General features: G+C 39.7%; 4 protein-coding genes and 2 long non-coding RNA genes across 10 annotated transcripts; 1 reads left to right on the top strand and 5 right to left on the bottom strand.

Moving 5' to 3' along the window:
- The first annotated feature begins 3,697 nt into the window (after positions 1–3,697).
- LOC124193893 lies at positions 3,698–6,966 on the top strand. The gene is made up of 3 exons (XM_046587879.1): positions 3,698–5,655; positions 5,723–6,221; positions 6,265–6,966. Exons 1-3 carry the CDS (start codon positions 3,698–3,700, stop codon positions 6,964–6,966), a joined length of 3,159 nt encoding a protein of 1,052 aa, XP_046443835.1.
- A 1,005-nt stretch (positions 6,967–7,971) lies between these two features.
- On the bottom strand, positions 7,972–8,909 carry LOC124193556 (retinoic acid receptor RXR-like). Its single transcript, XM_046587445.1, has 3 exons — positions 8,726–8,909; positions 8,443–8,655; positions 7,972–8,373 (listed from the first exon to the last, which is right to left on the bottom strand). The coding sequence occupies exons 1-3, from the start codon at positions 8,892–8,894 to the stop codon at positions 7,973–7,975; spliced, it is 783 nt and encodes a 260-aa protein (XP_046443401.1). The 5' UTR covers positions 8,895–8,909; the 3' UTR covers position 7,972.
- Positions 8,910–40,387: 31,478 nt separating this feature from the next.
- LOC124195125 (peroxidase-like) lies at positions 40,388–46,881 on the bottom strand. Of its 2 annotated transcripts, none has more exons than XM_046589635.1 (15): positions 45,849–46,881; positions 45,676–45,766; positions 44,093–44,454; positions 43,897–44,023; positions 43,456–43,832; positions 43,299–43,384; positions 43,014–43,233; positions 42,795–42,935; positions 42,542–42,643; positions 42,400–42,468; positions 42,144–42,326; positions 41,928–42,080; positions 41,546–41,839; positions 41,305–41,464; positions 40,388–41,201 (listed from the first exon to the last, which is right to left on the bottom strand). In XM_046589635.1, the coding sequence occupies exons 2-15, from the start codon at positions 45,705–45,707 to the stop codon at positions 40,871–40,873; spliced, it is 2,637 nt and encodes an 878-aa protein (XP_046445591.1). In that variant the 5' UTR covers positions 45,708–45,766; positions 45,849–46,881; the 3' UTR covers positions 40,388–40,870. The 2 variants fall into 2 exon arrangements, with proteins under 2 accessions (XP_046445591.1, XP_046445592.1); XM_046589636.1 differs by having other exon boundaries at positions 44,093–44,451; positions 45,849–46,839.
- Positions 46,882–51,529: 4,648 nt separating this feature from the next.
- Positions 51,530–55,742, bottom strand: LOC124193546 (TBC1 domain family member 25-like). 3 transcript variants are annotated; one of them, XM_046587422.1, is made up of 12 exons: positions 55,542–55,742; positions 54,858–55,041; positions 54,582–54,787; positions 54,353–54,509; positions 54,097–54,290; positions 53,887–54,025; positions 53,689–53,819; positions 53,539–53,588; positions 53,354–53,471; positions 53,216–53,285; positions 53,022–53,154; positions 51,530–52,944 (listed from the first exon to the last, which is right to left on the bottom strand). In XM_046587422.1, exons 2-12 carry the CDS (start codon positions 54,930–54,932, stop codon positions 52,070–52,072), a joined length of 2,148 nt encoding a protein of 715 aa, XP_046443378.1. In that variant the 5' UTR covers positions 54,933–55,041; positions 55,542–55,742; the 3' UTR covers positions 51,530–52,069. The 3 variants fall into 3 exon arrangements, with proteins under 3 accessions (XP_046443378.1, XP_046443380.1, XP_046443379.1); XM_046587424.1 differs by having other exon boundaries at positions 55,430–55,683; XM_046587423.1 differs by having other exon boundaries at positions 55,516–55,683.
- A 6,640-nt stretch (positions 55,743–62,382) lies between these two features.
- On the bottom strand, positions 62,383–64,925 carry LOC124193818. 2 transcript variants are annotated; one of them, XR_006874494.1, is made up of 5 exons: positions 64,873–64,925; positions 64,177–64,782; positions 64,011–64,123; positions 63,412–63,591; positions 62,383–63,340 (listed from the first exon to the last, which is right to left on the bottom strand). It is a non-coding gene; the product is annotated as an uncharacterized LOC124193818 (long non-coding RNA). The 2 variants fall into 2 exon arrangements; XR_006874493.1 differs by having other exon boundaries at positions 63,061–63,591.
- A 2,377-nt stretch (positions 64,926–67,302) lies between these two features.
- Positions 67,303–68,042, bottom strand: LOC124193820. The gene is made up of 2 exons (XR_006874495.1): positions 67,868–68,042; positions 67,303–67,802 (listed from the first exon to the last, which is right to left on the bottom strand). It is a non-coding gene; the product is annotated as an uncharacterized LOC124193820 (long non-coding RNA).
- Between the last annotated feature and the right edge of the window lie 3,004 nt (positions 68,043–71,046).

The raw sequence follows: 71,046 nt of genomic DNA, 5'->3' as shown, positions 1-71,046 counted from the left end.
ATAAAAAACAGAAATTAACACTGCACAATGACATCTGGGCATAAATATATAATGTTATAAAAAACAAAATAAAATGATATTTTTAAAATAGAGATTTAAAATGCTGGACAAATTAAGTTATGAAAGGAGAAAAATTCATGTAAATTCTGTACATCTGATCTCGGGGAGACCCAACTCAGTGTCGCCGTGATCCAACTCAATTTATTATTGAAATCAAAATCAAACTAAAAAAATTATCGATCGATCAAATCATTTGAAGAACATTTTAAGTGTAATCAAACTAAAAAAGTTGGTCATACTTAATTCTATAATCAAAATACCCCGTTCTACACCATCTACTTATAAAAGTAGATGTCCCCCCAAATATGAGTCATCGACATCTAATAAATTCTCAGCAGTTTTTTTACCGCTAGATGACCAAAAAATAAAACGTTTGTTTAATCGCAACGATGATTTTGATCAAACTCAAGCTCATTTTGTGAGTTGAGTCAATTGCACAATGATTAGCGAGCCCTTCTACAATTGCTAAGAATAGAGGGTCCAAACCCCGTATCTATTAATTTATTATTTATTTAAAACCGCTAACTTTGCCGATGCAAGTGGCTGCGTAGAGTGCCAGTGGGAGTGGGGGATACGGAGGGGCACTCTTGCGGTGTCGAATCACACTGAATCCTCACACGGGGCAACGTTGCCAAGTGAGAAAATCTATTTTGTCTGCGTTTTTTTATATGTTTTTGGCAACACTGTATGATGAGAGAGCCCATCAGAATGCTGGAAAACTGGCACGAACTCCTACTGCAGGGTCGGAGTCTACCGTTGAGACCAGACTGCTCGTCTCTAGGGGTGTAGTCGATTTAACCACGATGGCGTGTCAATTCGTTTTTGAGGGAAACAAATTAAATTTTGTGTGAGCGGCTTCATGGCCAACATTCGAATCAAGTAGAGGATGATGTTCAAGTAGCAAATCGATCGTAAACTGGACAGGCACGATTGGGTGGCAGTTAAATGGCGCCTGTGCTGATCTTGTCCCGTCACCCAGTCGGTCAGTTTGGTGGTGAAAAACGACACGACGGTCGGCAGGACTAATCGCTTCCAAAAAATGGATCCCTAATCCGCATCACCTTCTCCGTACAAGTGGAGCCAACGGGCCGGACGAATCCATCGATGGATTGGCCTACCTTCTATAAGGCGACCAAATTCGCATCCCGCATTGCTGACTGCAATGCCGCTCAGACTCAAGCTCTCATAACCAGCAACGTTATTCTTCCTTTGGAGGACGTTCTGCGCCAAGAAGACTTCAAACGCCAAAAGGAAACAGCTTGGGTTATCAGCAACATTACTTTGGGTAATTTATTTCAGTTTGCCTGTTGCACATCTTGGACAAAGTAGAAGTGACGCAGCGCAATAATGTGGCCTCACAAGCGTTGCTGAGAGTCTCATTGTCGTTCTTGTGTATAATACCTATATGATAAATATTCATGTAAGAAAAAAGGTTACATAAAAAAAAAACTACCGCACATATACCACTAACTATGTCCTCCATGCTCATGTTGGCTGCAGCCATAAGATTCTTCACTTCAGTTGGCATTTTGAGAGTATTTTTAAACTCCATCTGTCTAAAGTGTCAATCCAAGAGAAATATTGAGACATGGAACAAAACAACGAAGAGAAAAAAATTTCCTTGACAAGTGCAAAATTTAAAATTCAGAGAGAGAAACGTTACCTGTGGCCTGTGGGACTTGTGAGTTCCTTCTGCAGGAGGACACCGCCTCGCTAACGCTTGCATGACTCTGTGTTACCTCACCGTAACGAACGATGTCGTCCAAGAAGTTGTTGACGCCGGAGTCGTCCCTCGGCTCGTCTTTTTGTTGGACAACAATGACGAATTTGTCAACTCTTCAGCTCTGAGGACAATCGGCAACATCGTAACAGGCATTCAATGGCACCCATGGTTGCTGGCGCCTATCCTTTACGGGGTGGAGCGGACATCAGAAGTACATAAATCCAATAGGTCAAGGCAAGAGCGCCCACGTCTTCCAAGCAGGTCGCGGCTTTTTCAAATGGATCCAGTCGATGTCTGAGCCGGGCAGAGCGTATCGGACGTTCAACTGAGACTGCCGGAAGTCTTGATCTTCTTCTTCCAGCAGCACTATTCCGCGTTTCCAGAACAATCGCGTTTGATATTTTCGGATTGCAATTTTCGCCGCTTTGGCATCAGCTTGACTGTCGAAACGAATGAAAACGGTGCCAGTGAATTCCAAATTATTCTGGATGATGGTTTCCATTTTTGTCCATAGAATTTCTTCTTTTCGGTTGTAATATGTGGCAGCGTTCTTTTCTTTGTTGTTCTTGCCATCGTTCCGATGTTGTATCCACTCTGGTCCGTACATGACAATGTCGACTATCTTTTCATCACTCGACTACCGGTCCCAAAATTTCCACTTTGGACGTTGAATTGTCTCCAGCTTGGACAGATGCCGCTGGATATTTCTTATGCCATTCAATTGATCGACGACGGGCAAAAGCTTGCTGAGATCAAACGCCAAGACAATTCCATTTCGTCCAGCAATTCCCTTCAGATGGAATTGGCTTTTCAGATATTCAAAGAGAGAGTCGCTCGTGGTATTTTCTCCCAGTCCAGAAATCATCAGCCACTCGTGATTGCAGACGTTGGAGGAGCTGTTGACGGCGTGACTGGCCAGTGATCTGATCGAGCGTTCTGGTCCGTGTTGTTTCATCAGCCAAACCAAAGTGACGAGGATGGGATGGCGAAGCAAAAGGCACCGTGAGTTCCGTTCACTCCGACGTTGTTAAGTCCTGTGGATCGAAGGGTTTTATGCGGAGACTCTCCGAATTTGTCGCCGTGCATGTGCATAACAATCAAGAAGATTCCAAGGGCCATCCGGAGGACCTCGACTTGGGTCAGCAGGAACTGAAACCAGAGGAAAATGGCCTTAGCCTTTCCAACCACTTCTTCGTCGATTTTCAGACTCAACCAACCGGCCAAGCTGGTGGCAGTTCGGTTCCCGTTAATAGTCGATCCTGGATGTTGGCCAACAAAACGTGCCGAGAGAAATTTCCATTTGAAGAACCGGCGGAGGATAAGCAGGCCGGCGAAAGAATTGATTAAATGATAAACCAGTAAAGAGCGTTGAAAGCGATTCCTCCTTCCCAAACGATCCATTCTTAAACCCATTCGAGGTCGACGGAAACGTCGTTGGCGTCTGGCTGGGTTCAGTTTGATGTATCAAATTCCAGCTCGGCGGTGACAGAATTATTCGTCTGATCCTTCATTTGCGGGTATTCTGTGCTTGCAGTTTGTCCGACTCATTTTATCGTTTCATACTAATTATTTTCGCATGATATTCTAAATTGCATTTTATCAAAAATAGTACAAATAAGCAATTAATATTTTTATGGATTATTTAACTACGCTATAATAATTAGACGGAAGAGTCTATTGCCATGATGTTATCTCGATCATGCCCTTCCGATCCGATCATAACATCATCCAGATGGCGTTGTCGTGTGTTTGCATTGTTTTTGAGTCAGTCTCAGTGTTTTTGTGTGTTTTGCAGAGTTTTTGTCGAGTATTGTGGTGTGTTTTGCATATGTTTTTGTTCCACCGTGTGTTGTGCACCTGATTGGTACCTCATACTTGGGTTTTTCTGTCATCTTAATACTTTTCTGATGTGACATGTCACCAGCCGTGCTAAGGTACACTAGAGAAGAGATTCTTTCCTGTCGCCCGAGGTTTAAAGGCGAGCTGGCTGCAGAGCCCGATCCCAATCTTGTTGCTTGTGATATAGTGCGATCTTGCTTGATAAACAGTTCGAGTAAGAAGGATTTTAGCCCAACCATTACCACCGAACTTAAGCATTTCCTCTTGAACGCACAATCGCTCAAGTCGAAAAGTGAAGTTGTTACGGAGCTACTATGCAGCAGGAGACCGGATCTGCTGTGTGTAACCGAATCCTGGCTCACTCTACTGAATGGCGATCACCTTATTGCGTCCATCTGCCCACCAGGTTACTCGGGCCTTCATGAATCAAGGAGCATCAAGAGGGGAGGCGGTGTGGCGGTGATTTTCAGGTCGTATCTCGCTATTCAACGAGTGTTCGACATACCGGCGTGTGATTCTTTCGAGTTTCTGAACCTGTCCATCATGTATCGACCACGTCGCGGTCGTCTGTTGGTGGTTTATCGCCCCCCTGCGTCTTCGGCGACGGTTTTCATGACTGAGTTCCAGGTGGTACTCGAGATTTTATCCACCCTGCCGGAGAAGGTCATCATAGTGGGTGACTTCAATATCCATGTTGATGTACCCTCTGACAAGCTAGCTGTAACTTTTCTTGAACTAATTGAGACGTTTGGGTTCTCTCAGCTTATTAAAACCTCTACCCACAGCAGGAAGAAGAAAACGACTGACCAAGGCCATACTTTGGATCTCGTCCTTGCTAGGCAACTTGACGATGAGTTTGTGCGAAGCGTCCAAGTGTGCGGTTTTGTTAGCGACCATCGACTAGTTTCTTGTACTATGCAGGCCCTATATCCCGGTTGGCCGGTATGCGAGGTACAGCCTCGGCCGTTAAAGTCGATTGATCCCGACGCTTTCCTGGCTGAAATTCGTGAACTGTCTCTGCTTGTCTCTCCCTCTGACTCGTTGGATGGTCTTGTGCAGCAGTACAATGACTGCCTACGTTCAGTGCTAGATAAGCATGCACCTCTGCGCCTGAAGAAAGTTGTGCTTAGGCCTACTGTTCCTTGGTGGAGCAACGAAATCAATCGAGAAAAGAGAAAAGTGAGGAAAGCAGAACGTGTTTGGAGGAGGAGGAAACTGGCAGTTTTATTCGAGATCTACATCGCTCGGCTGGCAGACTTTTCCACTCTCTTGCAGCGCATCAAGACCGAATTTTTCTGCGGCAAGGTTGCTGAGCTGAAGGGAAATCGTCAGTCTCTTCATCAACTCATTGAAGGGTCATTAGACTGCAAGAGGCGTGAGCCTGTTCTGCCCAGCCAACTCGACAGTAAGAGCCTTAGTGCGGAGTTCAGCAACTTCTTCTCTTCAAAGGTGAACAAGATTCGCTCTGCCCTTGATTTGGCTATCGGCTCTCTTCTTCTTCCTGGCTCTCCATCTACGCCTACTTCACTACGCTCAAATCGACACCCCTCCCCTGGGGTTGTTTCAACTCCAGCTGGACGGCGTAGGCGTGTTTTGGCATGGCGTGCAACGGCTGGTGCGTCGTCGACAGTCTTGACACCCTCAGCTCGGCGTCTCTTCTCTAGTCGATCAGATTTCAATGTTCTGCGCGACTTCAAACATCTGTCTCCAGACGATGTGACCCGGCTGGCTAAATTTTCTCCGTCAAGCTCTTGTCAGCTCGACCCAATACCGACATTTCTCTTGAAGAAATACCTCCAGCCACTGGTTCCGTCAATCACCAAGATCAGCAACAATTCTCTTACTTCGGGGTCTTTTCTTGCGGCGCTTAAACATGCCTTGGTCAAACCACTCTTGAAGAAAGCAGATATGGACAAAGAAGTTTTCGCTAACTACCGCCCAGTCAGTAACACACCCTTTCTCTCAAAGTTAATTGAGAGAGCGGTGGCGTGGCAACTTCTCGATCAAGTGAATGACATTTTCCCGGAACGTCAGTCAGCCTATAGGCCTATCTTTTCAACCAAAACATCCCTGTTGTGTTTATTTGATGACCTACTTCAGGCGGATGTCAGTGACGGGACGGCTTTGCTTTTTTCTCGACGTGGCATGGGGCATCCTTGGTGCCGCTCTTGGATGGTTTGGCTCATATCTTAGTGATCGATCCAAATCTGTCATCGTCGATGGTGTAACATCCGATCCAATGGTACTGGAGTACGGTGTTCCTCAAGGGTCGGTTCTTGGCCCTCTTCTTTTTCTTGTCTACGTCGCTGCTTTGCCGGATGAGACGCATATTAACGGCGTCGTCGTCGATCAGTTCTCTGACGACACTCAAGCGAGAGCAAGATTCTCTTTCCGGATATCATCCAACCAAGCTGGTTGCTCTTCTACACCTTCATCCTTTTTGGTTCGTCGTAGGCGTGGCTCAACTCGAGGTCGGCGAAATACCGGTCATAGTCGACGCCGCAGGCGCAGTTCAAATTATTTCCCATCTCAAGCAGATGCTACTGCGGCTTTATCATCGTGGGCCGTTGTCGCCGATGAGTGGTTTTCTACGAACAGAGTGAAGTGCAACATTGGGAAAACGATCATGATGTTCGCTGCAGACCAATCAGTCGTGCGTGAAGCCAATGAGTCTCCAGGTTGGTGCGTCTTCTCTCCTTCCCTCGCCTGAGTGCCGTCATCTGGGTGTTGTCATCGACGCCCAACTTACTCTAGCGTCTCACATCCGAGCTGTTTGCAAGAGCGCTCAATATTACCTCTGGAAAATATCGAAAATGCGCCGTTATCTGGATATATACTCAGCGAAGTGCCGTGTGCATTCGCTGGTCTTGTCCCGGCTGGACTATGCGAACTCCCTCTTTTCTGGCTTACCTGAGAAGTTGCTGGATTGTCTGCAAGCTGTTCAGAATGCCGCTGCGCGACTGATTTGTGGTGGCAACAGGCGTGACAGTGCTCGTCCTCTCTTGAAGCGACTTCATTGGCTTCCAATCCGCGATAGAGTCACCTTCAAGCTTTCCACCATTGTTTTCCTATCACTATGTGGAACTGCCCCGGCATATTTGGTGCAACGCCTGAAAAAGCACATACCAGGCCGAGATGGTCTACGTAATTGCTCGGTAGCCACCCCGACGTTGGACATCCCTCGCTCCCGTAAAGCCAGCTGCGGTGATCGGGCTTTTTCCGTTGCCGCAGCCAGAACTTGGAATTCCCTACCTGAGAGTGTCAGGGCGTCCCCGACCCTCGGAGAATTTAAGACGAAGCTTAAGACCCATTTGTGCTCCCTTGTATTCGCTGTAAACTCATAATTTTTATTGTGACTTGGCTCAATCTTGTGTAACAAAGCCTCATCGCCGCGTCTGGCGCGACACTTGATCGTTGAAAAGTGCACGTAATAAATACAAATCTAAATCTAAATCTAACAGATATCGTCGATCATTGAGTTCGACTTTCCATGGCTATATACTTGGCTAAGTTATAATTCTATTTTAAAAAAGAAATACGCAAAATTATTTTTGAGGGAAACAATTAGGGCTAACAAGATGACATTTTCTTAGCGTCAATGTCCTTCTTACAGATGGCCAGGATATCAAATAGTATAGGGGGCTAGGAGTAGAAAATTTTGTCTGTTTTACTTCCGGGACCATGCCAAATTCCACATCGGAAACACCTCCAGGTGTGCCGTTTCGACACACTAACACAGAAAAGTTAGATTTTCAAACATTTGTAACTAACCACTAAGAATGGTATGTAGGTATGCCACTGCCGCAGAACGATATCCATATTTCGGCTAATTTTTCGGGATGAGTTTCACCAAGTCACTTACTTTGACAACAGTTTCCTGTTTCGACGATCGACTGTATGTGGATTTCAAACTGTGGCAATAGAAACACAGACATTGTTTGGGGATTCCACGCAAAAAAAGAGAGAGAAAAACGAAAAAATTTGTAGTAACAACATAACATTTTTGATGACGAAAGCGTAACCTTGTCGTAGTTGTTTCGGACTACTTCGGTTAGCATGTACACGATGTTACAAATTGGGGAATAGATGGTTCCCTTTTCGTCTTTCAATGCATTGGTCATGTCACGGTAGCTGGCTAGACCACTGCCCACTGATCCAATTGGTGGCATCACGAATTGAACATGGTCATTCAAATGAGGCATTGCTCTACATTCGATATTTTCACATTTTTATTCAAATTTCAACTACCTAACCATTAATAAAAAATTTTGAAAAATGTAAAATTCCAATTTTCCTTACTGATTAGATAAAAGTAAATCACGAAGTAATTGTAGAGCGTCTGCCCCAATTTCATTTTTTCGAGATTGCCGCTCTATGGTGAGGATAAAGTTGATGAGATATTACGTAAACGGCAGCAAAAGTTAAAAAGTTGATGGGATTCAGGTGCACAACTAAAGCATACCCTTTTCCCTTGATTTTTCTTTGTAGTGTAGTTATTGAGTGTTGATAGGAAAGAGTGTTGATATGGATATTATTACCAGCTCTGAGCAAAACGACTTGGTCATCAAAGGGCAATTCCGTGAAATGTGGGATGTGTTTAGCCCACTCAACCAGTTGGAAAAGTTGCTTATCTGTAGCAGCGCATATATTGCCTAGAGCGGCAGTGGCTGAATTCACCTGGGTCTCGTCCTTGCACTCGACACGTTTTTCGGCATCCAAAACTCGATCGATTGGCATGTCACCTTGTCCACCTATAAATTCTCCAATTATGTTGTTTTATTTGTCTTTTTTATTAATCATCATATTGATTTTTCACTTACCACTGGTGGCATACATATCCATTTCTCCCTTTTCCTGGTTGCGTTGCCTCTCTTCTTGAATGGTTTCTCGCTTCATGGCCATTTGAAGGCATTTCTGATAGCGGCAATACTGACGCCGACTTCTCTGACGCTTGTCAATCAAGCTCTGGCGATCTTCACGGCATGCATAAGTCAAATCTTTCCTAACTATTGTCTTGAAAAACCCCTTACAGCCTGTGAATAATAAAACGAAAGGTGTCGAGTGATGAATCATGTAGAAAAAGCACTGGTTATGTTGTTGCACCTTCGCAGCTGTACACGCCGTAGTGTTTCCAACTGGCTCTGTCGCCACAGATGTTGCACAGGTGTTTGGAGATGCTGAGCGGATGATTTGGCGGATAGTGTCCGGACTTGGAGCCATTGGAATTGTTCAAGTAACACGAGTTACCTATGGTGAAGGACGGTTGTGGCATACTGAAACCCAATCCAGACCTATTATCATGAGATGATCTTTAGTGGTGATTCAATATCAGGAGTGAATGTCAGTAGAACCGTTCATCGTCGTATTTGGAATTGGCGAAAGTTTGCAATTGGACCTAAAAAAATGGTTGGTTATAACATCCGCATGGATGTGGCAGACAGGTTATCACCTGATTATCTTCCATAGTTGCGATGAGCTCATCTGATGCTTTCAGCAAAGTCAATCCCGTTCGAGCGTGTTCTTCTTTGCCCAACTCCTTAATGGCCCAAGTAGCTCCAACTCTTGCAGTGTTTTCTCCATTGACACTTCACACACGGCCCGGTCAACTAACGATCTGAATTCATCTTCGTAATGGTGAAGATCCAAGGCCAGCAAATCTGCCAGTGTAGTATAGATGTCAGTAACCAGGCTAACTGTAAAGTTGTCTCTAAAAGAAAAAGGAAAGTCCATAAAATATCTGATAGTATTACTATGATTTATAGCCAAACTCACCTGGGTATATTTTGTGAATTTTTTTTTCGTCTTCTTTCTGAAAAATTATTGGCCACACCCGACATCGACTCTAGCTTTGTCAATAAATTCTTGAGATATCATGGCTTTTACATTGATGCCTAATTTCTCCAACTCAGAATAATATCTTGAAGAATTCACTATCTAAAGAGAGAAAAAAGATCAAATTTAACTATGCTTAGTGGGAAGTTGTAGTAAAGATGTTTACCTCGTCATTGAACCTGTGTTCAGATAAACCATGTGAAGCAAGTCTTGTGAATTTTAGCACAGTTTTATCTTCGAGCTCGTTAATAGCTAAAACTTTTGCAAAATTAGACATAGCTTTGTTAATGGAAGCTCCATGAATGAGATCGACAAAAATCCACCTCGGATTTGTTGTGACGCCACTAACTTGATCAGACTTTGTACAACTTGTTGAAGCACGTTTTCTAGATCAGCAGAGTCTGCAGGAACAGTTAAGTCATAAGAATTTTAAATTTCCACGGATTCTACAAAAGTAACTTACCAACTGCTCGACGAGTATGAGTCCAATGAGCAAGCAAATTAAGGCCAAATCTGGCGGCGCTGGGGTGCCGACCTACACGAACGGATGCAGTCAAAGCAGCGCAACCCATACGGTTTACTCACTCTTGGAAGGTAGTTTGATTGGTGCGGAAGAAGACACGAATAGCCTGAAACGGGGAAGAATGAAACTAGTTATTATTTTTACATATTATGGATATTTATTTCGAACAAATACCTTCGGTGCTAGCGGTAGAGCAATACTTCAAACAGTCCAATAGCATACGCAATTGACGTATGCATATCATGGCTACTTGGGCAGCCAATTCCATCAACAATGGAAAAGAAAAATTTTAAGAAAATCCATCGGATTTAAAAATAAATAAAGTTATCTACCTTGAGAGTGATCTCCGGTAAATCCAATACAGAGGACATCAACAATTCCACGGCAAACGGATGATGAGCGGATGTTGATTCGCAAAATCCAACAATGGATGAAAGAAACCGTTGAAACAGTTCCGATTGATTGAGCTGAGACGTACAAAGTTTGCAAGTATCCAGTAGCTGTCCGGACCATTGCAGAAGGTGGATCTTGCTGGCTTCGCAAGTAGAAATGCGAATAAACTCCAAACACAGATCCGTCAATAATTTCCAAATGAGCGAAAGATTTCCACTCGTTAAAGATTTGCAGCCGTGCAGGTTTTTGCTGCCAGAAGCGGCATTCACCAATAAACAACTGTCGGCTACGAAATGACTATTGCTCTTGGCATGGCAGTGCAGCACTTTCAGGATTTCCTATGAATACACAATATATAGTAGAGTAATGTGGATAATTTAATAACATTAAATAAGATAATATTATCATACATAAGGCAGGGTGATTATGGTAAAGAGATTGAATTCGATCGGCCGGTTGTAACTTACCGACCAATAGCTCTAACAAGCTAGGTTCTATAGTGCCCACATTCCCACAAGACTTCTTCCATAAGAACGACAAGTGTTTTAACTCTGAGTGTTTATGATTTTTCACACATCATAAAGCTTACAGCATCCATGAAATTCGACTTTCCTAAAACGTAATATAGTATTGGTTTTCAACACATTTATCGTACTACATTATAGCTAGACAAAATGTAATTTCTGTAATACCTGAGTAATTTGGACAAATGACAGCCGAGAAGTTATTAAAAGGTCCAATACGTTGAAAGTCTTTATAAGACTTAAAATTATCTACTTCTATGTAGTATATTCTGTGAAAATTAGAAAATTAGAAAAATATAGACGTAAACTAACAAAGTGCAAGCTGTACCTGCGTAATTGATTTGATGTTTCGTCGATAACATGACTTTAAACTCTACTTTTTAATTAAATTTACCTCTATTTTGTGGTAAAACTTGTCAAAGTGGTCATTGAATGCAGGCGCACGGAATCAAAACGAATAAGGGCCCTCAACAAAGACCTTTCTCACCCCTCTTATGATTTAAAAAAAAACGGAATAAACGGATTTAAATCCTAATTATTTCCACATTAAATTATCATTGTTTATCAAAGTTTTTCGATCACCAGCGATTAGATGCGAGGAGACGCCTAATGTAGGATTCTCGCTAGGATCAGTCCCACGTTACAGATGCAAGTTGGAAATCTTCCCACCTAACTCATGTAAGTTATATATTAAAATTTAATTAATTTAAAGACTTTACTAATTAATGTATTTTTATTTTTAGTTGATCGTTACGTAGAGATTGCAGAAGCTACACAAAAACAGGAAGCCAAGGTAGAGGCATACACAAAAATGGCCGTCAAGCTATTTAAATCTGGAGTACTTGAACCATACCGCCCACTGTTATCAGAGGAAAAAGAATGTTGATCAATTTGATCAAGACGACTGAAGAAACAACAATGATCGAGACATCGCTGAATAGTCTTCAAGAGATCATCAATGAGGCCGGCGACAAACTTCGGTACTCAATCTTCAAGTACATATTGACAACTGTGAAATCACTGTTTTCAAAACAAGAACGCAGTACGCGTTTGGAAGCCGGTAGGTGCATGGACAGCCTTGTCCGTCACTTGCAGGCCGAAGATCTGCAAGCTCTACTTCGGGAAGCAAGTGTCTACTCCATATCAATTGGCTTCATGCATGAAGCCCAACACTTTTGGCACCTAATGCTTGCAGTGAGGTAATTTCTCTCGCAGTGTTTTTCTATTACTATCTTGTTTTCCAGATGATTTTTTTAAGGCAAAGAATGTCGGAGCGTAGCGTCTAAAATTGTCGATGAATAGACGTGTGATGGTTTTGCATTGTTTTCGTGGAAACTCTTGCCCCAGCTGTTCTTTTGCTTGAATTTTATATTCATAAAGAAAAATTTAATTATTATAACTTCTAGTTGTTTTAGGTTTTATCATTTAAACCTACATTATCTGTGATTCGATTTTCCACGGTAAAAAACTTTAGAGGGTCATGGTACTTCTGCAAAAACTGGTGGGCTTTTTTTGTTTTATCATCCACCACGGATTTTCCCTTCTTTTCCCTTGATTTTTCTTTGTAATGCAGCATGAAGAAATCGCTTTCCAAAAAGGTTTTCATAGAATTTTTTAAGCTACACCAGTGTGAAGGTTATCTGGCTTTGGATGACGATCAAAGGGTGCTAATTCATCAAAAAAAAGATGTAATTTATATGAGAAAAACAAATTCTATTTGTAAGTGTAATTCTATTGTTTAAATATATGTAATTGAACATTCAAACAATTGTCGATTTCCTCCTGAATAAAAAAACCATTTTTCTTTGGCGATATTGAGAAATTCGTTGTATTTTGAAGCATCTTGAAGGTCATCCAACACAGTGATGCCTTTTTCTGTGTGGTAGCACTTGACTTTTCCATTTTCTGAAACAACTTTCGTCTACGGACAATGTTGTCTTACTGAACTTTAACGCTGTTAGAATTTACCCATTCTTAACGATATAACAAAGGATAACACATTTTCCGATTGATATATTTATCCCCCGGGTGTTTAACACATCAGTGGAAGGAGTTTCATATTATGGAGAAGTTCTAGCATACCAAATATTGTGGTAGTCTATATTTTGAGTGTGTACACCTCGAAATGGATTCCATTTATCCCAGTACTTGTAACGGTAGTTTACTTTTTACGTTACAATATCGCGATTTTTTTTATGTCTATCGTGCGTAGATTTCAAATTGAAGACTTTGTTTAATCCGATGACTGTACACTCGAATTTCGCGCCCTCATTAATTTTTTTTATTGCATCGAAGACTATTTCTATTTTTCTGCAGAATTGTTTGGGCATTTATAACACTTTCCCTAGACTTTGATAGTGCTCTAACTAGGTATTCTGACGATCTGAATTTAATTCAAATCTCACAACTAAAATAGTGTTGAAGTTAGAGAATTAACAAAGAGTTAATAGTGTTTAAAGTTGTATGAAGTATTCGAGGAGATACAAAAACACGTCCATTGTAAATCAGAACTGTCAAGTCAGAGTGAAGGTGTTACTAAACAGCAACCGAAGAAGACTATAGATAGGTTGCCTCACCTTCACAACCAGCGCCATCTGGTGGCTGTTACAATACAACATATATGATTACAGATTACACTTAAAGGGTTCATCATTAAGAAGTCATGTACATTCAATATCTGGATTGAATATGATTTCCAACAAATAGTTCATTGTAAAACAGCGACCATATCACAGACTTGTCTGCCTGTCTGTGAGAGGCAGACAGGTATTTTAACATAGGTGGACCTTTCGATATTTGTTTTGGAGACATTTTTGCTGCATCTATTGGTTGCTGAGGCTCAGCACTCACGATAATTCCTCCAATACATTTCACGTACTTGAAATTGGACACCTCCTTGTACTTCTTCATTCGGACAAATTCAATGCTGGACAAGGGCATCGGCATGCTGACGATGCATAAATCCCCGGCATGAAACGCACTCGATAATTTGGGGTTTACGACCACTGATAGCAATTTCGCAAATGCAGCAATCCATTATGAGATGTAAATTGACGTAGTCGTAAAGACAATCACCATTCAAAAACGAATAACATTCAATTGTGATAGTTGTGTTGACAAAGACTAACTTGCTTGTTGTTAGTTTGTCTAAATTGTAATTGGACGCAATTTACTGTTATCTAAAAGAGATTGAGAAACAATTACAAAAATTTTTTTCTATCATGTTAATCTCATTCTTCTTCCCTTAGCGTTTCCAATTCTTCTTATAATCATGATTCTTCAATTAACCATGAAGATTAATCACGAAGATCAATCAACTACTAGAAAGGCTGGAAGATTACTGAAAATATATTATTTTGAGCATAACCATGAAAACATAACACACAAAAATTGAATCTTGGTTCCACTAAGAATTGAACTTTAGTCTACAGTTTAGATTACGAATACTATAAACACTAGGCCACCATTTAAATTTCAAGACTATTACCTTTTGTTAACCTTAAAAAATCCGTCTTTCGTGGTTTTTTTACAAATGAATTATGATACAGACATATTAACATTTAACCATCATTTTTTTTAACAGGGGACTGAATGTCGCCAAAATTGGGCCTGAAAGGCACATAAAAAAAGGTAGGCCTGAAAGACGCGGGCCTGAATAATGACTGGGCCTGAATGTCACATTCTTTTTCTTTTCCATTATTGTTTTTAACTTTGTTTCATTATGAGACTTAGTTTTTTCATAAGGTGAATCTTCCCCAACTATTACGGTCCCTGGAGTTGGTCTCTTTTCTATTGCTCTTTAAGGTGGACTGGTAATTCCTTAAACCAATTATGTTTAAATTTAAAAATGCTATCCTTAATTAAAATTTCTACTGTTAGGTTCTCTTTTCAGCCTTCTTGCTTCCTGCTTACATCCATTTTTATAGTAAAAGCCATTGTGATGTGACTGGATGGAGATAAGAGACGTTAAATTATAGTATCGGAGAATTTTCTTCCCAATTTGTTTCTGTGCATTTCTGTATTATAACGCTATAATAAAATTAAAATTTTTCTCTACAGCATACCTTTATTTCATTCGTTCTCTTTTTTACAGTAAGGTTTCATGAAGAATACCCAAATATGGAAAAATATAATATAGATTTTGATTGTAAAGTTCCTTTAATTTATGGAATCACAATTTCTATTTAATGCCAGTTGTGATAACTGTTAGTATAATACCTCGATGTGTGATTGTACGTGCTGTTTTACATTGATAGTTAGTTTCGTCTTTCCCGAAAGAATCGGAAAAATTGATAAACAAAGAAATGTGGATTTAGGAAACTAAACTTTTTGGAACGAAATTTCGTGCAAGTTTTATCAATTGGATTCATTGTGATAACTGTTAATCTAGTGATTTCCAAATAGCTTACTATAGTTCTTCCATACGAACATGGACATGGCTAATCTGAATAACTTTTAGAAAACTGCATTTAAATTAATAAATAAAGTTTAAATAAAATATTTATTTTTACCAGTTTCACACGCTTTGAATGTATTTGCAAACAATAGTTCGTGTACTTTGTACAAACGAAACCTTATCCATTTTCCCAAGTTTTGTTCATTTGATGAAATTTCGTTAATCAGAATCAAATATCTATAATCCAGTGACAGTTTTTTCGAGAGCTCCAATCTTTAAATTGTTAATATATGAACTTTTTCACAATATATATTTGTTTGTGTAAGTAATATTCTTTACCTTCAATACAAGTGCGATAATTGAAATGAATTTCTCGGTTGTTGTGTTATGAATTGTATCACTGATTTGTTTGCGGATCATGCACGTTGCAGTTGTCTTGAAAGACTGTTGGAACTCTTGGTTTTTGTCTGAATAAAAATTAACTGCAGTAGTTGGTGTAGGTTCCTCAATTTTCAAAAAGTGTTTGCTAAAAATTAAAATTGTTTAATATTGCATAAGTTTCGCTTATTTCTTACAAAAAGTTTGGTGGCACATTCTTTGTGTAACTTTTTTGTTGAATTTTGGGTGATGTGATTTCTATTATAGCACCGTTGTAACATCCATCAACTTTTAAAATATAGCATTTTTAATCAAAAATCGAAAGATTCAGGAAATCACCATAAATGTCAGAAAAAGTTACGACATATTCGTAGTTGTCTATAGGTAACATGAATATATGAAATAAATACACACAGTTAATTTTCATAGCACAAAAAGGAATACAATCTTCGCAAATTTTCCTTAAGCTCGTCGATCAAACAACGCCCCTGAGTCAAAATCCTCTAGAAGATTGCAAATCAAGTGAAATGAATGATATGGGAAAGTAAATTTTGTATCAGTTTCGACTGACTAACTGTGAGAATTGAAAAATTTCATTTCATTGACTATTCCTTACCTTTCATGTTCTTTGTGTTGGAAAGCTATGGAACATCGCGGGGAAAAACATTGCCATTGATTATTTTTTAATTCTAAATTCTGAAATTTATGCATTGAAAAAAAATATTTACATTGTCAATTAAAAATTAAAATTTATTATTTACTTACTTATTATTTACGTTTTTAAGTAATCGTCATAAAATCTGGATATCAAATTACTTAAATTATTTGTTTTTTAAAGGCTTTGGCTTTTTTAAAGTTTGTTTGCTATATTCTTCATTCATTGTTAGTGCCTCAATTCTGATGAAGCTATATCTTAATATCATATAAATATGTTGCCAAAGTCTTTCAAATGTATAGGGACTTCTTCATTGAGAAGAAATGTCACACCCCCTAAAATTGTCTGGTATAGCCTATATTCTCCATTCATTGTTAGTGCATAAATGCTGCTGATGCTATATCCTATAATACCATATGCATCTGTTGACAGTGTCTGTCAAATGTCTAATGGACTTCTTCATTGAGAAGAAAAGTCACATCCCCTAAAATTGTCTGCTTTATTCTTTATTCATTGTAAGTGCCTTAATTCAGCTGAAGCTATTTCCCCAATATCATATACATCTGATGTCAAAGTCTTTTATTCGTGCAGGTGGAAAGCATTACGATTTTTAAGATGTTGAAAAAAGGTTTGTACCAACACCTTATTTGAAATATTGAGAAATGGTTCAATTGGTGATTATTTCAAGGTAATTTTTCATCTTTATTCAGAACTTCACTATGCTGACTTTTCCTCCTTTGGTTTTCAGATCAAAGTTTGTACATGGGCCTGAGAGCTAGTTACTGATGTATTTCAACTGTCTTTAAGTAACCTATTTTGTAAAAAAATTTCTAAAGATTACATTATTTTATTATTTATTATTTTGTTGACATTTTTTAAATCAGAGAACTTAAGTGTGTTTGCCGAAAAAAAGGATGGTCGAATCATATAAATTTTTATGTGTAATTTGGCCACTGGCGGAAACATACAAATGTTTTTGTTATACATTCGGAGAGCGGCCGAAACATAAAAATATTTTTTGTTGCATTCGGTCAAATATTTTCTGGCCGAATCGTACTGTATTCCATATTTCTACATACTTAGCAGTGTTGTCTTTTTCGTGTTGTCTCTTTCAGGTATGTACTTCGTCCAGTTCTTCGTCGTGCAGTTCGTTACAGGACCGAGAAACAAAATTCCAAACCATAATTCTTTGCGAGCCTAGATCCAACAGTTTGTCAAGTTCTGGGCATAACATTCCCTGAGGTACTGTCTTGTACTAATCTTTTAATTATTAGACTTTGTTGAAATTTTGGATAACGGTAATTTATTTGTGATTTTCTTTGATGTATCAATTTCATCATTACCACTAAACTTTGTTCTGCCAGTTGACGTTGTTTCTTCTCGAAAGTGTGCTGCTATGGCCAGCCGTGAATATAGTTAGCACCAAGTCTCCAGCTCCAGCTTTGCAGATATCTTTATTTCACGACAACATTTTTCTGTGCTTGGCTGACCAACGAATACTTTGAAAAAGGTAAGAATCCTTTAAAATATAGATCAAAACTAGACGGACACAATAATTTCCAAATTTTAATGGGGGTGTAATAACAGTAAAGGTTGTGTTGTCAATTACCACTTGACAAACGTGAACCAGATGCCTCAAAGATTAGTAAAACAAACAACCCAGGTTGTTTTTTTACCTCACTTTTTATGCAGACACTCATAGCATTCTTCCTTTATATATTTTTTTTTTTTCGTTTTTATGTATATTTGTTCTACTCAAGTCGTGAAGCGTCTACTCTTGGCGGATAGCCTAAGGTTAGCCTAATTGGTTAGCCTATAATCAATAATGGCTGCTAAATACTTGAATGAATGTTGTGAAGAAAACAAGGATAAACTGTGGACAGTTCCAATAAGTGTAATTATTCCGAGCAAATCTTGTGTTCTTTAATACTTTTTTTTATTTACGTGATTTGATTATTTTTTAGACATTTATTAATGTGCCCAAAGAAATCTTTGAAATAGATTTCAAAATTTTCTTTTGTGCTGGAAAACATTTGTTTGCAGTTCACCATTTAAGACCATTTTTGTGTATTTGTACAAGAATTAAATGTCTCTGGTGAAAGTGATGCAAGTGAAAATGATTTTGACAACTGGATATTTTTCGATTATATAGTGGTAAGTAATTATGGTAGTAGTAAGGTCTTTTTGGATAGAGGGTATTTATAGGCATAATGAGGTCCATATTTTTGTTAATATGAAAAAACGTCAATTAATACGATCATCGAGTGTATAAGTAATCGTCATTTTTTAGAGAAAACAACATCTTTTTTTCTTTTTATGTAACAGATAAAGGTATTTGTCATTTGTTGACAAATATAAAAAAACAATCAAAACAGCTGGACAAAACAATTTATTGCGGTTCTTACAAATTTTTTGAGGAAAAAAAAACAGATCCTGTATAACATTTATTTTACATTTGATTGCACCTTCACTCAGTGCTTCCGCAGGTGCCCTTACTGATTGCGAGAGCAAATTCAAACTTGGACGAGCGGCATCTTCCTCTGCAAAAAAAACATCAAATTTCGTGGGTGATAAAAATCAAGTCCAAGACGTTTCGTGATAAGAAAAACCCGTTGCTATATTCTTTAGTGACTATGTGGAAATGCGAATGCGACTAAGCGTTCTTTTGCGGTTCGTCATAGATGAAGCTCATTGCATATGTACGTGGGGAGCAGCATTCCGGTAATGGTTAAAAATTATAATTATTTTTTCCATTAATTTTATTTTGTCTTGTAACTAGTAAGGATTACGGGCAACTTGGCATGTTACGAACCTTGTTCCCAAAAGTTCCCATCATGGTCTTGACTGGCACCACGAATCTTCTCAGGCAATCCAAACAATTTTCTTCTCTGCTGCTAGAAAATCCACACTTGTAATATTTAGTAATCTTAAGAAATATCAATTTGTTATTTAAATTGGGATTTGTTCCAGCTTTCTTACCAATTGCATTAGGGGTAATCTTATACTACAGTTGATAGCAAAGTCCACACTTGTCAAAAATCTTAAAAATATTGTCGAAATGATTCAAGAAATTCACGAGACTCTTCTCGCTCTTCTCGCAATGTATACGAATCACTTGCTGTTCATCTTGAAAAATTTTGTTTCTCGGCAACAGCATATCATTCTGGTTTCCCCGATAGCGAGAGAGATTCTACTCAACGAAATTGAATGGCGGGTCTATTCCAGGTATGGTTTTTTTTAAATTAAAATCGCTAATTTTAAAAATAAAAACAATTTGTAAATTTGCTAAAATGTAAGTAACGTTTCCGGTTGTTTATTCACAAATCATTTGTGCAACGAACGCATTTAGAATGGATGAGAACATGTAGAATGTGAAAATGTAATCTTCAATTCTGAAAAAAAAATCTGTTTTCAAGACGTCAGGTTCGTGTTTCATCTTACTATGCCTAGCTCAATCAGTGCATATTATCAAGAATGCGGAAGAGCCGGACGGGATTGGACCCTGTCGTCATGCATTTTATTCTATCAATTTTCTATCACTTGTTTTTGCAACGTTTCATTGATGGTTGTATTAGTTTACTATGAATTTTTGTTGAGAATATACAAGGTAATTCGAGTCACATAAGGCATCTGTATTAACTAATACAGGGTAAAAAGTCCCAATCTGTGGAACATACATAAGTTACACATTTTTACATGAAGAAAAATCACTAGAATGGAATAAGCACAATATGGGTGTTTGCAGTTTCCAAATAGTTTATTTGGAACAAAAAGAAAAACGATAGTTTTAGTTTGACAAGTGACTACGGCGTCGTTACCAATTGACAGGCAGAGAGAGAGAAAGAGGGGTTGGCTAAACAGCAACCAAAAAAGAGGAACTTTCACTAGATTCTAGGCCAGTGGGTACTGACAGATCCATCTAGCGGTGTGAGTTTGCAGCCCCAAAACAACATTATTGTTTCCAAGTAATTATAGTAATTGCTTATTATTATATTTTTATTGGGAAAAAGATGTAAGAGTCTAGAGATGTTCAGTCGAAAGCCCTGGTGGATATGCTCTCATTTTGCGAGAACATCTTCGATTGTCGCAATGCTATGCTGTTTCATTTTCTTGGAAAGAGAACAAAAAAATGTGAAGAAGACGGAGTCGTTTTCTGTGACAACTGCACTGCCAAAGTATTACTGTTACTAAATATGTGTTGTGTTACATTACAATTTCTTAAATTCATTTGTAATGTGGAAAGTTTCAGTCAGACTGTTGGTTTTTGAACTGGTCGAGTGGGTCAGGGAAACCATCAGTACGTGTCCAAACTATACCTTTACCTTTTCGAAACTGGTAAACATCTTCACTTTACAAGAAAATAGTACGACATTTCCTATTGGTAAATTGACTGATTTTCATAATGTCAGACACAATTAAATTTATGTATTTGTGTTTTAGAAGTGAACAATTCTTCACTCTTGTCAATAGGATCGCACTAGAATCGACGCAATGCCAAGCGATTTATTCAAAGGCTGCTAATTGATGGAGTTTTAGCTGAAGAAATTATAACGATAGATTTGCCAAAAAAAATCAGGAAAATTCATATTGGTGTCAATTTGCCAATCGCTGGGGTGGGTTGTATTTTTTAACTAAAAATAATAGCTATTTTTAATTATTACTAACTTTTTTTCTAGTACTCTGTGTCTCTGGTTGAGGAATCATCTACAAACAAGAATAAAAAAAGACGTCTCGAACAGAACAGTGACACTTGAATATTCACAATATTCAAATATTGAATCTTTTTCACGTGTGAAAAGAAATTTTTTTTTTTATGTTTAAGACAATAATGGCCAAAGGGATAATTTTATCATTCCTTTTTGGTTTGTTTTCCCTACTTTTTTTTATTCCCCCCTTTTGTTCTGAATCGGCCAAGGTTATCGCCTTAGGGGATGACTTCATTCTTCCATTTTTTAATTTTTTTTTCTCTTTGTATTGTTTTCCAAAATCGTAATCCATAGTCGTGGTCCTTTTTTAAATATTTTACCATCCTCTTGGGAGTCACGATTCTGATTCTAATTTTCCTGGTCAATTTATCACAAAATATTGAAATATGTTTTATGTGAGGAAAATAATAAAAATTCGAGGTCAAGTGAAAGCCATTTATGCTCCTTAGTCTTTCCTATAAACTACCTAATTTCTTCCTGATTTTTGGTTGCCTGAAAGCTGCCTTACATCCTCCCCAGTCACTCTCATATTCTCTCAGGAAATACCTAGTACCTCCACAATATAAAAAAAATGTTTGCATAGCCACCACGTAATATATTCTTAAAAATTGGTATTTTAAATCACTATTATTGTTTGTTTATCAAATTAGATGTAATATCTTTGTAGAACGAAACACATCGGTTGAAAATTGTGTTTATAATATTTAACAGATTTTATTCAGGAGTCTTCATCATTCATCTCATTAACTTATTTAATATTTCCTGACAAAAGCTAAGCCATTCAGATACTCGAAAAACTGTTTTTCTACAGTTGTTTTTTAGTCGGCACTATGTCGTTGTTTGCGAGAATGGCACCTACGAAATATAGAAAATGTTTTTATATGAGTAAAGTCGGATAATAATAACTTTTTCCACCGCAAATTGCTGAATATATATTTTTAAATTCTCCAAATTTGTTTTTAGTAATCCCCTATGTTGATTTTCCCGTTAAAGTGAATTGAATCCCGTCTCATTCATTTGCCTCGATTATTTGTATGGCAATGTGGCAATGGCAATGTGCATATGCAAGGTTTTGGACGGGAACTAAGGAAATCATAAATTTTGTCATACAGTCTGAATTTTAATAAATTCCAAACTTCTTTTCACATAATCCTGAAAAGCAACAACAAATATTAAAGTTAACCACCAGTAAATATTTTTGAATTATCGTTAACCTGCATTCGGAATTTCAGTAAGATTAGATTGCCGTGGAGACTGAAACAAATAGCTTTCTTTGTTTGAATGATGATTGCGATTGCCTTCGAGGTTGTGGTTAATTCATTTTCAAACTTTTTCCTTTCGATGGTTCTGAACGTTGAATCATATATTTTCCTCTGTTGGGTTTCCAATAGCTGAGATTTACGGCTTCTCCAGCAGACGGGCCAGATGTATAAACAATGTATAACACGCCCCAATGTTGGGGCTAGACAATGATAACTCCCCAATGTTGTTATCCCTTCGCCCCAATGTATACCGCGTTATTAGTAATGACGAAATTGATTAGAGTTCAAGGGAACGAGTGGCGTGAAATTGAGCTCGATCCGAATCCATCACGCACCATCCAATTTCAGGCACTCAACCGGGCCCAACTTTATCCGCATCTCGTTTGTTTCTCTTGGAACTTTTTTTTTATTATTTCCTTTTTGGGAGCTTCCCTTGGCTCATTTAAATGGCGATTAAACTCATCTACACGCCGTTTAACTCGCAAATGATATTCACCACACCTACAATATTTCTCTTTTCTTTTCGTGAAACACAAATGTTGAAACCAACTGGGACAAAAATGTCGTCCAGTTGATGTGATATTTGGCATAATCGTGGTGCATCCATCACCTCCAGTTCATTTATCCCCTGCCTTGTACAGACGTTAGGGATGATAACAACAGAATGGAAATCAAATGAAAGCTAACGCTGGTATATCATCTCATATCGAAATTGAAGTTGAATAAATAAAATATCCATAAATAACAAATGATGAGATCCCGGGAGCAAGCAGCAGCGCCACGACAACAACATAACGAAACTAAGCAACGAAATAATGTAAAGAGTTTATAGGTACAGTATTCAAATGAGGCTGTGCTAAATGGATATTTCTCGTTTCTTGCAAGTTTTGTGCTCGTTTTTTTGCAATGTTAACAAGTTTCTCGTCACCAAAATCACCAAAATCACCCTTTTCGTACTGACTACAACCCTTTTTCGCCCTTAGGGCCTTAAGGCGAAATACGAAAAGGGTGATTTTGGTGAGCGTCGTCTACAAATTGATCAGAAATTAAGCTCCGCCCCTAAAAAATGGCTGAGGGCCCGTTTTGAAATGGGAGGCGTTTATTTTAACTTTAAATTAGAAATACACATAGTTAGGTTTATTTTTAAAAAATGAAAAATACAATGAGAATCAGCGTAACAAACTAATTCTAACCAGGTATGTTTAAAACAAATCGAAATTTCATGCACCGGCCCTATTGTCAGGTCGATCAAAAAGAGGCATCAGTAGATTCAGTACATCTAAAGAGAAAAATAGCACGACAACTCTGAAAGCAATCATTCTTAACTTCAGTGGTAATGTACCTGTACTGTATATAACATTTATGTAAAGGTCTAACTCAATATGACTTGTTGCAGATGATAAGAAAGTCATTGAGAATATACAAACTCAATCAACAAGAAAGAGCAGGAGCTAATTCAGCTGTGAACAATAAGGAAAGCCAAGGCTAAGGTAAGACCCAAGCTGAGGCAACAAAAGTTTTATCGAGCAAAGCTATTGATTGTTGTAGTCTCAAGTGTGAGATCTGAACTGAGCTTGTATTGTCTCCGTGTTCGTATGTCTCACCACCGGAGGTGTCCCTCTAGCGGTCGACATACAAGTACATACAACATCTTCCCCTCTCCATACACAACATAACAAACACAAGACGATGATTACGTTTATACCAACTGAAGAACAACACACTTCTGAATTAACACTTTTGCCCCCCCCCCCTCCAACAATGCCCCATTAACCAACACACATCAACAAACAGCACAGACGAGGACAATATTGAGACACGAATAACGGGCACACGGGGGGGAAAAAGACAGACAAACATACAATCGGGATAAACAACCGCTGTCGACGCGATCAGTCCCACTGACGCTCTGGGATGAACTAAGCGTGACCAATACCAAATTTAACACCCGATCGTGTTGTGCCAAACGGTTCGGACGAACTCGACGACGTTGGGACGGGATCCGAACTGCCGGGCTGCTCCTCTGTTGTGGCCGGCCGCCCGGACGGAAAGAGGCGGACCGGGACTGCTCGTGAAGGGCCTTCGTCCTGCCAACTCGAACTTCGACGACCGCCACTGTACTGTTGCGCCCCCTGTTGGCTGACGTGGCTCGAGACCGGCGTTGGCGGAGCCGGGGTATCGACTCTCGGGACGGCCGCGCGGGCTGGAGACGGACAGGCGGGTGGTATCTCCGCCGCTCTCGAATGGCTTGGCTGAAACGGGCGACGCACAGTGACCGACGAGGGGGCTATTGGCTGCTGGCCTGACGATGGAACCGGGGTAGTTTCGTTTGTTCCAACCGAAGCCCAAAGGCCCGTATCCACGGCGTTTGCGACACCCTTGTCGACGTTGACGGCCCATCGAGTCCGACGAAATAAGCGGCCGTCTGACAGACGGATGAAATACGAATGAGGCTCCTTGCAGACGGACTGGACCGCACCGGGACGCCACTTCTTGCCGACCAGGGTCCTCACTCGCTGTCCCACATGAAGGACGGACGACCGCGCGTCTGTCCGCCGGGGCGTGTCGAATACAGCTTTAGCTTGCCTGCGACATAGTTCGGACGTCACTGCCGATGCAGGCACGAGCCGGGGTGTCAACTCAGACGGCAGAAAAGGGAGAGTTCCTCGAAAGTTCCGTCCTTGAAGAAGCACCGACGGTGATGGAAGAACACTAGAGATTGGTGTCGAGCGGATTGCCGACAGCGCTTCCCACAAAGATTTGCCATCCGCGAACATCTTCAAGATTGTTTTCTTCACGGTCTGGATGTGCCGTTCCACCAGCCCGTTCGATTGAGCAAACTCAGGACTCGACGTCACTTGCGCGATGCCCAAAGTGCGACAGAACTCACGAAACTCGGCGGATGCAAACTGTGTTCCGTTGTCGGACTCTAACGTTTCTGGACGGCCGAAATCACAGAAGAAACGTGTCATTTCGTTGATGACGGCTGACGACGTAACGGACCGCAACGGCACCACACACGGCCACTTGCTGTAGGAATCGACGACTAAGATGTAGTTCACGTTATTGAACTCAAAGAGGTCCGCCGAAACCAACTGAAACGCGTATTCCGGAATCCGGACCGGAAACAGGGGCAGCTTGGGATTTTTCGGTCTGTTTTCTTGGCACACGGGACAACTGGCTACCACATTTCTGATGTGGTCCTCCCAACCCGGCCAATAGACAGAAGACTTGGCCCGCAGTACACTTTTGGTCTCTCCGAAGTGGCCATCATGGACGCCATCCATCGCTTCGCGGCGCAGCGCCACTGGTACCACTAACCGGGATCCTAACAGAACCACGCCGCCGACTACTGCCAAGTCGTGTCGAACCGGCCAAAACGGTTTGATTGCTGCTGGACACTGGCTTCTATGTTCCGGCCAACCCGCCAGCATGACTGACTGCAATAGTTGGAGCGTAGGGTCTTCGGCAGTAGCTCTCGCGTACCGCTGACGGGTCGATTCCATTGGTGCCACACTGTTGATGACATGGTGTACTTGTTCCTCGCACTCGGTGGTGACGTCGTCACTATACACGCGGGGGGATGGCGCTCGACTGAGGGTGTCGGCAATAAAAAGTTCTTTGCCTGGCTTGTACACCAACTGAAAATCGAATCGTTGCAGCTGCAACCTCATTCGTTGAATTCTGGGAGAACACGACGCTATGGGCTTGTCTAACAAGCCGACTAGTGGCTTGTGATCGGACTCTACAGTCACGCGCTGACCGTACACGTACTGTCGAAAACGGGTGAGGCCGAACTGGACGGCCAACAACTCCTTTTCGATTTGGCAATATCTCTTTTGGGTGGCCGTGAGCGTCGTGGATGAAAACGCCACCGGCTGTCCTTCTTGCATTAACACTGCACCTATCCCGATTGGCGAAGCGTCGACGGAGACAACGACGGGGCGGTTGACGTCGAACAGGCGGAGAATCGGCAGGGACGACATAGCGTTTTTGAGCTCCGACAGGGCTTTCCGTTGTTGACTGTCCCATAACCAGGCCACATCCTTCTTTAACATGTCGCGAAGGGGCCGCGTTAGCGCTGCGAGATTTTTACAGAATTTGTCAAGGTAAGTTACCATTCCCAATAGGCGAGTTAGACCAGTCTTGTCGGTGGGATCGGGCATATTGACAATAGCCTCCACTTTTTCCGGGTCCGGGCTGAGAGTGCCTTGTCCGATTATGTGTCCCAACCACGGCAACTGGTTTAGGAAGAAACGACACTTCTTAAGCTGTAATTTGAGATTGTTTTCGCGGCACCTCACAAATACCTGCCGTAAGTTGGCCTCCAATTCTTCCATCGTCTCTCCAGTCACCAGGAAGTCGTCGAAATACACGATCACTCCAGCAAGGTCGCCAAACAGGTCGGACATCACTTGTAGGTATACTTCCGGGGCGGACTTAATGCCAAAGGGTAGACGAAGATATCTGTAGCGCCCTCTGGGAGTGGCCATGGTGCACAAATACGACGCACGATCGGAGAGCGGAATCTGATAAAACCCAGAGGCGGCATCCAGGCTGCAAAAGTATTTTGCCTTCCCGATTTTTCCGAACAGCTGTTCGATTGTCGGGACGGCGAAATGTTGACGTAGAATTGCTTTGTTGAGCTCCGACGGATCTAGGCAGATTCTTACGTCTCCATCCGGCTTGCCAACTACCAGCATCCTGCTCACCCACTCCGTTGGCTCTACTACCGGAACGATTATTTCGTCTTTCACCATTTGATCTAGCTTTTTAAACACTTTCTCCTCCAACCGGAATGGCAATCGACTGGCGGCACATACTACCGGGTCGACGTAATTCACACCAGTCGCCAAGCGAATGTCGTGTTCCACGGGGAGTTTGCCGATCCCAGTGAAGATGTCTCTGAACTCTGACACAATCGGCGGGACGTCTTTGAGTGGGTCTTGCGTTATGGAGTGAACTCTCTGGATGAGCTGCATGCGCTGGCACGTCGGTAGACCCAAGATCGGCGGTTGGCCGGGCTCATCGACGACCACGAAGTTTATGGTGTACACCACTCCACGACGGACGACTGCACTCGTCAGCACACCGAGAACGTTAAGATAACCTCCTCTCGCGCCATAATTACGTATACGTGGTCCAGGGGTCAGCACTGTATTAGACTTGTGGATGCGCTTGTATGATTCCAATGGAAGGACGTTGCAGGTGGCACCGGAGTCCAACTTAAAGCGAATGGGAATGCTGCCATCTACCGATAACTCCTCGTGCCACTCTTCTCCACCGCTAGAGCACTTGAGCTCATGCAGAACATATTCTTCGTCCATGAATCGCGCTTCCTCTTGGCCGACCGCCCCTGCGCCCTCAAGGGAGTGTAGCTGATGTTGCATAAACGTGCCGCGCTGTGCTGGTCGGTGGGGATGTCGGTTTAATATAAAGACAGGTCGAGTAACAGACTAACAGGATTTCGTTTTATTTTGTTTGGTTCTCTATTTTCTGTCATTTCATTGATTGAAAGAATTAGCTAAGTTATAGTAATTAATGGTAGTACCTAAGAATATAGCTAGGAAATTGCAATTGTATGGATGCCTAGGTTTATAAATAGTAGCTAGTAGAAACCTATCCCCTACAGTAGCTGTTGTTAGCTGCTTTTTCTTAGCTACAGCTAGATCATAAAAACGGAGCTCCGTATTTTAAGTTTCTATGCTAGATTTTTAACAGCTAAAAGCATCCTAAAGGGGTAGCAAAAGTTAGTAATTTTTTAGCTGGACTTTTCGTACGGACTTCGATCTCAGAGGACTTAAAATTAATTAAAATTCTAATTCTAATTCAACTTTTTATGCTGAATCGAAATTCGAAGTCAGAATAAGCGTAATATGAACATACGCATGTGAATTCAACTGCGAACGAATTTTTATTTTCACGCGGCTACTATGCGGCTGAACCAAGAAAATTAATTAAAATTACAACTGTAATTCAACTTTTTACTACTTCAACTTCCCCCCTTTTATTTTCTCGTTTCAAAGAACGTAAACGACAAAAGAGTATATGCGCGCTTGGAACTCTTGATGAATTGCTGGATCGTTCATCTATGTACATGTTTCGCCCCCCCTGTCATTCTTTTGGGCTGCGTGGTTATATATATTAAGGTACCCATACCCGTTATATGTTTCCTCCTTAACGGCCGGAATGAACTTAAAATTGTTGTTTCGATTCTTTAAATAAATAAGAAGTGAGATCAAGTGAGATAGACACTTTTGTATTTCAATTTGCCTTATACAAGCCTTTATAGTTACGATAAGAGATGCGAAATAATAAAAGTTTGAAGTAAAATATCTTACAAGTCCTGCATCTCGAGAAGTACTAGCTAATGCATTTGAAAACTGGGTTAACGATGTCCTGGGAGATAGAAGGTTAACATTTATGAATTCAGTCGGTAATAAAGATTATGATTTAATCCATCTTTCAGAGTCTTTGCAGTGAAGAGTACGATGGCAAAAAGGGTTGGCTGAATGTTGTTTCTCATCACATTCAGAGCAAAAGGCCACTTGACAGTCTGTGCACTTCACAATAATTTTTGGCTTGGAAAAGCAAACTTGACAGCAGCTCCACTTGCAGCTATAAACTTCAACAGCAGCTTTATAGGCTGCTTCTGTCATTGTTTCATCCCATCCACTTTCCACTTCATCATCAAGGATTTTCTTTTCTTTTGTTTTGATTGTTTTTACAGGTTCTGTCGGATAGTCTTTTTCTGTAAATTTCAGAAAAAATGTGCATTCCTCCTGGTTATCTGTTTTCAAAATGATGGTTCATAAAATATATTTCATATGTTACTACAACTGAAACAAACCTATGAATTCTTTTGTGTAATCTGCAGGAAAAATGTGGGAAGTTTCTAGTATTTTGTTCGAAATAGTTTCACTTCCAGTGTCTAGAATAAAAAATATATTTTTATTAATTATCTATAGAAAGGATAAAAGTATTTAAATTACTCACCGCATTCCATGTCATGGGGTTGTTCATTATTTAAAACCAGGCCTGCTGCTGTTGTTGAGGAAACTTCAACTGGAAAGCGAGCTCTAAATTTTGACTTTTCATGCCTACTAGACAATGGTTTACCTTTAATTTTACTTTCCGTACGATTGTATGGTTTTCTTTCTTGACATTGCCCATAGCCCTTGTTTTCCATTTTTCTCTTTTCTGCCCTTTATCTTTTGGCTTTTTCCTGAGCCATTTCCCTATCAGCTCTCTGTTGTTCTAACTCTTCGTTGGATAAACCGAATTTTTTGGGACGACCCCGGAAAATCATTTCACAGCAGTCTGGTGTATTTAGAGTCAAGCAATGCAATATACTTCACCAGTAAAAACTAAAAGTTTAAAACAATCAAATTCACTAACTGGTGGTGAAATCAAACCTACACGGGTTGAGGTGAGCATGCTCAGCCAGCCTGCTCAGCTGGTGTTTTTATTTTTGAGTGAGTTGCGACCTTCTGCCTCAGGAACGCACCGATTCGTGCACAAAATATGCACAGGGTGGCAGAGTATAGACGGTTGAGCAGGCTGGCTGAGCATGATCACCTCAACCCGTGTTTAAGTATTATACTTCTCTTGCAGTTCCTACTAAACCGTTTCTACTTGCTTTTTCATAAAAAAACATGTTTCGAATGTTTTGGTTTTAAAAAAGGGCCGTAAATGTTTCTTTTAGTGGGAAGAATTGGAAAGTTCTCGGAATAAATTAACATAGACTGTCACAATTTTCTTCTTCGCCATAATCGACGGTTTCCAATTAAAATCCCTTCTTGTTGCAAAATTCCAAACATTTCACGGTTATAACTGGTTTGTTTCTGTTTGTGTTTAATTAATGAAGGGAATCTTAGGTGTCTGGGGGGCTTTCGTTTCGAAACAGATATTCTTTCCTAAAAACTTTCTCGTGGTCTTTTGCTATCTTATTTAACGTGGAATGAGCAAACGCACGGGTAATGCAAAATCTGATTTCTGTTCTCATTTCCTCATCAAAATCATCTGGGGCATTTACTAAAATCTATTCACTTACTAAAATTGTGCGCAATGGTATCCAGTTTTTGGTGAGGAAGATTGGTTGGTTGAATTACAAACCTTTGTTGGTTACTTTGGTCAACATCTCCTATACTTTTTGTCACACCACTTCAGATGCTGGCGATTACTTTTTGGTACAACCATTTTGACTACACTCCACAATGCTAGTGCTGCGGTTCGACGTGTTAATTACATGGTTTTACTAATGTGTTTTGTTAAGGCACAATAATGGCCAGGCACAATAATGGCCAGGCACAATAATGACCAGGCACAACAAATTTACAGTTGAACAAGTCCCGCTGGAACTCTACGGGTTCCGCCCGTTTTTACCGCATTCTTCTACCATGGACTAGCCAAAATATTGTCCCACTCATTATGTCGTTCCAGAAATTGAAAGGTTGAGAGGGGTGCAGTTCTTACGTTACTAAATGCAAACCCACGAGGTCGTCTTAGTTTGTATTTTAAATGGAAGCCTTTGGTGATGATAAACATCAGTAGGCAAAAGACAATAGCCAGGCTTGTGAAGCGTTAATAGTTGAAAATGGAAGTCGTTATCATCACCAAATGATATTCGGCTTTTTTTTATAAATTTCGTCTTAGGCAAATATCTCTTGAAAAACTTTATCCTAGTCAACGATTTTCTTGTTAAACAAGATCACCATACGAAAGCCGTGAATATCTACGGTATCCTTGGTGTGTTCCAACAATAGATAAAACTAGCTAACATAGCAGTCTCAATGTGATCTACAGAAATAATATAAATAATAAAATGTTTTATACCTTGCATTTTGCACCTTGCGCAGAAATTATTGTGCGATTATTATCACTTAAATTATCCTATCGTTATCGAACTTTTGGACGTTAAAGGAGACGATGATTAAAGGTAGGTCTAATTGTTAGAAAAACAGTTTAGTTTTCAATTTTTAACAATTTTTTGTTAATGGCTTTGTCTGAAACATATATTATACGTCTTTGAATTGGCCGCCGGGTAAACTCAATGACAGTTGCCAAGACAAATATAAAAGAGGAATACAAATTGATTATGAAGGACCTTTACAGATGGCCAACAATGTTTACATTACATTTTAAGTCAGAACTGTGTCCACCGTGACATAAAACCTTCGAACGTTCTCATTTCTAAGAACGAACCCATTAGGCTAATGATCGCAGCTTTCGGTTTGTGTAAGTCGACAACTAATAGGGAGACATTTTCCATTAGATCTGGAAATAAAGAAACAAAGGCTGGATGGTTTATTCATCAAAGTGAAAAATGCCACGAAACCCGCTAATTATCCGAAAAACCAACCAAAAACCAGTCTTCATAACACCCCTTCATGATCCTCTTGGAAGCCAAGACGGAATAACATCACTGATAAAAGTTGTGTAAAAGAAACAAAAGTATGACGTTCTGCAACCACAACCAAAAAGAAAAGAGAATGGCCGAATTTTTCTTTTGCTTTTTTTCGTGTAATTTCCCTGCCATACTACATTTTCGTTTACATCATAGCCGTTCATGTCTAAACTATGATTTGCAAAATTTCGTAAACTAATAGTAAATGAGTGGAATGCAGCATTAATAGGACAGAACACCAATTGTCAATGTCAGTAGAAATAGTCTTTCCACAGTTGTCTACTACTTTGGTCCTCTGAAGGCTGCAGCTGTTCTCTTGTTGTTGACAAGATTGTTGTTACTTATTTGTGTAAATACCTTGTCTTCCAGCCTTGACAATGAATGTTGGAGTTAATTCTTCCATGATGGGAGAAACAAAAACAAATTGCAGAATCCCCACTAAAGAAGTATACAATGTCTTATTAAAAATTAGTGAAGATTTCTCGCCAGGTAGAAATTTGAAACGTGTTGGATTCTTCCAATACACTGAGTCCAGTAATGCTTTCTTTTCTTCTGGTTTCAACGCTTCATATTCAGTACAGTTCCATTATATATCAGTGATGGAATGTTTAAGGGACTCAAGAGTTACTAATTGCATGAAATGGTGGATATCGAAGTATTCAAGTTCTTTTAAAAGGTTTAACATATGAAGTGGCAGAAAAACAGTCAATTTTTTCAAGCATCTAAAAAACGAGCTTAAGCGAGCGTGTAGACAGGCGACTCATTTTCCTGAAATAGCAATTGATTGCAGTCAAACCTTTTCAACACTCATTTCATGTTTTTAAATCATAAATTAAGATACCCAAATAATTATGAGAATTCAGAAAACGCGTAAAATGCGTGACATGTTGGTTGGCGATATAAGGGTTTCGATTGTTCGCAAAATTCCTTGCAGAATAGGGAAATATTGTGGTAAAAAAGTCCAATATTCCCAGTTTTTTCTTATTATTTCCTTACTTACCTATTTTTCATGATTTCATTACTTTTCTGGGATTTCCCAAAATTTTCTTAGTTTCCCAAAAATCCTTAAATTTCTTAATTTTATAATTTGTCCGTTTCCTCGGCTTTTTCCCGAGGGATGCAACTCCTCGGCAGTGGTCTTAACATTTCCAAACGGCAGGGCCTGTGGGTGTTATTTCATCAAATCCAGGTGAAATTTTGTAGAAAGAGAATTATTATGATCTGGAAATTTAGATCTAATTCCCCATTATAATTACATAGGCAATGTATCGGTTTGCAATGAAGCTAGGCCTCAAAACAGTTACAATGAGCTGAACGACATTATAAAAAAATTGTACAGATGATGTCATGAACTTTGTTACACCCATTACAGGCATCGCAAGGATTAGCTGTAAGTTAAGTTAAGTAAGGCTGTAAAGAAGCAAGGCATGCTTGAAATTTTATTACATGGATTCGATGTTGGCATCGTTGAGGGTGTAGAGAAATTCTTGAATTATGTTCAGCGGTTTTAGTTTAATCGTATCGGCCAATTGAGATCTTGTGTTCAAGGCGACCCGAGAAGAACGTATAACCATATCGAATCGTTTTACCGTAATAAACTACATAGAAAAATTATCGGCACCCCCTTAAACCTTTCATAACGACTTGAAAGAAAATTATGGCAATTATAAATTTCACGTCACATTTTTCAAATCATTATTGAACATAGAAAGTAAACGTTGTGAGAAAAAAATATGGATAGTCAGAAATATTGCTTCTGTTGAAGGTTTGCGTTGCACTTTGCTCGGGGACTTATACAAAGTAAACACATATTAAGCCCCGAGATCCAAGTTTGATTCATGGCAGTGATGGTTAGAAATTCTGCATTCAAATAACCTTTCCTGCTTTCCTGTGATGAGTCCTCTAATTAAAATCCGATAAGCAAATTAAAAAATACGCAAATATAAAGATTACGTGTTTAGATTTTTTAAAAAAGAGAATTAAAGGAAAGAAACCTGAGGATTTGTGGGCTTAAAAATGCCAAGAGATCTTGAATAATTTTCAGTTAAGCTCCTAGAAGCGACTCTGGTGCAAAAGTTTTGCATAGGGCAGGAAAAATCGAACCAATCTTTTTAGACGATGTATATGGTTTGAAAGAAACAACATTGTTCTCTGCTCCATAAGTTGCTTTGGGTTCACTTGGCTCTCTTAAGTTTTGAGAGCCGAACCGGAATAAGTACCGTGATTAATAAGTATTTTCTTACAAACAAACAATTTGTGACGTAGGGGTGGATTTGGGAAGAAGTAAGGTGAAAAAGTTTTACCCAAAATTGTCCATAAAACATCTTTGCAGCATAGAAAACATTACAGTGTTCGAATTAATAATTAAGATAGATAAAGAATATTTCATGTCTTACTTTGCTTGTTTACTGAGGGACTTTAACCAATGTTTTTTCAAACCAAGGGACAACTTATTTGGATTTATCTCGATTTTTCAAGTCCCACAGGTCCAGAGATAAGGAGATGGGACACCTGATAGGGAATGCCGCCATGACACTTTTTGTCGCGCCATCTAGCGGCTAATGCCCTCCCTTCATCATTAGCAGCCGAATTCCCAGCAATTCTGGCCCCGGCTGATTTGGAATTTCAAGGGAAACCCTCAACCCATTGGAGGACATGAATAGAGCAAGTTGCCAATCCCCCTCCAGCATAAAAAATAAAGCCCGTCACCATAACAAATATTAACTACTGTTTCTTGCTCATAGATATTGATATTTTTGTAAGGTAATAATGATCAAGAAGGAAAATGTGTATGTTATGGGATTATGTTATGGGGGTCAATGGGAACGGTCCAAGTCAAACCTTTTTCATCAAATCAAATTGAAAAGACTCAGAAGAAGGGAACGGTCCAACTAAATTTCTCATTCCAGTCCCTTTTACAATTGTGAAGTCAGGCTGTTTAGGAGAATTTCAGTTGGACCGTTCCCTAATAATAATTTAACTTGTTGAAGTAAGGGAAACCTTAACTCAGAAGAAGGGAACGGTCCAACTAAATTCTTCATTTACAGTCCATGACTTCATTACTATAAAAGTACTGCGAATGAGAAATTTATTTGGACTGTTCCCTTATATTGAGTCACTTCAAACATATTCCTGATGCAAAGGGTTGAAGTGGGACCGTTCCCAAAGTTACAGTCAATGTCTTCTTCAAAAAGAAGATATAATTACTTCAACAAGTTAAATTATTATTAGGGAACGGTCCAACTGAAATTCTCCTAAACAGCCTGACTTCACAATTGTAAAGGGACTGGAATGAGAAATTTAGTTGGACCATTCCCTTCTGCTGAGTCTTTTCAATTTGATTTGATGACAAAGGTTTGACTTGGACCGTTCCCATTGATCAGCTATAAAACACACATTTTCCTCCTCCATCCTTATTACCTTACAAAAATATCAATATCTATGAACAAAAAACAGTAGTTAATATTTGTTATGGTTACAGGCTATATTTTTTATGCTGGAGGGGGATTGGCAACTTACTCTATTCAAGTCCTCCACTGGTTTCCCTTGAAACTTCAAATCAGCCGGGGCCAGAATTGCTGGGAATTCGGCTGCTAATGATGAAGGGAGGGCATTAGCCGCTAGATGGCGCGACAAAAAGTGTCATGGCCGCTTTAACACGGCAGTGTCCCATCTCCTTATCTCTGCACAGGTCTTCCGTCTGAAGAGTTTTCCAATACCCTTTCTAGACCAATGTGTCCAACCAGGAGTATGTTAGGAGGAGAAGATCATATGTAATCAAATGTTGAAATAAAAAGGGAAGAAAACCAAGCAAATTACCTCGGATCCATGTACGTATACTTCCATGTGTACAAAGGTTCCTCAAAGGTTTTCAATTTTTAATATTGTTTTTCAATGGCTTTGTTTACCAGAAATTGGTGGTTCTTCTGATACTGATGATTATGATTATGACAATCACTAAAAATATTTAGCCTCACGAGTCACATATGGGCACGCGGACGTCTTTAATTCTATTTATGATAAATGGAATTCTAAGGAAAGTTTGGAAAATTCGAAGGAACATTTTAGTGGACGGAAAACCGATCGAGGTTCATGGTAACTTCGCAAGGAGAAATGTGATTTGATCGTAATATTCCTTTTTCAGTCTCTCTGACTTCTTATCATATCTCTGATCATCTTTCATTATTAAAAATTCTTACAGTCTTCAATCGGGAGAATGGTCGAAATATACGCGATGATCCACTGATAATACGTGGCATGATCGACAAAGAGCCACAAGAAAGAATTTCACTTGAAGAGGATATTATAGCAGCCTAACGAAAACGCTAACTCATTCCGTGAGGTGGATTCAGATCCAATCGAATTCAATCATTAACTACGGCACAGACCTTAAATCAAGCAAAGTGAAGGATGCCTATCAAATAACCATTTAAGAAGTTTAAAACTGCACAATTTTCTCCAAAGCAGAGTCTAAATCACAGGAAAACTCCTTAAATAATGGAAATCGACTAGGAATAATATTTTCAAACTCTGTGGGGTAAAGAATTGGCGACAGAGTCAAGTATTAAAGAAATCGATGATAAATTAAAACTGGAAGAGGAAGAACTAAAACTACCGGATTCTACCTAACCGGAACTGACGAAAATTTCAATGGAAAAAATTTAAACTAAAACTGAAACTGGCGAAACTCCGTAAGCCGCCATGAAAAAACTGTTACTAGTTCACGTTCAATTTTTTTTCACAATTTCAGTGAACTGGCAACTTCGGACATTAGCCTACTCTATAACTAAACAACCTCTACGGTTAAACAAATTTTTATTGTTGAATAAAATACTTTATTTAAATTAAATTAAAATTTTACTTTAGTTAAATATACTGTGATGTGTTTAATCACATCTAAATTGGAAACTGAAGACGCTTTGAGCATAATGGAAAGGCGCCATACAAATACATACATTACAATACATTACATTACATTTATTCTGTTTTCATGTCGTGTAAAAAATTTATTGTTACGGTTAATCTTTTAAGAATAATAATGATTTAGAAAAATGTCTTTACTGCGGGTAATACTGGACATCTTTTTGGGAATAATATAATAATGGACTGTAAGAGCAGTAGGCTATAAAAATATTCAACATTTTTTTGGTAAAAAAACAACATAATTTTGTAAAAAAAACACCATCTTTACTTTTATTTCTGATTCAATACTTAAAACTTTCTAAGCCCCTCCTCTTTTTACATTTTCAGCGCTGCGTTGTGCATTCCACCCCCCCCCCCAAGCATTAAATTCCAAAGTTTGATAACATATTATCATTATTATTATTTTTTTACATATTATATTACCTTATTGACCAAAATAACTATTAAGAATTTCATTTTCAATAGTTTTGCAATAGCATTAGAGTTATAACCATGTCTTTTATCACCCCCCCCCTCTCTGTCCAGTTTTCCCCCCTGAAATTGTTTTTTTCCCATTTCTTTTTTTTTTTCAAAGCTTGATTACAGCTAGAATAATGATCTGATCTTGATGAAAAAATTAGGGGACATAGATATCGGGGCGTTTAACAATGTTTTTATTTGTTTTCACAAATTATGTATAGTTCAAGAGATATTGGGGAAATAATGTTTTGTCCTGAGTGACCCCACTCTCCCCTAATACAGAAGCATCATCCTCCGACTTGTGTATATAATATTTACTTAAGTTAAGTAATGCACGAAGCGAGCCTTATATTAATATATGGTCTGCTATTGATTCTTTGAGATCTCCTTTTTCACTTCAAAACTATTTCTGATGTAGAAGCATGGCACCCCGCCATCCTAGCCGCACTCATAAAAAAGAACTGCCCGCTATACCTTGTTCGCATCATCGGAGACTATCTAGCAAATCGGAAAGCTCAGATCGACATCGACGGCCACCTTCTTGAAACGGACATTTCCACTGGTTGCCCCCAAGGTGGAATCCTCTCAACATTTCTATGGATTACTCTAATTTATGATGTTTTCAACATCCTTCTTCCTTTCCCAGTTTTTATATCTGCCTATGCCAATGATTTAAATATCGCCTGCAGCCACCCTGATCCAGCCACAACGACGTCCAGACTAAACATCGCATGCAAAGCAGTCATAGACTGGCTTTTCTCCATTAAACTCCTGATCAATCCCCCTAAAACCATCTTTATGATCTTCGATATTCGTCGGTGTAGTCGTCTGCTCCCTGATAATCTATCTTTAACTCTTCATGGTACAACTGTCTTCCCTTCCACCAGCACTACCTTTCTCGGCTTTCATATTGATTATCTCCTCAGTTGCAAAAAGCACATTGTTATCCCTCCCTCACCGGGCCTAAACCGTGTCCGGCTACAAACCTTTTATAAACTTATAGTTGAACCCACTATTCTATACGGCTGCTCAATATGGGCTAAAAGAGCAACCTTAAAGTCTTAAAAAAATCCTACGAAGTACCCAAAGGAGATATGCAATTCAAATGCTTCGCGCCTTTCGCACATCTCAAACTGAATCCTTGATAATCATGTCTGGACTCATGCCACTTGATTACAGAGTCCTGGAGCTAACCCCCATCAGATATCTAGAATCATTCAATGACAAAAATAAGTTCTTTAAATCAGCCTCTATAATAGCTACCAAAGCTATTTCTGCAACTAATCTGAACATCTCTTACGACCGAGCTAAATTTATCCGTCTACCGGATATACCACCTTGGTATAGAAACCACCCGCAAGAAATGCAATCTCCGTCATCGACAACACTCACCTCTTCCGATCCTACGACAACTAATATTTTCACAGATGGCCTCATATGGAAATACGGGGCTGGCTTTTCTGCCCTGATCTGCTTTTCACCCGAACTAAAGCATTCGCTCTTTGGATCCCTACCTCGCCACACTACTATCTTTCAAGCTGAAGGACATGCAATTCTCGCCGACCTGAAAAGGATTGTCTCAACAAACCCACACCCCTCTCAAAGGTACGAAATTTACCCCGACTCCAAATCCGCGCTAGCTGCATGTACTCTGACTGCGACCACTAAATCCTCCCAACCTTTCTTTTCTATAGTAAAAATCTGCCTGCGGCTCAAATATAAAACTTGTTTGGATACCGAGCAACTCTGTCCACCCTGGCAACTAAATGGCAGACTCTATTGCTAAAAGGGCCTCCCAACTGGTCCTCTCATCACCCATCCTTGCCGATGACCAAATCATATGCAAAAGATGTGATTCTCAACTATGTCAACACTCTATGGGGACATGAGTGGAAGTCCAAAAAAGCAGGAAAGTCAGCGCGAGTCTTTTTTTCCCTCAGCGGCCAGTGCAAAAATTCTCAACACCAATAGCCTTTCCTACCAGACTATAATCAAATCCTTACTTGGCACTGTCAGTTAAACGCCTATCAATATCGCTTCAAGTATGTTTCCTCGCCAATTTACTCTTGTCTTTCCGAAGATGAAACCGTAGAACATTTTATACTCAGATGCCCCAATTTTTCCTTACATCGTGAGCCTCTAATCCGTAGTGCGCCGTAGTGTCCTCCATCTAAAGTTTACTTGGCCCCATAAACTCTATGTCTTCTATCCCACCCCGCGGTGTTGTCACGATTTCTCCTTTGTTTCATTATCGTAGAAAGGGTAAATATCGCCTACTAGAGCAAAGGCGAAAATTTCCCACCTCTGAAAATGAAACCAAGGGGAACACGTGCCAACACCGCGGGGTGGGACCGTGGGATAGAAGGGTGGAAATGGGAAAAAATGACAAATCTCATTTTCAATTCGAAATTCATTATATAAAATGAAACTCAAAAAATTTGAAAATGACAATTGTCGTAGAGCTAACGAAGCTCTTTATTTTGCATTTTTTGCGTCTTTTTAGGGTTATTTGTTCCCTATTTAGAGAGCAGCAAAGTAGCCACTAATACACCTCTACAGCGTGTTTCCAAACTTCTGGATCAATTTGTAGCTGCCCTCCCCTTACATATAGTACATAGTAAATCTGAAAACAATTCAGGAAGTAGCCAACCACTATAGCTACTTCCAAAAAAAATTTCAATACCCTCCGTCAAAAACCTGATTTTTGGGAACGCGGCGAAAATCGGCTTTTTACATAAGCTTCTCTCGCGCGTTTCCAAACTTCTGGTAGGTACTGTACAATACATTCAGCAACACAACATTTAAAGATTGTAGATCATTTGACAGGTTTAATTTATCAACAAATAATCTAATTTCATTCCTTACCAAAGTGATGTTTAACGTAACGTAATTAGTTGGCCATCCACAGCAAAACGATCACCTCTGCCAACTTTTTGTCACTGTTTTGACGATCGCAATCGTTCAATCGCGCGATCACAACCGCGGTCACTTTTTCGTTATCATGACCGTGTTTGCGATCTAAACTGAAAATCGCGACTGGGATTGGGATATCAGGGGGGCCAGAAATCGTGCGATCAAATTTGCGATTGACGCCATCTTTAGATTCTAAAATTAGTATAAACCTAGAAGCGGGGGGCGCCAAAAAGCAACTTAAATAATTAAAAAAAAAAAAACTGAGTGTTAAAAATGTGGGGTCAAAACGGCTCTCTGCGCCCCTTATGACTGAGGAAGTGACATTGTGTGTCGCGTCATCCCCATACATTTCTCTTATAGCTATTTTTGTGATATAGTTTAAATATAAAGTATGGTTGATGAAGAGACGAGAACTGTATGTGGAATATTATATGTTAGTTAACAAAAAGTATATAAAGTACAAAATCCAAATTGAAAAATCGTAGTTGGAATCGTTGTCCTGTACATCGTACGATTTCCCCCACAAATATCCTTTGACACAAAGCTGGACAAGTAGTAAATAGTATAAAATTAAATAAATATTCATAGCGTTGCAACAAAAAAAGGAAATCAAACAAAGGCGAATATTGTGTCCGACCTAAAGCCTGCTGACCATCGTAGTGGAAAAGGCGACGGTCAATAGATCAAATATTTACGACGTATTTTTTAAACAGATAATAGCTATGCGATAGGGCGTTTTAAATACATTCTTTGTTAGACAGCAACTTGACACGAATTATTAAAAAAAAAAACACCGCAGCACTATGTATAAAACCATCAACGATAAAAAAATATCTGTAGAGTTTAGGTTAGATATCCTGCAGGTCCAGGTTGGTTGATTACTCATTATCCTCTTTCTCCTCCGCTTTAATTAGTGTTCGAGTCAATGACATCGGGATAGGTCGAGGCAGTTCCTCCACCCAGTCGTCCTCAGGCTGCAGGAGGGGCATAGATCCCGATCCTTTTCCTTTGGACGGCGATCCCGCTTCACTTTCGTAGTCGTCCGTGTGTTGGTAAACGAGGTTGTTGCTGGCTTTGAGGGAATTTGTAGAAAATTCGCCTTCAGGTGAAAGGTTCGAGTGGAAAGAGGTCGCCTTCGCCTCCGTTTCCTTCCAAGCCCTCAAATCCATCTGGAGAATGAGTCCTCCACGACACGAAACTCGGGGATTTCTATTCAATTACAAAATAAGCAAGTGGGTCCCGTCTGTTATTATTATTTCAAAGAAGAAGAAAGAAAAGAAAAACAATAAAAATTCTAATGGTGGTTCTTTACGTGTCAGAATCTGGTTGGAGCATGACCCAAGGTTGAACCGTTTCCGCATCGTCCAAATTGTCGCAAATGATACGGGCCAAACTGGATCGGCGCAGTTCTCTCAATTGGCTCTCGGTGAAAGCGTTGGGCACGTCCCCGTTCTCGTACCAAAATCGATCTCCTGTTTTCCGATGCAAAACAGAAGAATTTGAGTTGAGTTGCATGCTACTCGGCGGTTGTTAACTTTGAAATCGGCCCATACCAAGACGGAGATTGGAAAACTGCTGGGCTATTATGCAGGCAAATACCGGGCCAACCATGCCGCCAATAACAGGTTTCTCGGCCATAGCGCCAGGAAAGAGGTCGATATCTTCGAGGTTCTTGTAGGCGATGCGAAGTCGGCCGACAGTGTCGTCATCCATGATGGAAAGAAGTTGGCCCCAGTTGTGAATCGGAGTCAAACCGCAGGCTTCACGCCAAACGACGTACGGCGGGATGCCGTGGTCGCGTGCTCGTTGGATGTTGAGTGCCATTAAATCCATCCCGAACGGCTTTTCTATATACAAGAGAAAAGAACGCGCCGTCAATATTTTATTATTCTTTTTTCTAAATCTCTGAGAAGAGGATATGGCGTTTTATCTTACTGCTAGTCTGGAACAGATGGTTGGTCAACTCGTCGACAATGTACTCGTCCCGCCTCATTGCCGGTTGAGAGCACATGCCCAGCAAAATGCGGTCAACGGCGCCAATGTTATGGATGGGCGTCGGATCCATCAATTCCTTCCGCAGTGGCGTTCCTTCAATTTTTTTCATTAATACCGGGTTATAAATTAGATTATTATTATTTTTAAATGACTTACTGTACGGCAGTAGCTGGTGGAAACGGTTGCATCGGTTCAGGTTTTTCGGGATGAGGGAATGACCGAAGCGGAAAGCGGCCGTCCCGAACGAATTGGCGGCCATTGGATTGATGCTGTTGTTGTAGCCGTAAAAGAATCCACGACGTTTGAGCCTCAGATCAAAAACTTCAATGACCCGCTCGCCTAATATAATCAAATTGAAATTTTCCAATTAAATTATTCCCTCTCAATGAAATTATTTCGTGTGAGCTTATACCGAGAACGATCGGGAGAAACTCGTTATAAGAGATGTGCTGCATCTGGGCTCCGACAATCTTGCGAGCCTCTATTTTATTTAATGAATTTAATTAGGTTACCATTTTCGTGAATTAAAAAAAAAATAGCCGTTTTCTACATACCGTGAAAGAGACGCTCGTCGTTCCAGTGGGGATTCAACTCGGCCAGTTTCCTGACCAGCCGATTGTGTTCGCGCATCCAGGCCGTGTGCATGGAAGACAAACCTGCGCAATTAAATGGTGACGGACTTTTAACCACTAGCGGTTTTGTTGGCTATTTTGTTTCGTTGCTGTGGTTAATTTAACTCTTTGTTAAAATAGACCATCTGTCGACCACACAAATCACTTGTCGAAATCATCATGCAAATTACTATACCTGGTTGTTCGTTGGTCCGGCTGTCCCCTCCTTTAAAGCAATGCATGTTTGGAGAGTGGGAGCGGCATTCATCGTTTAAAGGCTGTTCCATGACGGGCAGCAAAGCTTTACGGAACATCATCTCACGGCACTTCATCATACCTGTTTATTTAATGGATTTTTAATTTTGAGTTAAACTTGAAAGAATTAAAAAAAAAAAGAGATATTGTTGTTGTATACCTCTGCTGTAAAGGCGAAGGGAACTGAGGTACTTGTCGGTGCTGCCGTAAACGTTGGAAGCGTCAAGGTACGAAGTGATTTGGTTAATTTGTTCACGGGGGCCCAAGAGGCAGCCCTCCGACGGCGACGGACTGGAGCGAACGAAATTCAAACAAGTCACGTTGTACTTGCTGTAGAAGGCGTCGTCGGATGACACCTCAATCGGCATACAATCCGGATGCTATTAGAAATAGTCAAATTATACAATTCGTCCTCTACCAAATGATATGCTGACAACTCTCGTACCCGGTTTTCTTTATCGACTTGACCCTGTCCGTCCTTCTGGCAACACTCGGGGATGCTGCCGTTGAATCCTCTGGTCTGCGAAGAAGCTGAAATATTTCAAAAATAAAATGAATATCAAATGAATGGGAATGTTTGAATTTTAAATTCAAATTTTTACATGTGAGGTCGTGATCGAGGAATTGTCCCCACTGCATGACCATGGTGGTGAACTGGCTGGTGGTGATGTTGCGGTGGCGGTGGACTAAAGCGCTGACGGTGCGGGCCGTCGGCAGAGCTCCGCCTTGGACGGACCGGCGGAAGGCTTCGACTCCGTCACCGTATTCGGCCGGCAGGAAGCGCTGGAACGGGCGGAAAGAAGCGCCCCACTCTGGGTGCTCGGCGTTGTTGCACGTCCCGTCGCCCGTCCGGTACAGGGCGCTAAAGGGCGGGCACACGATGGTCTCGGCTCTCAGCGGGCACTCGGCGTAGAAATCCGTGTTGCGCAAAGAGATCCGCCCTTCTTCGCCGAAACGGTTTCGTTGACTGATTGTAAATCTGTCCCAAAGAAAATGCCATCAAAAATATTTTCAAAAAGAAATTTGTTTGAGGTTGTGTATACTTTTCACGGAGCAAAGCGTAAGCCTTGATGGTAGCGAAACCGTAGCGGGCATATTCTTTCGTGATCGAGTCTTGATAGTTGAAAGCGGCAACACCGGCAGCCGGATCATCCTTCTTAATGATGTGCCCTGTTTTATATAATTCCACGAATTTCATTTTAATGATCAAATCAAAGTGTTAGATTATCCTGATTGAACCTTCTTTGTAGAGTCGGGGTTCCAGGTCGTTGATCAGGTAATCGGAGGCGTTGAGTCCGGCGCCGAATATGTGTTCAATCAGCTGGATCTGTTCGGGACTGAGGTCGTTGGGATCGCGCTCGCTTTTCTGGTGTTCGCGGATGAGGGTGAGCATAGCAGTTAGCGGTGGTTGTTGTTGTTGCTGCTGCAACAAAGTTGCGGCAGCGAGTCGTTGGGCAGGCGGGGGGTCCAGTTCCTGGTGATTGGAAGCGTCGGCCAGCGTCCAGCAGCAGCCGAAAAGTGGCCACAAGCCGGCGAGACCAACCACCAGACAAAGCCAGGTCGACATCGGGAGACAAGGGAGAAAGTACGACGTCGTCCTGCTATTAATATAAATAAGAAAAAACAATGTCCATCATCGATATTTCATTCTATATCTACAATCAATTATATCAATGGCTGTGCGGGTGCTATGCCCGATAACAAGAATTTACGGCCGACAAGGGGGGAGAATTAGAGCGGCCAATTGAGGCCAACGTGCACTATATACAATTCGATTTTGTCCTTGGTCTGTGAAACGAAGAAAGAAGAAGAAGAAGAAGAAGAGACAATAGAGACCGTAAATTGACAAGTCTTTGAACTGCGAAGTAGGACGCACGGAAATCGCGCAGGGCTATAGCTTCTTCGTGATTGCAAAGAGCACAAAAGATATAACCCGAAATGAAACCAAATTATGTTGCACAGTTCCTATGGATATATAGGTAATCGAGAGAGAAAAAAAAGAAATCTCTGGATCTTTGATCCTTAAGTGTATATTTACACACACCCATTTCAAATGACGCGGCAAAACCCAGTCGAGCGTACGCGGTAGATATATAAATAAGTACGTCTATAAATTAGCGATCTGTACGGGTGGTGTGTGTGTGTGTGTCCTATACAAGCAGGATGTGGGTTAATTTGACACACTAACAAGACTATAATACAGTATGATTGTGACTAAAATATGACGATATCTCTTCTCTCGGCCGGCAGAGATAAACCAAACAGGAAAAGGCAGCGCAAAAGACCGCGCATCTTCGCGGCAGGGTACATCAAGTCAACAAACCTAACCTACTTTCTCTCTAATTCTACATGCCATCCCAAACTCTCCTTATATCTTTTTTTTTTTTCGTATTTTTCCCCCCAGAATTCACCTCGGTTGTTCATCACGCCGGAAAGAAATTGGTGATGTGTCCCGTGTGCTGTCCGATTATTGACTGCCAATGACTATTAAGTGGTCCAGCCAAACAACTTGTCAATGCCAAGGCCGGAAATTAGAACTTATTAGAACCGGTTATACCGCGTATAATCGACCGAAAGGCAACTTTATATCTGATTCTAAAAATAAAAACTATGTACAATTTCCTTTTTTAACAGAAGAAGAAGAATCGAGGGTGGAAATGGGAGCACATTGCGCAACTTATTTTTCTTACCGACAATTTCTCAAACCCCCTTCCGCCGGAGGGATTCAAGCATAATTATCGTATATGACCGTATGTACAAGTGCATTATAAAGAATCAAAATTCCAATAAGATGAAGAGAAATCAAAATCAATCTTTGTTACCTTTGGGAAGACGCGGCTATTTTTTGCGACATTTCTCGGCGTTAACTGACTGAATGGCCGCCACGGAGCCGAACAAAATTTTGGCCGTTACCTGTGTCGATCGAATGATTAAAATGAATAAGTAAAATAGAATTGAATTGAAAGAATTTTGTTTCTTGGTGGTAAAATTATACCTGTACGCGACCGACGTCCGGATAACCGGAGGATGAGCAGCACGAGTGATTGTAGCTGGTGAACTGCTGCTGCTTGGACTGCTGCTGGTAGTTGTTGTTGGCGCTTCCGTTGTTGTTATTATTGTTGGCGGCGCTGCTACTGCCAGTTCCAAACTGAGAGGCACCTAGTCCGCGTTCGCCGCTCATATTTCCCTCTTGTCGCTTCCGTCTCTTCGGGGGTGGAAAAAGAGAAAAAAAAAGGGGGTGGGTGGGTGGGAGGGGGTAGGAGATTGGAAAACGGTTTTTCGTCACACCTTCTTCCACCAGGCTGGAGGAAAAGAAAATAATATGGAAGAAGCTGAGGTGGGCAAAAAAGTAGGAGGACCAAAAAAGAAAACGAGAGAGAGTCAGGGTGGTTGGGGGGAGGAAAAAAAAGAAAGAAAAAGCAAATTGGGTAGGAGGGGGGTAGAGAGAAAGGTATGATACCAAGGAGAGAGAGAGAGAGAGAGTCACGAAACGACGTCAGCGGCGCCCGGCGTCGAAATAGCCACTAATAGGAGTCGAATGAGCTCGATCTTCTTCTTCTCTCTCGGCAGTTGTGTATAGCAGTGCGACGACAGCCCAGTGTAGTTGGAGTCTAGATGACGACGTTGTATTTTCTCTTCTTCCAGGTGTTCTAATAACCTCCTTTTTCTTTTCTTTTCTTCTCGGCTTGTATTGAACACACGACGATGATACGATTGAAAAATGATACTCTTTTCCTGGTTGTTGGTTTCTCTCTTCTGAATTTCTATTTTTTCTTTTCTTTCCCCCGGAGTGTTGAGGAAGATGACGATGAGGATCAAAGTGCAGCTCGGGACGGAGATGAGCTACTGGCTGGACGAAACTGGCACGGCTGACTGGTAGCTCGACACTAGTGATCACGAGCTTTTTAGCAGCAAAACAACGAGAGAGAAAGAGAGAGAAGCTGCTCGCTTGTGTAGTGTGTGTGCCGCGGCCAGTGATGTGTGTCTGTGTGCGCTGGATCCGTCCAGCTGCCTCCCCCTTCTGTTTTTCTCCTTCTCCTTCATTTCACAGGGAATTTGATAAAGGAATAACTCTTTTTTTGTCTTCTTTTAGAAGAGAGAGAGAGAGGCGAGCAGTGTGTGTGTGCTATAAGATAAGGGTTAAAGGGAGTGTCCATCTGGGCTGGCCCAGGTCTAGAGTGTGTGTGTGTGTGTGCTGCTGGCCCTTATTCAGGACGACCTGACCCACCACCACCACCATTCAATCTCTTCTATATTTCCCATCTCTCTCTCTCTCTCTCTACATAACAGGTTCCTCCCTCCCAACCTGTCCCCTAGGCTTGTTTTATGCACAACGTGCCATCTACGGGACCGGACAGGTTATCACAGCTCATCATCATCAGTACACACACAGAGACGGACCCGTAGGACCCGTATCGGGATCGTCAGTACCCTATAGAAAATGAGACACGTACGCACGCACACACACACCTGACGAAAAAAAGGGCTCCCCCCAAAAAAGGATATCAAAACCGCATTGATAGCGATTGAATTATTAATTGAATTGAATTTGAGGTTTTTTATTTTATTTTATTTTTTCATTTTCTCATGGGATGATCCAATCGGAAACGGATGATGAGAGGGGAAAAACCTGAGGACAAGAAAGAAAAGAAATAATAAGAAAAGATAAAAAAATAAAAGACCAGGTGCTTTTTTCTTGTTGTTGCTGACGTTGAACGCGTTGAGAATGGGGGCAAGATTGGGCGTGGTTTGGGGTAGATGTGGGCGGAGTTGACCCACGATGCTCATGGACGCTTTTGGTCAACCTTGACCGCTCGTATATACAGTCAGTGCTCTGTGTGTGTGTGTAACACACACAGAGAGAGAGAGAGAACAATTAAGGAGGGAGACTGGCTCCCGCTTTATCCAACACGCAGACTCACGACACGCGCATACTGACAACAAAATCATTTGATTTCTATTTTTTTTTCTTTTTGAGCAAAAATAAGGAAAAAAAATGGCCTGAAAATAAGAAAACAGTTTTTTTTTCGGGTGTCTAGCGTATAATATTCTCGCGGGGTCGTGGTGGCAACGGCTCCTCCTCAGCACGCAAGGAAGCGGGCCGGCGCCCCCTACCTACCCAAAGAGAGTTGGGAGCGCACGTCTCTAGAGAGGTGCATACGTCTATTTTACACATAGCAGCAGGAGCAGCCTGATTCAACGTCCATAAAAGGGCAGTTGAAAGGCCAAGAGGACTGAGTCAGTCGGTCACCGACCAACAAGAAACCCACAGAGAACTGGGTCACGACAAGCTCGAAAAAAAACCTCATCTTTATTATTTTCTTTCTTTTCTTTCTCTTTAAAACTCTCGGCTACGTGCGTAGACGCATTCGTAATCATAGGCATGAACTTCCCAGGAAAAAAAATTGAGCGCCAAATCTCTATTCAAACTGCGGTTGGATGGAGAAACAATGACAGATTGAGACAAGAGTTTTTTGTTTTTGTTTTATTTCGACGAATCGACGCTCCACAGGTTGTGCAGCTGCTACTGCCACCTCTTTGGGGTTAAGAGAACAAAGCGGCTGCCAAGAAAATAAAAACAAATTTAATTTGTCTTTTTTTTTTTAAAGGGGGAAAATCAAGTCAAATCAGATGAAACCGGTTTGCGATGTTATATGGCCGGCGACAGGTCGAGTCTCTCTCGCAGACATCCACCAGCGCAATTTGTCCGCAATTTTTTTTATTTTCTTACTTTTTTATATATACTGCACTTATCATCTATTATGTATTCAATCATCGGTTGCCACATTCGCCCTACATGGACCTCATTATTTTATCTGATGTTACGGATTCTTATTTCTTTCCTCCTCCTTTTGGGTGCATGTTTCTTTTTCAACTTTGCTGTGTGTTGCTAGAAAAACCCACGGGGCCGTGATGATGACAAATGCACGTCCGGATGAGAACCCGGAAGAAACCTCAAAGCTACGCGCACCACTTACTCCGGATGATGGAATTAGCCCAATAATATAAATATAACAAGAAAAACCATGAAATATAATAAAATGATATTTCCAAGAAATTCTGAATATAAAACCTGTTTAAAACTTTATGGTTCGATGATATTTTCAATTGACAAAAAAAAAGGAATAAAAAGGGACAACCAGGTATTGGTCAGTCACGGCTCTTCTTTTCAATCGACTATTGCCATATTTGTCATCATCACGAGGACGCTCTTGTCGTCCGTGTCCGAGTTCTATGATGTTTTGAATACATAACGGATATTTGGCTCCCGAACGACGAATAATAAACAATGATATGCACAAGGTAAAAGAAAGAAACAACACAAAAAATCTGCTCGATGGAATAAACTCTACATTTTTATTAACAAATAAATAAAACAACAATCAACGGCTACAGCATTCCCAGAACAAACGGTTATTGCGCACCTTTCAAGTGCTTATGCTAAAAAAAAGGATAAAAATAAATAATTCCATCACATTCACAGATTTAAAAAAAAATACAAATTAATTCACGGCTATTCTTCTATCGTGCATACAAGTAGCTAGTACTACGGTATATAACCATCGGATTGAGCGGCCTTCACCTTGCCCTACATCCTCCCACCGAAAAGTCATCCAGCAAAGTGTTGCTGCTGCCGTAGTATAGAGACGGCCACGGGCTAACACATCTTTTGATAACAATAGAAAAAATTGATGGTAAAAAAACCCCTAGCCCAGTCACATTTTTTGAATTGTTCTGGCTCACGGCTGGAGCAAGAGCAAGATCCTATTTGGAAGAGTTTCTTTATTCCCTATACCGCAGTATTTTTTTATTAGATCTTGCTTCTTCTTCTTCTTCTCTATAATATCAGCCATAAAATAAAAGAAAACTCGATTGGTCAAGAGCGATCCCGTTAACATCGTTTCCTGCCCAAAGAAGCGTCCGTTTATACGTATACGTTGTAGTACGCTCAATGTTTGTTGTCTTTCTCTCCCCACCGACTTAAAAAGCTGATGGATTCAAAATGTCCAAGAACCAACAACACAAAAAAGAAGAAGAAGAAGAGAAGCAGCACGCACCACCTGGAGGCGGTGCCAGTTGAACCCTATTTCACGAAACGGTTGTCCTGATGCACTCCAAACCGCGCGTCTCACATCCTCATTTGCATGCGCAGACGGTTGGGGGAGGGGGGGGGGAGCGGGAAGAGAGGTTTCGTAACAGCCATCAACCTGCTATAGTTATTTCCATCATGGCCCGTAGGCCTATGAAGTCATACGCTCGTTCGCTGTTGACCAGGTCACGCGGGAATAAAAAAAAAGGGGGTGAAAAGGAGGAGGAGGAACGACGACGAGCAACAACAGCTCAGACGAAGAAAGAAGAAAGAAAAAGACTTGAGTCATCCTCGGGGCTTGTCAATATTAACACACACACCCTGTTGACCGCCATCCGTATAACTGTATCTGTATATATACACTATACAGTATCAAAATCTTTCGTGATGTTTTTTTTTTCTTTCTTCGCTCTTCTCTCTCTCTACTTTTTCGAACGATAATATTCAGGCCAACACTTTTAAAATTGTAGAGTTAAAAACATGATGGTCATGTATTTTTTTCTCTTGGCAACAAAGAATGAGGTCCGTACGAAATATGGTCGTCATTATTTAATGCACTTTATTTTCTTCGATCGTGGGAATTGTAGAGTGTACAAGAATTTTCTCCCTTTTTCTTTTGTTTGCTCAAGTAAGCGCTTTGTGTATTAGCGTTTGTATGGGCCGCTATTTGACACAATCGCCAAAATAAAAATTCAATTATTAAATCTCAATTGTTTTTTTTTCTTCTGTGGAATTTTTAGGCTCATAATATTTAATTTCGTACAAATTGAAAAGAGAAACTTGGTTGTTTAATGGAACAATAAGACGACGAGAGATCCTAATTGAACACGACGGAGGAAAGCGACATTTTACAGGCGTGCCAATTCTTTTTTTTAACACCCATTTTGTTATCGATTCACGTTTGTGATAATTGAGCGGGGAATGACGTCACACGACCGCAGTTATTATTATTATTTTTTATATTTTGTTCGACCACAAACCACCGAGGCGCATGTAACGTGCGGGTTAAGCTCGATAGTTTTCACAACTTGATCCGACGTTTTCACCAGTCCATGGGATGTAGTGCACCAGCCAAACAGGCAGGCGAGTGGGTTTTTTTTCTTTCTTCATTCCCCATTGTTGTATAACATCTAGCTTTAAGCAACTCATCGTCATTTCGAGTTTGAGCGCACCATATAACTATCCAGCGTCCCTTCTACTATATACACGAGAATCTAATATAACGCCGTCATCTATATTAAAGTACAGAGCGGAGAGAGATGCAATTGCTTTTGTGGTAGGTTGTTATCAACAGCGAGCCAACCAGCTCGGGTTTTCCTTGTTTTCTTTTTTCTCCTAACGTTCCCAATGACTTGGTCTCTGTTATATTTATAAGTCGGACCCCTCCAGCAGGTTCTTCGTGTGTACAAGCGTTGATTGAATATCAATGTCAGCTGTCAGTGAGTCCGGTATATATCTTTTGGTAATCATAATAATATCAAACGGAGTTAGATTTCCACTCCGCCTTTACCGTTAACCCCAAATGCAACCAGCAACCCGCAGTCAACGGTCGTTGATGTAATAGGCGCGATTCAAATTCAATTACCTATGTCTGATACCATTTATTATGCATTTTTGTTAAAATAAATAACGCTGAATTAGATCGCCAAGACACTCAGGGGAAATAACAGAGCTATTCGGTTACGAAACAAATGCGTCCCACTTGAGTCGGACTTCCTCGGGTTAATATCTTAGACTTGCGACGGAATTACGATTTATACTCAGGTCTGTTTTGAAATGGTGCTATAGCTCAATTGAACATTATTAAATAAGTTGCGACACGAGTAGAGAGAGAGGAGAGAAAATAATTACATACCAAACATGAAAATGAGGCCACTGACTAGTAATACTGACAGCTTGTTTTTTTTTGCGACATATTTTCAATGGATACGAGGACGACAAAAAAATTGAATTCACATGAAACATAGCTAATTTTAAAAAATCTAAATGGAAGAATATAAACAGCGATTTAAAGGACACACGGAATGCTAGTCTGATTTTAAGGATCGAGTCACTGATTTTTGTTGAAACTGGAGGAGATGCAGCATCTCCACCGCCATGCGGATTTTGAAGTTGGTAGAAACTGGTCAGCTGCTCTGCGGGTTGAAATGGCCAAGATATCGGTAGTAGAGGGTGCGGGCCTGGCTGAGGACGCGCTCCAGGTTGTGTTTGCGAACCAGCCGGTCGAAATGCATGGCCATTTCGTTGCTGTCCAAGGATCGGTTGATGATGGAATCGCGGTGTTGAAGCAGCACGGTGAGGCAGAGGAATATAAGAAAGGGATTGCCACATCCCAGCACGTCTGGCGAAGGAAGACTTGGTCTGACACCACTTCTCACGTAGTTGAGATGGGTCGTGGGCTGGCTGGATGTGCCAACAGCAGCGGCAATGGCAGCAGCAGCCTCTGTGGCTTCTTCACAAGAACCAATGACTTCGAAATCCTGCAGGGAACTGTCCTCGAGCGGGCAAGAAGGGGACACACTCGACTGTGCTTCAGGATCCTTTGAATTCATTAACGACGAAAGGGCACTAGATAAATGCTCGACACTGGAAGCGGCCAATGGACTATGCTGCACTTCTTCTTTGACAGACTCGCCATTCGCTTGAGCAGGATCACGGGGAGATTCGGTAAACTCTTTGGGTTTGAAAGGATCGGCGGCAGGAGATTCTAAATGATTGGGACTCATTTTACCATAGGGAGCAAAGACATCGTCCAATTCCGGTTCCATTTTGGCCCGGTCCCAGCTGGGCGAACATAAATACTGACTATCACGACTATTCTTCAAAGTGGAATGCAGGCCGGCTAGACCATCACTGGAGTTAAACGAAAAAGAAGAAGCTGGGGATGAGCTTTGACGACGAAGGCTGCAGACTTTTGTGTAAGGAGACTCTTTTATCCTAGTGGGAAGAGGAATCGGAGCCGAGGCCGTCGGCGCAAGATCGGGAATGCGCTCAAAAAGAGCTAATTTTTATTTAATAAAAAAAAAATAATAATTTCAGTTAACGATCCAGTCGAGAAGAATCGAATGTCCCAGTTACCTAATTCGTCTTGACGAGGGGATTTTGGTAAGGAGCTCCAAGTCACCTCCAACATGCGCAGAGCTTCGTCAAAAGCGAATTCCCGTTTCATCTCGAGCAACAACCAGCGGTAGCAAAACAACAAATCGATAGCCTGGTGGGAGAAAAAAGTTAGCGTTCATCAGCAAAAGATTCTAAAGAAAAATTAATTTTACATTATGTCGCTGAAGGTAGGCGAAGAAAACTGGGTCATGATAGGCGATTGCACAGCACAAGTGGTCGAATCTATTCGAAATCGTTTCTCCCATTACAAAATGTGACTGGGAAATGACGTGCACTTTGAATGATATTACTTTAAAGTCATAGTGGTCCCGGTGATGGAAAAATTCTCTTTGAGTCGTTCCATCAAGGCGGTAAATGCAATGTACGAATGTGCCTCGTTATCCATGACAAAGAGAATGGGACTGGCCACTGCAAGAAAAGTAAAAAGAAGGGACAATCAACGGAAAGGGAAAAAAAAGTTACAATTTCGACTTACTGTCACTCATTCCTTGGCAGTAGCCGGTTGTTGGATGCATGATAGCATAGCTACGATTTCCAAAAAATCCAAAAGATAAGGTGTGCGTTTAAAAAAAAGGTGTGCAAGGATGTGCATTTAAAAAAAAAGATATTTTGATCAAGCTCTTACGTGGTCAAAATGTTAAAGAGTTTTTCGACATTTGGGTTATCGTCTCCTCCACTATAAAACGGGTGTTGTCGATCAGTTCTAAGGACATCTTTTCTAACCATTGAAGTTATGTGTTGCAGCTCCTCCGTCATCTACAAAAGGGAAACAAAAAAATAAAATTTGATTTCGAATTGGATTCAACAAAGAAAATTTTGCCACCTTTTTATTCTTGTAGTAGATCATCCATTCACTTTTCAGCCGCTGGTATTCTTCAGACTTTCTGCACATGTACTTCATCCTTTCACTCCCGTTAAGCCCGTCGGGGTAGACATTTAAAAGGTGTTTCCATACCACGCGCCTAGAACAGACAACGACAAGACCAAATGTCAGTTTTATAGCGACGCTATCAATCAATGCTATTTAATCAACCTGAGACTAGGTTCAAGACCGCCTTGGAAAATTCGTTGTTTGCACTCATCAGCCTTGACCAAAGTTCCCACTCCGTCACGGAAATCAGTAAATTCGGCATCAGTCAGAGGGGAAGTTGTTGCACCGACAGCAAATTCACCCGAGCTACCATTTAGATTTAAAGCTTGCTGCATAAGATTAATCGTTTTCCCTACCTGCAAAATCAATACAACCCAATAATAAACTCCGCTCAAAATTAAATTGAATAGAGATTTACTTTGGTCATAATCTTTGTTTGTATCGAAGGATCACTGCGGACTTCTTTGGGTTGAACGACTTTACAATCCGTCAATGGAATGTTAACAAGATCCCATTCTTCAACATGTTCCAAAGGTATGGGGTCAATTCTCAGACATAAACAGGGGTCGGCAGCCCTAAAAACAAAACATGTAAGAAAGTTTTAAATGGGAACGGAGCAAATATTTCGATAGAAAATTCAGGCAAACCTTTCGAACGCGGCTTCCAAGTCCCAGTCCGAGAGCAACTGAAGGAATATCTCTTGCCCACTGGGATCCTCGAAGCGATATTGAATTAGAAAATCAGATTTGATGTCAAACGCTCTGGAAATTAAGCTGTGAAGTGTTTCGAAATTAGTCAATTGCGGATCCAGACTGAATCGTCGATATTCAGGAACAACATGTCCGTCCACCCTCTGAAAAAATTAAATGAAACTATTGTTAAACAGATTCTTATCAGATAATGTAGATAAATAGTTTACAAACTTTTGAGTGTGAGCTGAATGAGGCCTTGACTCTCACAGGATCCCCCCATTTTCGTTGATTAAATAGAGGATACATCCCAGCTCTTGGTAGTGGATCAAGCCATGATCAATTATTCCTTCACGTGTGCATTTAGGTTGTTGGTCAAAAATCTTTTTTTGTTCTTTCACCAAAAGCCAGCAAGCATCTACATAGAACACAACAGGTAAGACTGTGTACTGAATGTAGCCATTATGCAATTCAACGGTTATAAATATTTCAAGGAAAAATGGTGTGGTTTCCTGTTAGTACAAGCAATTCAAATTAAAACCACAAGGTATTCACCCCACACAATAGAAGTAAACAAGATAGGACACAATAAAATAAAACAGGTTTCTAGTGATTAATAGACTGAAGTAAATACATTTGTGTTCAAGGTATTCTTAAAATTTAAAGTAATCAGATTCATACTCTTGGTCTCATTTGTGTCTCTCCCCAATGAATCATAACAACCACAGTGGCTTGTACATTAGAACACTTTTTGGAAAGCGGTAATCATTGGACTATACTCACAAAAGGTATTGTGTGATATTTACCCGAAATTTAAAGAACACAAGCAACCAAAATCATCGTAGAAAAAATGATTTGTAACAAACATTTCGTTGGCTGTTGATAGAATTACCGTTTCAGTTCCCTGGTAGGACTTACATGAAAAATCACGAGAAAACGGATGATCACGAGAAAAAAAGCTTATGACGTGTTTTAAGTCTACAACATGTTACGATTTTATGAGTAGATAGGAGTCGCAGGAGTCGGTAACTTCGTGAATTTAGTGAGAGGATGAGGAACAGCTGTGTACTAACTCTGAAGCCACCTGTCGGGCAACATACACACTGCAACACGTTCGAATTTCTGATTCTGAGTACGGAATTTGAAAATTGTCTTTTTTTCTAATGTTTAACAACAAATTGAAAGATTTTATTTTTTACTGATCCTTCAGTTTGCGTGATTTTATATTTTTTTTAAAACTTTTTTAAAATTCTTTTCATCTTTTACTTCCCATTTTTTCCGTAGCCAAAGGATAAAGCTAGTGATGTTTCGTTATAACGATGACGGATAACGTGAAAAGTCCGTTAACGGACCTTTTTGGGTGTTCGTTAACTTAACGGATAACGCTAACGTCTGGAAAAAACACTAACAAAACATCACTAGATAAAGCCATGGATAAAGCTGGTAAATCAGGAGCCTTAAATCGAAGCGAACGCAACGGAGCAGTTTCACATCTGACGTTGCCAGATCTGGAAATCTCATTTGTGTCCAAAATGGCCAATCAGCGTACAGCCAGAGCTATAGGGCTCTTTCGGATCTGTTTTCTTTTGCCGTTTTATCTGGCAACACAGCATGGCTCCGTTCCTTGGTAGCGCGAGAACGGGGAGAAGAGGGAGAATGGGACGGAAAAAAGGGGTTTTTTCGGTGCGGTTGAGTGGGATATTGCTTATTAAGGATGCTCAGGGTTCTGAAAAACTGAATTTTAAGTACTATTGCGCCACTGTGTAGTTTTTGCGTCCGTTTAGACAAGGCCTTTGCCGTGACTGGCATAGACTTCGCCGGGTCATTTACCATCCGTGGTCTACCTGGCCAGTCGGAATCAAAAGCCTACATTTGCCTCTTCACCTGTACCACTTCCGGTGCCATTATCTCGAGCTCGTAGAGGACCTCTCCACAGCTAATTTCATTTTAGCATTCCGCAATTTCATCTCTCATCACTTTAAGCCCAAGATAGTGATTTCGGACAACGCCACTACCTTCGAGAGTGCCACCCGCGTCCTCAAGAAGCTCTACGACAATCCAGAAGTAACAACATATTTTTCTGATTGTCAAATTGAATGGCCCTTCATACCAAAGCGTGCACCGTGGTACGGTGGGTTTTGGGAACGTCAAGTTGGACTCACAAAAGACGCCCTCAACAAGATGCTAGGACGAACGAAGCTCAAGTTCAACGTATTCCGGACCGTCATTGCTGAGATTGAGGCCATTTTAAACGACTGACCCTTAACGTACGTATCATCGTATCTTAAGGAGCTTCAAGCGCTCACACCCTCTCATCTTCTCTATGGGGATCGTTTGACGTCTCTTCCGTACGACCCGTCTATGGAAGACTTCTTTTGGATCCTACTTTTAGCGAGAAACCCTCTCACCTCCTGGATATCTTTTCTCGTCTTAAAAAGATCCTGAATTCATTTGGGAAACGCTGGCAAAAGGAATACTTGACTAGTCTTCGTGAAAGACACAATGTGTCTAACAAACGATTCGAATTCACCGTCAAAATTGGCGATGTAGTTTTCGTCCACAACGAGGGCCCAAGACTGGAATGGAAATTAGGTGTAATCGAAAAGCTAATCATCAGCCCAGATGGGGAATTCAGAGCTGCCGAGATCCGCACAGCTGGAGGGAAAACCACCCGCCCGATCTCAAAACTCTACCCCTTGGAATTTTCTGAAACCATCGAGATTTCAAGCCCTTCAACCCAGCCTGATTCAAATGTTCCTGTTCCAGCAGTAAAGCTGTTCCATTGCAGCAAAGGAGCGGATTCGGAACATGGCAGAAGAGTTTAAAGCTTCCGGGCCGGGAGTATGTCGGAAACATTATTTCCCTCCCAAATTCATGTTGCAACGTTGCACCCCCCCCCTCCAATTTTTTGCTACCCATTCTCATCCCCTAATTGCTAGAGCCCCCCTTACTTTGTTCTAGAAAGACAGAACACGTCCCGCTCTCTCACAAACTGAACGTTGGCTCTTTCACTCTCTTGCGTCTAATCTCTCATTCCTTTTCTAAGTTTAATTCCCCAATGTATTCTGTCTTTGCAATACAAGATCGAAACAGAGTCGTAATTTTCTCGATATTTTGCTTTAAAATAATTTTCTTGCGTATTCTCGCCTAAAATTAAAGATCAATCATGAAACCTACAAATTCATAAATTCTTTGGTAGGAAATGTCTTGCCTGCTTTTTCACCAGCCTTTTTTCTCAATTAAGGCTAACTGCCTTTTTTGGCCTCCTTTCCTTTTTCAAGATCGTAATCTTGATCAGGGATGGGCAATGGATAAATTATTTTATGCGCATTTTGTATTTTGTCAACAAGCCAACTATGCAAATTTTGCATGACAATTTCAACTAGCAGGCCTATGAAATAAGACAATATGTGAGAAGAGACGGTTACATGTGTGATGTGACTAACCAAACTTTGTTGAGAAATGAACTCGAAAAATGACACTCAGCAGCAGACGACCATATGAGCCATCACACACAGCGCAGCAGCTCTCCGTCGTCCTATAATTTTGGCCAAGCAGTTGGTGTTCTCCATCAGGTCCCTTTAACTACGAGCCTTAATTTTCGTAAATAAGGGCTAACTGCCTTTTTTTGGCCTCCTTTTCTTTGACAGGATTGTAACCCTGATCAGGGATGACCAATATAGTCCTTTGATGTGCACTTGTAGTCGTCCAGAATAAATGCTTTTCCACGATATTTTCAACACCAGCTCATCTAAATTAAAATTGTGAACATAATGAAATAACCTCGGAAACAACTTATTCGAACACGAAAACAATGAAACTTTCCTTTGTGACCAGCTACTGTTCCATTCAAGAAGGATTATTGTAAGAGGAGGAAGAAGACAATCTTAATGAATTAAAACAAGAAAAACAATCAACTGGTTGTGATGGAAATTACATTCCCCCAGACAACGAAGAGGTTGTCCCTATTGAGGAATAAATAAAAGCCATCGATCAACTTCCTAAGGAAGCAGTTAAACGAAGTTGCCTTAAGTGGAGAACTAATTGTTGGAAGAACTTATCACTATGATGAGAAATTTTATCACAACCATACAGATTCTTTTTCTAATTTAATCTTATATAATAGAAGATTCCACGAAAAATAATAAACTGCTGGATATCGCAAATATTGAGCGTGCGTTTAGCACAGCAATTGACATTTTGTGTTTGAAAAATGTAATGTTCATATCTTGGGTATGGTTTCCGAGTCCAACAAGGGAAAAAAAATTATTTTTTTTTATTTCATTTGAATTTTTAAAAATATTTACTGTTTCATTTGGATTTCCCGATTATTATTATGATTTATTGATTTGATTTTAAATTAATTTGATGGGTTACCATTTGGGTGGATTTTATTTTAAAAGTACCAAATCCAATACACGGTCTAATTAATGACATTAAAAATTATTTTAATCCACCAACGCCAAAGATTGGTTAATAATTCTTGTATTGTGTGTGTAGTGCGTGTTGAATGGTTAAAAAATATTCAAGTAGGCAACTGGAGAAACCAAAAACTTTGACAACCATGCCATTTCAACAAAGATATAAAATGAGTCGTTATTGGTATAGCAGGTTTACATGATGCTTGAATGTTTTTAGTGAAGCTACTGGACCTTTATTATAATTTTTCTTTTTTTTTTGTTGTTAGGTCCATTAAAGAGACATTTTCAACTTCGGATATTATTCTAAAAATTTGAACGAGCGTGCCTAGCACTTCTTCTTCTGGCCTTAGAAGGTTTCAAATCAAAAAACAGAAGTTGAACAAATGGGCCATGAATCCCACTGTCGTTCATCAACTAGGGAAATAAGTTCAAGAACACTGAAAATGAACAAAGAGAAATGATATTGCCATTAACCTTTCCAAACTGATAAAACACAGTGAAAGTAGTTTTGGACAGTGTTGCCGAGCAGAGAATTTGAATAGCCAAAAGTAGGACAAAAAGTGAATGTACTTAAACTAGGTTTTTATTAATTTATTTTTGGGGGTATTTTAAATTTAAGATTTTGTTCATCTGATCGTTTTCTTCGATTGATTGGTAACATTTCCATGTATGTTAAATGTTACTTAAAGTATCTTTATTAATTATTCCATTGCAATTTTTATTACTTTGTTTACTTCTGGGATCCCCCACTCCAAAAGTGAATTTTGTTGCCCATTCATTATATGTTTTCAATAAGTAGGATAGAAGAATGGCTGAAAAGAATATATTTTTGTGAAAAACATTTGACGAAATATAGCAGAGTATGCAGTTAACATTTGGTTTCAGGTAACTTGCGTTATTTTAATTACCCATTGATATGATAAGTAACAACCATATTTTTTATTATTTCCCCTTAAAGGTAAACTACTATTTATATGTTTTTAACTAAAGATGTGGACTGGAGACCAACACGTAACCTTGTTAAAAATTTCATTGGAATGGCCATAATTGCAACAAGAAAAAATCGCTCTCTAAGAAGTAAGAAAAAGGTAATTTACTACGATGAGAGAAGAGGGTAAATTATTCATGAAAATTATTTCAGTTGTGGTATGACTTGACACATTTAATCATATTTTGCAATGTGTATAATATATGTCAGTGTGTAGAACTGAATTAACTGAGATTCCTGTGCTTATTCCGTCTGTAATGTTACTCCATAATTTACTTTTATAATGGCTTGTTGTTAGGACTTTAATTTTGTCTATCTTGTGAACACTTGAATTTATCAAAAAATGATTCCATCTAAGGATTCAGTTTTATCAGTGAAGTAACACTGTTACTTCACTGAGTGTGTTACTGTTCGAACTGTTCAGGTCAAACAGGTCGGTCAATGGATGAGGGAGCTGCACTTTTTTTGTTCAGGGATTTTTCTATTTTCAATGTAGCACAAGGATTTGACTCCAATTTAGGAGTAAAGAGTTTTCCTGTGGTTATTGGTTTATTTCGACACTATACAACAATAGTCCAACATTTGAACACCTAAAGTCATAAAGCATAATCTAAATGAAAACACTCAAAATTAATAATTAACATTAACGATTACCCATTTGGAAAATAACTAAAATTTATTCTTTTCAGCCATTTTTGTAATCTACATTTTGAAACCCCAAATAACAGATGCGCAACAAAATTATATCTCAACAACATTAAATCACATCATTTACAAACATATTTTAAATATCTGTTACCACAGCCAAGCACAAGACATGTCAGATTTGAAATTCTAGAATCAAAACAACCCAATTAAAGTTAAAATAAAACAATGAATAGATACTAACAGAAACATTTACCATACATGAAAATGTTGCCAATTAATCGATGAATTCGATCAATGAAACATACTAAATTTGAGAGTTTAAAAAATTATAAAAAATAGAGGGACAAAGATTTTAAATGGGAATTAACATGGGAGAAAATAGTTAGAACACAAGATGTCCGATTTCTGCGATGGCCGGATTGAAAAATCCAGACTTTACGCATTGTGCAAAAAGGTTTTTTCATTGGAAATTTTATTTTTGAAATTTTTCCAAGGCTATTTTTTGGTCAAAGTTCTGAAATTCGTCCATGCGACGAAGACGGGTGAGTTTTCTTGGAGTTTGTTGTCGCAAGTAGCTGGGGAGACACAGGTATGAATTTATAGGTTCGTTACTGATTATATGCTTTATTTTTCATTTTTGGTCTTTACCGTCTATACATGAAAAGAAAGATGGGGTCCCATCCTTTTGTCAATAAATTACAGATAAGTACTTGGTGTTGATTTGGTTCTGTGATCTTTGTATACCCAATTCAGGAAACGAGAATTTTTATTAAGTTTGTAAGAAATTTCTTAGTATTAACAAATATTATTCAATATTTCGTTTTTGAAGTTTTGTCAGTATTTCTTATCGATAATTTCAAAAGGGACATTGATGAAGCAAATACATGGAATTTGGAGCCGTTCGATTCTTATCAGGTCATAAAAACTCATACGGACGGTTCAGCCCAAAATATGTTGCAAGAAATGATGGTAAAAATTCTTCGCCACCTTCGACAACTTTACATCCAAAGACCTGAAAAACGATTTCAGGCTTCTACTTAGATTAGCAATTATGCTTTTCCCATTGAATATCAGTTGTTTGATTAGTTGAACTTCATAAGTGATAGAGCTATATGGATCGATTGATCATATATTTCGACATTATCGAGATTGAATACAGCATTGATCACGAAATGGCAATTGAACGGCAACTCTATCCTGAATTGCTGTTTGATTTGTGGAAAATAGTAATTGGTTATTCTGGTTTAAAAAGAAATGATTAAGCTTTGCAATGCAAATGCAATCCCATTAGTTATATACCTCTGTGAATCACAAAAGCTTTCCATAGGATTCAAACATTCACATGCTCTTTATTCTCAACTTGTGATAAATCTGATGCAGGTCATCTTCACTCAGTTGATTGACAGAAATATTAACTTGGGTATATTAAAAAGAAAAGAAATTATTTTGCAATACACATTTAGTCACATTTCTCAAATTACTCTGTGAATCAGAATTTTTTCTATTTGATTCAAATGTGCATGTTCCGTATTGCTAAAATCAACTCGGACTGCCAAATCCGACTGCAGTACAGAAATTATTTAAAACCGGGCCAAAGTTGGCTAACATTCAAATAAAAAGATTTCAGAGCAGAAGAAACATTTTTCGCGCCATATTTATAGAAATTTATTGAGCAGCGCTAATGAAATTACTTTATAATCAGTTTAAATTCATAAATTGGCTGTGTATTTGACGTTAATCTTGCAACTTCATTCTGTCAACAAACGTCTGTCTTAAAAAGTAAAGTTGACAAAAAAAGAAGGAAATCCTCAATTTATGGTTGATTGATGGAAATAACAATTGTGCGTGTCCAGATCATGCCTTTTCTAGTATCACAGCTATTAATCATCCTGAATGGCTGAATCTTTTGCCAAAAAAGAGTTCCCCTTCCTATTCCCTTCCCCATTGTGTTGCCGAAGGTCGCGACTAGCAGATTTTTCTCCACATTTCCACAGCTTATTTTCACGCTTTCCAATATTCTTGAGTTTTGTGATGGTTTAGAAATGTTTCACAGTCTTTTTATTATGTTTTCTGAAGTGGCGTAGATGGCTTATTCAAATTTCTTGAAAATTACTTCCCAAAGATTCCTGCGTAACTTCGCTTGAGAGAAACGTTTATCTACAGCTGCTAACACATGAAAGAGACACAATCTCAGAAATACAGAAGTGAAAATCTCCTGAACTTTTTATTCATCTCTTTACAGTCTTCTGTAAGGACTACTTTCGTGTGGATGATGTCATTGTGCTAGATTTTAAATTGCGGTTAAATTTTTAATCGTTTCTTTCTATTTTAATGTCTATATTCTAATTTTTAATGTCTCTTGTCTTGATGCTTATTTTCGTTTCTTCTCGCAAACACATGTATTAGCATATAGGTTTGCCAATGACAAAATCGTCTTCGACTAAAATGGTGTTTACTGGCATGCCTGTTTTGGTCACCTTGTAAGTCCCATCGATCTCTACCAAATCACCGAATTTTGGAATAACTCGCGCTGTATCTTCGTTCAGGATGACAATTTGAGCTACTTCGTTGTTTTCGTCATGAACAACTTTAACGACACTGCCAGGTGTATCACGGTTCACAGACAACGTTTAGTATATCCACGGCGTTCTTCCATTCGTCTCGTGGAAGTATTGAATTCACAAAGGTAAGTGAACTTGCTGATCAGCATAAATACATATTGTGAACTTACCAATGACTTTCCGCTTGATATTTTGCACTGATTTAGGCTTCAGAACTACGTGATATTCGTCGTATACACGCTAACGAACTTTTGACGGAATTCTTCCGTCCCGCGTTGCATCTGTTATATACTGTAGAGCAGCAGGATCCCAAATTCTAGGAGATAACAATTTGGTAGCTTACCGAACAACTGTTGGTAAACAAAAAAGATTGTTATTTCATACTTCTTTTCCCCGCAGGTAGGATCAAGCTCCTCAGAGACTTGATAATTGGCATGTTTTAGATTGAACGACGGTACTTCGTACTTCTTTTCCCTCACATTCAAAGACACGTACCACGTATATATGGACAGTTACACACATATGCTTTTTGGTCAGGGTGCAAGCCTTTTGAGTGGTTTAGATAGACCCCATGATGTGAACAAAGATTTTTTACAGATTGATATTTCCACAGTTAACTACTAATCTTCTGTGACCCTGACTAGTTAGCATATTTAGTTTTCGTCAAATAAAATTATGATTGGATTATATTTACTTCGTGTCGACCACTAGAGGGATACCTCTGGTGGTAAGACCTACGAACACAGAGACAATATAAGGCAGTTCTTACCTCACGCTTGAGACTACAACAGTAATACTTTCTTCTTCTTTTTTCTTCTTACTTCGTCGACCGGATTTGACTTTTACGTTGGTTCACGTCACAGAACATGCAAGATGTTGCTTCTATAGGAAAATGAGAATTATTTTTTTATTTGTTAAAATTTCATATAAATTACCTTCACACATGCCGGTAAGATAGCATTTGGCTCCCTCAAATTCCGGTGGAGGTCTAATCAATGCTGGCGAAGATGCACGCAAAATCTGGGGCAGTGCAGCGCCAATTAATGCAGGAGCTGGAGCTGGAGCAGTAGGACCAGGGGGGCGGATATTTTTCGGTCTGGCTCCCCCAAATTCCGGCGGAGGTCTAATCAATGCTGGAAAAGATGCACGCCAAATCTGGGGCAGTGCAGTGCCAATTGATGCAGGAGCTGGAGCTGGAGCAGCATGACCAGGGGGACGGATTATTTTTGGCCGTGTTTCGCCGTCCGTCTCTTCAACGATATAGAAGAGTTGTTACGTTCCTTCCACGCATCAATGGTTGGCTGCGAATGCGATGGAAAGGTTTTTAAACATACAGTTCCCCTTTCTTCAACATTTCGTCACCAGAGAACATGGTGAAATTCAGTAGGTACACCCGTATTTGTAAATATCCGCTATCCTTTCCTGTTACGATCCGTATTTACTCCATCTTCCATTTTTGTAACGATTTCGACGTCAGAGGACATGCATATTACACGGCTTGGGTCGATACCAACTCTTCGTAGATGGCACAGATTGCGAACCTACATAACATAAAGGGACATGTGTGAGTTGTAGTTGTAATAAATGTTAATTAAATAAAAATTTAATTGACAGTGTTTTGCAGTACTTACATTATTGGAAAGTTTTCCAGTTAAGTCCCCAGGAGTGGATAAGTATACAAACATGGATGACTTGTAAGAGTTGTAAAAAAAATATTGGCGTTGTTTGCTCGAAGTCACATAGAGTTCTGTTTCTCCGTTGTTTAAAGTGTTGTAACAATCTGAAACATTTGCTAAAATTGAGACGTTATGCCCAATTTCCTGCACGATGTGGATTTCGTAATCCAATTTGGTTTTTTTCCTTTAGATAATCTAGGATTTTTCTAAAAAGAAAAGTTTGGTTAAAATTTGATGAAATATTAACTTTACAATTTGTTTACTGTTGATTTTCGCGTACTGTGTCTCTTAGCTTTTCGAACACAGATTGTGGAATTGTGCATACCCAGTCTCCATGAAATAAATGAGGGAAAGTTTTCATTTCGTTTTAATGTGTTCCAGAGGACCAAATTCCCCGAAGATAACCTCTAAATCGTGCTTAGAAACAGATGGTTCCAAATCCTGAAGGAGCAATTTCGAATGAAAGAAACAATTTAAATCAGCAACGTGAAAAAAACAAAACAAAATTACTTACTTTTTTTCAAATCGTTTCTCTCAATTTCATCCTCCAAGTTTGGTTTAGCCATCGCCAAATCCTCTTTCATGACCCAGTCTTGCCGTGCGATCAATTTTTTTGAGTTTGATCAAAATCAAACTCATCGACGATGAGTTGATCGCGCGATCAACAATGAATTAAGTATAAAGACAATAGGGCTACACAAAAAATAGCAACGGGAAACTTACTTATACATCTTCATGATGGTTGGAAACTGTTTAAGATCATCTAGATTTACGCACATCTTAAGGAACGTATCAACTTCGTCAATTACGTTTGATTTTGAATTCCGTTTGGTAATTGAGGCAAAAAAATCCTTCGCGCGTCTCTGTCTCTTCTCCGGACTTGGATCTGTTATGGAAGAGGAGGTCCCGTCATTTGAATCGTCGGAACTATAAAGAACAAACATATTTTATTAAATATAATTTACGTCAGATTATAACTCTTTATAGAACTTACGATTCAGACACGTTTTGTCCTTGAAACCGGGCAAATTTCCCTTTGAGCAAAGTTTTTGCGCGAGGAATATCTTCTTCATTATCTAACCAAGAAAATTTGAAAAAAGGATTGGTAATGGTGAAGAAACGCAGTTCATTGTCTGAGAACATGTGTTGAAATCTAGAATTACTGTAAAAATATATTATTAATCTATTCAACTGTTTTAATCTCTTCAACAAATATTACCTAGCAGAGATAGCGTCAAGCAGTCCGGTGATTAGGGAATAATTGACGCATCGTCTTGAAGTAAAACCAGTTTTTTTAAAGAGAAATTGTAGGAAGTAGATAGCCCAAGCCGATATTGTTCTCGCCTTGCAACACGTCTAAGGCATCAGTGATGTATCGCATTATTCTTGTGTATTCCTTCATGAATTGCTCCTCGTTAGGGGTGAAAGGAGTGATACGTAGCTCATAAAACACTCTCTTCATGCCACGATTCTTCTTTCTCAGTTATCGTTCAATGCAGCGTATAGCGTAATATTCAGAGTTCCATCTAGTTTTGTTCTTTTGAATGAAAAGTTGTCTAATGTGTTGCTTTATAATGTCAGAATTTAGAGAGCTTGATGTTTGTTTATTCAGCAACAGCTGAACTTTATGTAAAGTCGAACTTCTCAATTCTTGAAATGTGGGATCTGGAATCTTTAGTATGTCAGCCTGGGCTATTAGACTCAACAGATGACAGGCACATTTGCGGTGCATAGGTAGAGTAGGATTCACAGCGTTAAAGACATTTTCTTGTCTGATTCTTGCGTCCAGAATTTCCCCAAGATCCAAATATAACATGTCTTCTAGATTGTTCCAAGGCATCTTCTTCTTCTTCATAATTTGGGACATGAGATGCATCCCCTCTCGCCCATAACGCCTTTAAAAAATTAGAACCACTATCCGTTGTTGCCCCACGCAGTTTGTCGACAACTTCAAATTCCTTGTGTAGATCTGCAATCATGGTGGTCAAAACATCATAAGTATGACGCCCTTTTATCCGTCGTATGGCGAGACAGGCACTTATTCGTGTTAAGGATTCGCGGTCAAACCAATGAATAGTCTCCCCGAGATACGATTTTCTTCTACTAGTCCAGGCATCAATGATCGATGCTTCATTTGTACATTCGCTAAGGCAATCAATTAGCTGTAACCTTCTTTCATTGCATAAAGTCTCCAGTCTCTTTTTTTAAAAAAACTTCGTCCGTGTAAAACTAGATTCGGGGCTAGATTATGAACTAGTTGCTGGAAACCAGGCTTCTCGACGGTATATATAGTGTTACGGAACGGAGAGAAATAACTAAAAGGGGGAATTATCCGACACAACTATCTCGACGGTATATATAGGTAACACGTCAACAATGAGGAAATTCTAAAAAGAAATATTTACATTAATGAAAGAAATACATTACAGTCTATATTCAATGAATTAATTACCAAGACCCAACTATCAAGGTCTTCTTGTGAAATCATGACACGTCTATTTACTGAAGTGGCTGTGTTGTTGAGAGTTGTCGAATTATCTAGTAGTTTTACAGCATCTTCCCAAAGTTTTGTATGTACAAGCTGGTTACCAGGATCATGATTCTGGAAGGTTGTTAGGAAAAGTTATTGTGCGAGTCTGATAGGAAAATATGTAAATAAAATATGTAAGAAAATAACACCCACCAAGAAATGCAATGTTCGCTTTGCATTGTGTCGCGAATTATGATACACCGCAAGTGGTTTATCAGAACAATCCTTTTTCTTTTTTGAGACGCAGCCTGGATGTAGACACCGATATACACTGGTATTTTTGCCAGGCACGTCTTCTACACATGTAAAGAATTCAGCAGGTATAGCTAATTTATTTACAGGATTAGAATTGGTGCTACAAATACAAATAAAAAGTAAATCAAACACAATTAATTTGATGGTTAGATGAGAAATTTTTACCTAGTATTGCTTTGCGAAACATGACTCGTGTTTGGATCTGCATTCTCATCAAAATCGCCATCATCATCCCCCTCTGACATAGTAATTCTTAGACTGCTTCACTTACGAAAATTATAATTTAATGATAACAATAACTAAACTTATGAAACTAATTTGAATTACTTTTCAAAAAACCTTGATCGGGTGACACTCGAATGACTTGACAGTTGACACTATCACTAGTTGTCCGGATTTAAGAAGATTTAAGAAATGGGAAGAGGATACATGACCGTAAAAAAATTTCGTCGTTGACAAGTTGGGATAATTTTAGAATCATGTCTCGGGGGAGGGGTTTTTTCTTCACGTTCAGAAATTAATTATTTTTTTATTATTTTTATACCGTTTCATAATCACCCCCTCACATAGGGTGATTTATCCATCCTATGTCCGTACAATCAGACAGACACACGCACCCGATTTCCCCTCATCGATAAAGTCAAATGAAAATATAAATGAATATTGAGGACAAAATGGGGAACACACAGTTATAAATATCCAGTTACGTTATTTTTTTTAATGTTGCAGTTAATGATAAGTGTAAATCACTCCCCCGAAAGCTTCATTTCTTTGCACATAAATTCACTTGGCTGACGAACTGGCTGACATTAACATCATTTGCGTTGGTATCATTTTTGAATGTTAGCAAATCGCACGACATTTTAACGGGGGTGTGACAACATCTTCAGTGTCTCATGCTGAAATTCTTTTTCGTACAATTCGGACTTCTTTTTTAATTTTTTTAGATCTGGGCCGAGATGGGCCGAGATGGGGGAAATGAATGTGGGCTGTGGGGGAAATGAATGTGGGCCGAGATCTGGGCCGAGATGGGCCGAGATCTTGGACGAAATGGGGAAAGATGATTTTGGGCAAAGAAAGGAGGAGATGGCAAAAATGAATTTGGGCCGAATTCTTGGACGAGAATGACAAATTGTGAAAATTGAACACTCCGAATAGCGAGGCCCTCGCAAAATGTCCAAAACTCAGCGCAGTCAAACTGGGAGCCGTTGTCCGACATTTTTACTTACGGAACGCCGAAGTCACTAAAAATTCTCTCGATCTCGGCGATCACGGACGAAGACGACAAAATGCGAAATGGAACGCAAGCTGGCCACTTCCTATAGGCGTCGACCACCAGATGTAGTTGGCAGTACTTGTTGGCAATTCAATACCTTTTGCATGAGAAGAAATTCTCGATAATTGTTTAGTTGTTTTTCATTGGGAGAGTCAATGATGAAAATATTAATGAATTGTTCATAAGAGGATAGAAGGAAATTTTTTTGTGTTTTTGGAGGGTCTTGTCGGAAAGGTAAAGTACAAAATATGACATTTTTTACCAAAAAACTGAAAAAAGGCTAAATTAAAAACTGCAGTCAGTGTCAGAATCTGCAGAGTGTTTAAAAATTTAAGAAATTGTTAAGCTGTACAATACAAATGCATTACAATTTGTCAAATAACTTCGTGGATCAGAAATTGTTTCTCATTTGATTCAAATGGGTTTCATGTTGCTGTTTTCAACTCAGTCTGCGACTTACTAGTTGTTGAACAGCAAATAATTTTAAGAAGGAAATTTCGTAACATTACTCAAGAATGTTTTTGAATAGCAGATGAATTTAATGTTCCACCTTTCTTGGGGATAGAAATTTTGGACAAGTGTTATTACCTTTAATACATCAGCTTCATCACATTATATAGATACAACAGCCTAAATATTTTTTTTGTTCCGGTATAATCAATTTAAATATATTTTTTTTTCGACTGAAAAACTTTGCTGTTTTCGTCTTCTTATATGGATGAAGTAAAAATGAAACATTGATTTGTCACTTAGTTCAGTTTTACTAGCTGGAATTGGACATTTACAATCAAAATCTTGAGAAATTCCAGTTATGAAATCCAAAACCCCTCTTCTTCTTTCCTAATTATTGCACGATATTATTAAACCTTGGTTTGCGGGATAACGACGAGAAATTGAGTTACTTCTCCGGCCAGCAAAAGGGGCAGATTAGAACCTGATAGAGAATGCATGGAGGAATGTTGTTAAAGATTCGGATTTTTTTTTGCACCCAACTTCGGATGAAGTTTTCGAAAGGGCTTGTTCAATTTAAAAAACGTATAGTGACCATCCAAATTACTGGAGAAAACTAGCCAATTCCATGGTTACTAGACTTCGACATGTTTAGATAATAACGGAGTTTTGACAACTATTAATATACATTTACTCCTGTCTTAATTTAAAAATGTGTTCCTTCAATACAGGTATTTAAAGTTGATTGAAGACCGTTGAAGACAAACCATTTGAACAAAAAAACCGCGATCGAAAAGCTTGAGGAAATTGAGCTCCAAGCGTGCATTTGTGGATGTTTTGAGGTTAATTTTCTGTGATTTTAAAACTTTTGTTCTAAGATTTAACATATAATACCTGAAGAGAAACTTTGTGTGTTCAAGCGCACTTACTAATTATATTTTTTGTGTATCATACATTTTCTGAAATTGCAGTGAATTCAGATTAAGTGTGTGTTTTACTAGTTTTGTGTCTTGGACGAACGAAAATTGTAATTCTCTTGTGATTCCCAATTTTTTGTCAAAAGGTGTGGTTGCTAATTCTTTTCTAGAACAAAACTTTTCGTTACCTGAAAATCAAACCAAGAAAACATTACCCGAACTATTTGAACCCAAAATTAATTTGGATTTACTATAACGTTATGGTTTTTTTTACTCTTTTCAGTATGTTTTGCATATTGTAAAAAAAATTTAGTAATAAATTCACTGTTGGTATTAATGTAATTCGAAAATATATTGCCAAATCAAAAAAGACCACTTCAACAATAACATCGATCCATGACTGTTATCCCACACGAATATTTGTTCGTCGTTGGGAGGCACACTGGGAGGCACACAAAGACTATTCGGTCAATTTTCCAGTTTCGTCATACGTCACCGTCGGTCCATCAAAGTTGACCACGTACTCGCTTAACGGTAAATCGCTGTATCATAACGGATGTCTCTAAATGAAAAATTCATTTCCGGTTTTTTAGTGGCAGGGATAGGTGATTTGGCTCGTTCACGGGCCGGGGTATAAGAAACCGTAGACGTTTCATAAACTACTCTAGTATTTCCAAATCCAGTTAAAATCCACACGATCC

This window comes from Daphnia pulex, chromosome 5 (assembly GCF_021134715.1).
Source record: "Daphnia pulex isolate KAP4 chromosome 5, ASM2113471v1".
NCBI classification, from domain to species: Eukaryota; Metazoa; Arthropoda; class Branchiopoda; order Diplostraca; family Daphniidae; genus Daphnia; species Daphnia pulex.
This window is presented reverse-complemented; position numbering and strand designations above follow the sequence as displayed.

Bases quoted from the DNA above. Each gene is read 5' to 3' on its own strand.
- LOC124193893 (XM_046587879.1), top strand. From the start codon at position 3,698: ATGTCACCAGCCGTGCTAAGGTACACTAGAGAAGAGATTCTTTCCTGT. The intron at 5,656-5,722 runs GTCAGCCTATAG...GACCTACTTCAG, and splicing joins GACATTTTCCCGGAACGTCA to GCGGATGTCAGTGACGGGAC. The intron at 6,222-6,264 runs GTGAAGTGCAAC...TGTTCGCTGCAG, and splicing joins AGTGGTTTTCTACGAACAGA to ACCAATCAGTCGTGCGTGAA.
- LOC124193556 (XM_046587445.1), bottom strand. From the start codon at position 8,894: ATGCCACAACCGTCCTTCACCATAGGTAACTCGTGTTACTTGAACAAT. The intron at 8,656-8,725 runs GTGCAACAACAT...TATTATTCACAG, and splicing joins CGGCGTGTACAGCTGCGAAG to GCTGTAAGGGGTTTTTCAAG. The intron at 8,374-8,442 runs GTAAGTGAAAAA...GAGAATTTATAG, and splicing joins GGATATGTATGCCACCAGTG to GTGGACAAGGTGACATGCCA.
- LOC124195125 (XM_046589635.1), bottom strand. From the start codon at position 45,707: ATGTCGCAAAAAATAGCCGCGTCTTCCCAAAG. The intron at 43,385-43,455 runs GTAAAAATTTGA...GAAATATTTCAG, and splicing joins CCTCGATCACGACCTCACAT to CTTCTTCGCAGACCAGAGGA. The intron at 43,234-43,298 runs GTACGAGAGTTG...TATTTCTAATAG, and splicing joins AAGTCGATAAAGAAAACCGG to CATCCGGATTGTATGCCGAT.
- LOC124193546 (XM_046587422.1), bottom strand. From the start codon at position 54,932: ATGTATCCTCTATTTAATCAACGAAAATGGGGGGATCCTGTGAGAGTC. The intron at 54,026-54,096 runs GTTGATTAAATA...TGTCTGTTCTAG, and splicing joins GGTCTTGAACCTAGTCTCAG to GCGCGTGGTATGGAAACACC. The intron at 52,945-53,021 runs GTAACTGGGACA...AATAAAAATTAG, and splicing joins CCCTCGTCAAGACGAATTAG to CTCTTTTTGAGCGCATTCCC.